A 72,089-nucleotide genomic window follows, 5' to 3' on the forward strand; every position below is an offset into this window, starting at 1 on the left:
GAGAGTATCTCTATGGATTTTGTAGTAGAACTACCTACTACAAATCATGGCCATTATGCCATATGAGTAATTGTAGACCGTCTCACCAAGATGGGTCAATTCATTCCCACTAAGACTACGGTTAAGACACTGGCATTAGCATCCTATTTGTAGAGCATATATATAAACTCTACGGTCTTCCAGTTAGTATCATTAGTGACAGAGATCGAAAGTTCGATAATCACTTCAAGAGAGCTGTGTTTCAAAATTTGGAAACAAACTTAATCTAAGTACGGCTGATCATCTAGAAACAGATGGCCAAACCGAAAGAGTTAATCAAGTGCTAGAGGATATGCTACGAGCGTACGTTAGCAAGAAGGAAACCAATTGGGAAGACTACATACCTATATTGGAATTTGCTTATAATAGCTCAAAGCATGTGACTACAGGGTTTGTTCCATTTATGCTTTTATATGGATTTCAACCTAGATCACCCGTTTTGATGGGGTTGGCTAAGGAGAAGATACAACAAGCGAAGGATTTTCTCCAAGACCATTTTGACATGCTTCGAGTTGCTCGACAGAATGTTAAGCAAGCTAAAGATCTATATAAGAAGTACGCAGATGAGCATCATCATCTTGCTACTTTCGAAGAAGGAGACAAGGTTTTCCTCAAAGTTCTGGACCATTCAGAAAGTTTGAAGACGGGAAAAGTTGCTAAACTTTCACCACGCTATTGTGGACCGTTTACCATTCTCAAACGTATAGGTCAAGTGGCCTATACATTAGCTCTTCTAGAGCACTCACGAGTTCATCCTGGTTTTCATGTTAGCCGTTTACAAAAACAGCTAGGACACAATGATAATGTCATTGACATAGGTATGTTAGTTGACCTTTCGAACCGCCAAGCATCCGTCATGAGCCCGAAAATATTTTGGATTCTCATGAGCTTCGCACCAGACATCATGTAAGATGACAAGTGTTGATAAAATGGATAGATAGACCTGAAGAAGGTTCTACATGGGAGAATGTCTCCACACTTAAGAAACGTTTTCCTATGTTTGTTTTCAAGGACAAAAACGATTGTCCAAGGGGAAAAGGGGGGGGGGGGTAATGTAAGAACATGGGTACAACAGGCAAGGCCACCGACACGGCCGGACAATGTGTGCGCTAGGTGGAGGCTATACAATAGCACGTTTGGGTGGAGACTAGCACACGCATTACCACCACCCTTTCATTGTCTTACTCCTATCATGTATATATTTAAGAGCTATATTCCAACCTTAAAGAATAAAAGCAACAAGCTCAACCAATTAGCAATAATTTTCTACCATTTTATATTATAGTCTAGAGCCTTTATATGTGTTCTTCCAACAATCCAGAGTAACTATGTGTACACTGTGGATTGTAGAGACCTTATATGCACTACATTACTAATTGCGGACAATCAACACTATATGAATGGATATTCTCAAGATAATTAAGAATGCAAACATGAAAAGGCAATACATGAACATAGAAAAGAAAGAAGCATACCTATCATCAGCAAGAATGCAGAGAGATTGAGAAAATGATCATTATTGTGAGTACAAGAGTCCTACAATGGATGGTGGCATGAGGCCCCTATTTATTTACAAGTAGGTGGTTGGATGGGAAGAGTGGCATGCCATTCATACCCTCTACCTTTCAGTCGTATTAGAGCAAAGGGAGGGAAAAATGTGGCTCTCTTGCATGCATGCAGAGCCATGATTTCCCTTCCCCTCTTGTTCTGAGTTTGGATAACCCCTTACACCCAACAAGGAGGTGACAAACACCGGCATGAAACAGAGCACTCTTTGACTCAACATGACCACCCAAAAGAGGAGGGTAATTTATGTATCTTGTGCATCTCCGTTGGAGCATCATAGAGGGCAGCACAACATTTTCTCTCTCACACCATCAAGCTGCTCAAACACCATCACCATATAGTGGTTGATTTCACATTTTGTTTTATTATTTGGGTGCCCAATGGGTTCACTCAGGCCATCCTAATGGGCCACTCCCACAAGGGATTTACAAAGGGACAATGGATTGGTCAAGGCCGCAATTGATGGTGATGATGAAGCATAAGATGGCCAAGATAGCATAAGAATTGCTCAATGATCTACAAATTAATTGCAAAGATTTCAACACATAACCGTTGCAAGCCACATTTTCTCTTACCACAATGAAATCCAAAATTCCTTTTACATTTTTGCTTGCATGCACATGCATGCAAAGGAAACTTCCAAAACCAACTTTTGCATGCATCAAGGACCATCACAAAGTGTACATACATTGATTTTTGGCAACAATCTACCACAAATTTGAGACAATTGCAGGCCAATTTCTTGGAGTATGGACTTGAGGCACTTCTTCTTATTCCACCATAAGCACTGCATATGGCTTTAGCTATTTCAAACACTCTATCTCTTGACCTTTGGGCACGGTTCAGATCGTGTCAATCCTATCTTTGATGTTTGCATGACAAACACGGCCAAGGATTACGTAGAAATACATGAAATAAATCAAGAAATAACATTAAAAATTTCTAAAATTGAGATAATCTAATAGCTTGCTTTTATCGAGTTGGCAGTTCAATATGTGGACCCGTAGTCAAAAGACTCTAATATAGCCACCCATCAAGGTACTAAAAGATAGTGACTTAACTATACACTAGAAGGCTATCATTCTCCCGCCACTAAGAAAACTTTCAAAACTCATCCTCACACTCAAAACTATGGCTTCTTCTTCTTCTTCCCGCGCTAAAAGCTCTAGGGATTTCTCTACTCTCTTCCCAAATAACATCCCCATGAGTCTACCAAGAAGGTCAAGTAATAGAGTAAGCTATATTTTGATCTCAGACTCCCTCACTATAGATAATTAGTGGCAAGATCAGAGGATAGGCAAAGGTTCTTGGGTTCTCATCTAGTCAAGAAGGAGAAAAAGATCATGTACAACAAATCTTTTTCGTTGTGCATGGAAAGCAAGAGTACTAGATTTGAAAGTGGAGGTCGATAAGAAGACTAAAAAAGAGATTCGAGTTCAACATGTTTTCACTCACTCTGATGTGATTTCTTATGGCGGTAATGTCTCACTGGTATATCATCCATGATGCAACTATAAGTGGGTTCTTACATTTAGCTCTTCCATTTATAGATGCTTATCCTTCCTTTTCTTTTCTTATATGTAGATCTTACACTTACAAATATGTATCCTTCTTTATAATAGGAATGGGAGCTAGTGGAGTGCATTATATGCCTCATCTCTAACCCATACTCATATTGGTATCTTATAGTATGTGAGAAGAACTAGCAAGAGCCTTGCAGATCAAGGCATATTCTTCTACGACCATTCATACGAACTTAACCAAAGGAATAAAAAAAGAACATTGGTAAAGGTTCGTCTACAAACTAATTGGAACTTTTTGGACTGTCTAGTTTTGGACACGGCATTGAATGAGTTATTGTGGAGTAAGCTGTATAGAGATGTACAAAGGTCTCTCTAAAACTTTGTACCCCTTCATGAAACAATTGCTTTTTCCTTGTAAAAAGATTTACCCCTAGTGTAGGTAAACTATTTGATTCTCTGATAAATGATGTATGAAACTCATCATCATCCTCTATATGTATTTGTTGCATCTTCCCTCTTCTTTCCTCTACATTGTCAGAACCACCTTGTTGCATCTTCCCTCTTCTTTCCTCTACATTGTCAGAACCACCTTCCATCATTTCTACAAAAGATTTATTCCTTCTGTGGTAAGCTTCTTGATTGAGGATGGTATGTAAAAGAGGTGAATAGCATATGTTGCAAGATTGCACTGGACACTCTGGTTGTTAAGTATATGATTAGCACTCAGTTGCTTATCATCTCCTTTTGGTACAAGCATTTTCACTTTGTAGGAAGTTGTTATGTACCTATTGATCAAGAGTCAGCAGGTTTGGAGAACAATGTTGTGAAAGATATGGAAGTGGTGGATAAGGACCTCAATCTTGTGATAGTGATAAGAATAAGGGAGCAATGCAACCTGCTGCAACTCTAACATGACATAATGGAGGAGAATGCAGACAAAGACCCCTCAAAATTTTATTTCTTGTGTTGGATAGATGAAAAGTAATGCAACAAAGGGGGGAAAATTTTTCTATAGAGATCTTTGTGGTTGAGTTCAAATTTTTCTATAGAGATCTTTGTGGTTGAGTTCAAATCGTGCCAATGTAGTGCATCTTGGATTTCCACAAAAATGAATCCTTTGGATAAATTCAAATATTTATTTGAGTTGTGTGTTAAGAGTGACATGAATCCGACTCTCTCTCTCTCTCTCTCTCTCTCTCTCTCTCTCTAACACATCATTGGCACCACCTTGACAAGTACAAAGAATCATTTAACGTACATGGTTAGCATTACAAAGTGTTAGCATTACAAAGTGTTAGCATTACAAAGTGTATTTGAAAGTACAAATTCAAAGGCACTCAAGGGACTTAAAGACAATTGTTGAAAATATAGGATCAAATCTCCTCTAGGTAGAAATCATGTTGAAATGAGGGTGGGGGAAGAGTTGTGCCAGGTGGATTAAGCAAATCCTTATGTGGTGTGTCATCTATCAATAAAGTGTTTTCAGTATCAAAGGGCACTTGGAGCTGGGAAAAAGGTTTATAAAACAAGTGTATATTAGGTTTTGTACAGCGGTAGTATCCCTCAATGGCAACACAGTGTGTTTCGTTATAAAAATAAATAAATTTTGATCTCTAAATTCTAGCTTTGTTACAAACTATGGATACGAGGGGATCAAGGTTTTGGAGTGCACCAAAGACCAAATTGCAACCGTGACTAGTGGAAGAAGAAATTTCAAAAACTCCTTGGTGCTTAGCTGGACAATGACCCTACAGTTTCCTATCCGGAAAGTGCGCAACTCCATGTAGACTGCATCTTGTACATATGGCTCTCACAAAAATAGCAATCCATTGATGTCCAAAATGTTGTTGTGATAGAGCACTATACTCTCTCTCTTTGTCGCTACTAGGATGGAACTCTCTCTCTCTCTCTCTCTCTCTCTCTCTCTCTCTCTCTCTCTCTCTCTCTCTCTCTCTCTCTCTCTCTCTCTCTCTCTCTCGTGTGCACGCCTACCAAATGTAGTATGTAAACTCAAATGTGACCAAAATTAACTGAAAATGTAAAATATATATGATGATTGCTAGCTATCATTAGTTAGTTTACACTGCGTGTAATTTGTTAATTTGATAGTGGACCGTGCATGATGCCAACGGTCCAATGATTTATTGTAGTTGAGAGAGAGAGAGAGAGAGAGAGAGAGAGAGAGAGAGAGAGAGAGAGAGAATCTAAATGAGAAGAGAGGGTTTAGGTTTTTCTCATTTGATAAACACACACACACACACACAGAGGATGTGCTAGAAACAATTGAGACCTCAGAGAGAGAGAGAGAGAGAGAGAGAGAGAGAGAGAGAGAGAGAGAGAGAGCATGCCTTGCTTTCGTCATTGGTTGAAGTCACCCAAATCTCTCAGAGAGGTAAACAGTCACCCAGATCTCATAGAGAAGGGATTAATAATCCATGCCAAGCTTAGGAAACGGTATTATTTCATCAATATTGTTATTCTTTTGAGTTTGATTGTTTTGTTAGTTTTCCTCCCAATGGTGCAGAAAGATGTGTTTGCTCTAGATGAATGCATCTACGCACGCCGCAGGAGAAAATGAAAAACGGTAAGAAACTAGATATACCCTTTTCTCCTACGGGACGCATCGATACACTAGCAGTTGAAGGATTCTTCTCCGTGCACCGTAAGAGGAGGAGAGGAATGTGTGTATATATATGTATGAATGTTACATTTATATGTGTAGGGAGATATAAGTTTAATTTTTTTCATTTACATATATGTTAAATGTAAATATATAACTACTTATGTGCAAAATTCTCAAAATGTTATTTGCGTCATGTGTTGATAGATAGATAAATTGGAAAATTTTGAGACAAAATTTTGAGACAGTACTTGAGATCATGCCTTTAAGAGTTGTTGTTTATTCCTAATATTGAGCTTGTACTTATTAATCTGTGCATTTATTGTGTGCTTGGTAGGATTGAGAGCTAATAAAAGTAAGAGACGAAAAACAGATTCAAAGTGTACGGTTGGGTACCAACATGCAAAAGAAGATCCTCCAGAGTTGTTAAAAGGTTCCATGAAGGAAATGTTGACTTCAAATCAAACCTATGGATATTATTGGTAGAGAGGACATAGCCTACGAGTCTAAGGGGATTATGGGGGCAGAGAGCCTTGCCATGAGCTTAGTTGTGGATGTTAAAGAGGCAGATTCAGAACCTTCTACAATTTTGGAGGACATTGTACCCCCCAAAATTCATCTGCTCCCTACCAAAAGTATGATAAAAGAGTAGAGGAAAAAAGAGACTGTTATTGTAGAAGACCCTGGAGTCATCAATGAAAGGCTTTTTGACTTTGCAATATCTTCAAGAGCTGCAAAAATTTCACAAGGTATCCTATATCTTTAATGTCACCTTCAATTTTGATGATTGTCTAGCTCATCGCAACAATTTCTTGAAGCCTAAAAGAGAGAGGTTTGAGATGGAGGTTCTAAAGGAGAGGGCCACCTTCAGTTTTGATGATCTTCTACCTCGACACAACAATTTCTTGAAGCCTAAAAGAGAGAGGTTTGAGCTAGAGGTTCAAAAGGGGAGGGCCACCTTGATGACATGGATGTGATCCATTTAAAAGATTGCGATATCAAAGGACGGTCATATAAGGAGTACCATCAGTTGCCACTTTCAGAAAAACCCTTATGGTGCCAGAACATTAAAGAGAGTGCAATCTAATCCAAGAATTATTTGGCTTTCTTCTATATCTCAACTGCCTATGTGGTAGTCTCATGAAGAAACTCAACAAGATTTACCAACAGATGAACAAGAGTGTCAAAACATCAAAAATCAAGCTACCTTTAGATGTATTTGGGTTCAATGAGAGACAAGATATGTTGATGTTGACTGGTGTGCCAAATTTCAAAATTGGCAATAGATTATACATTTTCCTCCATGAAATTCATACTATTTTTTGCCTAAGGAAAGACATTGCACTGGCCATGATCTCGAAATTCCACAAGGAGAGGAGCGGGTTTGTTTCTGAAGATAGTAGTGACGACGATGCATTAGAAACCTCTAGTAACCTAGTGGAGTGTCTCACACTCTGCTTTCAGAAGGCAGAAAAGTATAAAAAGACACTCCGCGATGAAGCCACCTTTCAAGGAATTAAAAATAACATGAGACCCTCAACTAGCAAACAAGAAGTAGAGGATTGGTATAAGCGTCCAACACAGGGGTAGGGGGGTCGAGCAGGTCAGTGACCTATGGAAGGATGAATTTTGGGTGCAAGATGAGAGCTTCATGGTAACCCTCCCCTCCCCTCCTCTCTCTCTCTCTCTCTCTCTCTCTCTCTCTCTCTCTCTCTCTCTCTCTTTTGTGGTTGCAGTCTCAGATTGCAAAAAAGGATGACTTTCTCCATCATCAGACGAGAGAGTATCGTGGAAGGGATGCATTCCTAGCGCAATATCTTGCCAAACTTTGCGAGGCACTCATCCTAATTTTTCACAACGAAATGTCGCAAGAGGGGACTACCACAATGTTTGCCTTGAAGACACCTCGCACTTCCGCTGCCACATAATGTGGACAAAGTTATTCTCGTCGGCAAAGTTTTTGTGAAAGAGTGTTTCAAATACTGTCCTGGTGGGTATACAGGCGACCATGAAGTATGTTACTACACATACACAGCAAAGGTGCTCTCATTAGGAAAACATGTGTTGCAAATTAAGCAAAGAAACAGTCACATAGTTAGTTGTTAAGCAAAGAAAAAATTCACATTGTTTATTCTAATCTCAAGGTGACTTTTGAGTAGAGCTTGCACAGAGGAGTGAGAATGCTATTACTTCAAGGTGCAAGCAGAGGGTTTGTTTCCCCCGCATTCAATGTGAGGTGGCTATGGTCTCAAAGTGTACATTCCAAAGGATTAGAGTGCTTGCCTCACATGGACACCAGTGGTTGCTTGACCAAGACCAAGTGGAGAAAATCAGAGAGGATTGGCGATTATGGGCTTTTGGAGCTCGCTAGCTCATCAACTATGGTGGGGCTTGGCGAGTGGTTTTGGTGAGATTCCATTGACTCTCCTACCCCCTATGGGAGCCCCTTTTTTTAGTACACAACATGGCTTCCAATGATGTCCACGTGGCAAACTAAACTGCCCCAATGCATTAGAGCATTGGCACTAGTAGGGAATCATATGAGATCTTGGCAGGATTGCAGTGGGTATCTGGCTTGCAGTCGGCCATTTTTTGATCTAGCTGTTGTATATTTATTTTATTCAACATGAGAGACTCCCACCATGTATTTTCGTTGGGCACTATCAAAAAACTGATTATTTTCATGCCCAAAAACAAAACAAAAAGCCAAAAGAAAGTATCATGAGTTGATACGTGCCTAGACACGCTAGCGTCCAACTATTTACATTCTGCTATGAAGCGGTTCAACTCACCCACTGTCAGCAATGACTAGCAACAGTAAACCACTTAAGTGTGCACACCATTGTCCTGGTGTGTGTGAGCAAGTTGATGGATAGTACATAAGAAGTTTTGGACAAATTCTCACAATAATTCTCACATTGTGACTTACCTCAACATCATGAGCTTCTGGGAGGGAGGCACTGCATACCTAGCTAGGTACGATTAGGGGCAAGGGACCACCAGCCCGGTGGGGGGGGGGGGGGGGGGGGGGGGGGCGGTGGTCCTTTGCCCCAATCATATCTTGCTAGGTATGCGGTGCCTCTCGAGCAAAAGCTCATGATGTTATGCATTGTATGGAAAACACTGACAAGACTCCGTTTTCCTACATGAGAAAATCTATAAATCTTCTCGTGGTAGACACACAGGAGTGGTTCCCTAAATTAGCGTGATTGCTACTGACATACAACTGTATTGGTCATATGATTTGAAAGTTGCCAACATTAAGGAGCAAAATTGAGCAACTCACCTTTGACAAGAAAATCATACACAGCTGATGCCATACCTCTAGTACTCCTAGAGCATGGACATTTCCCACATCTCAAAGCTATTATTCAAGGCACCCATTAGAAAGATGTAACCACCGAATGTGTCTAATGGCGACCCTTTCCCAAACCTCACAGATAGGGGCCCCCTAAAATTCATTACCGTTTTGCAAGGACCATCAGCCACGAATTATTTACGATGGCTGATGACCATGCATTGCAAAAGAGACAGCAGAAATTGAATACGTCTCTGCAGTTACCGTCAAATATTTAGTGGCTGAGCAAGGATTATCATTTAATACTCTTACTTTATGGGCAGCTTTATTGTAGCTAGATAAAGGCTTTTTGCCTTCTTACAACAATTGTGCTATGTTTTGTTACTTGACCCAGATCCATCATTGCAGGCATCGATAAATCTCTAGAATAACTGGCTTTGAGTTCAAGCCTCGTCGGGTAATCTTTGGGGTTGTGCCTGTAACATTGAAAATTTCTCTTTTCTCTCCTTGGCAAAAACAAAAGCATACTATGGGAGACATTGAGACTCGGGCATTAGTCTGCCCTTGCTATCAATCTTGAGCATAACAATACCAAAAACATTGCAACATCCAACCTTAACAAAATTTCGAAGTTATGTAAGAATCACACATAATTAATAGACTGACAATGGTAAGAAGAGACACAGTAGCAGGGAAAGCTTTTAGAGAACTAGAAGCCTCATTAATGATGGTTTTGATGCACATTCTCGATTTCATCGTGGTCTGACACACTCACATTAACCATGTTTTTGTATAAAGGTTCTGAAAGGTCAGCTGGTGTAACAGATGGTGCCTCATTCAAACCCCCATAGATATATGACCCAAAACCCCACCCTGTGAGGAGTAAGGATACAATTTTGAAACCATCGATAGAATCATTCACAAATAACACTGCCCCAATGCTAGTCACAGGAACCACCACTGCATTTAGCACTCCTGCAAGCACTGCTGATGCAGAATACATGACTGCTACGCTTCCCAAGATCCCAACTTGTAGCGTTATTGTGCTCCACACCAGTACCATGTAGTACCCAAAGGAACCCAGTGTAAATGCGTCCGCCTCCAAGGTTATGACCGCATAATCACCGCTTGCAATGACACCAATGGTGGTGAAAGCAAACCCAACAATTGAAACCATAGCTTGCTGCTCTAAAATGACATGTGTAGATTCTCTTCCAAGATACTTGACAAAAATTAGCTCTGAAAGGGTGAAAATAAGCCCATGTAAGGCAGACCCTGCAACATCTAGGAGGAAGCCTAACGCATATTGCTTGCTGCTGACACCTAGGGGCATATCAGAACTAGAATCTAGAGCTAGAATTGCCGCAGCTGCTGTAATAATGCCTATGGCATTGAAAATGGATGCCGTAACTTTTTTCCCCAACAAAAAGTAAGCAAAGATAGCTGTGAATGGCAAAGAGCTAGCAGAAATCAGAGATGCGGTGGATGCAGGCAAGTAACAATAAGCCCAGGAATACAAGAGATTATCTACTGCAGTTAACAGCCCCAAAACTGTATAAGCCATCAGTAAACCCCATGTGAGGCGGGTTGGAACAGTGCCCCTCTTCATGAAAAACGGCAGAAGAGCAAGGGCCGTTAATGGCCATCCTGCTACTGCAGTCCATGCCAGCAACCATATGCTTGTGCCACCATCTTCATAATAGAGACGTGATAAGATTCGAGAGGCAGGAAAGCCAACCAACATGGCTATAGAGCCGAGAAAAAGAACTACCCAATCTATTGCATGTTTTCTGTAGAGCACTTGCCACCTTCCATAGCTGCCCATTTACACAACAAATCCTTTGCAGTACGCTTGTGGTCCCTCAACTCCCTGATATCTGTAGGAAGATGGTGAGTTGATCATATAACTGATTACAGAAAAGATGTCAGAGCAATATACCATAAATCTCGCTACTTACAAAAACCCACCAATGGAAAAAAAAACAGAACACTAGCTTGATGACATCCATGATTGGAAAAAAGCAAAAGCCTCCTATTCAGAGGCATGCACACCCCTGCTTGAGAGCATGCATGTACATTGCGCATGCACAGGCAAAATATTCAAATGCCACTTTAGTAAAAAACTTCACCAAGCACTCCAAAAAGAAGCTCTAAAAATGACTGTATTATTAGCAAATTCTTACAAATGCCTCACAATCAGAAATCATTTTTATGTTCTAGACCCATTGATTCTAACTCAAGAACTTCCATTCCAAAACCAATATATATAGCCATGTTAGAGTGGACAGTAGGATACCAAAAGAAAGATTCCACGGTATATATGTACATTACTGTCTCTAAAGGCCTATGTATTATTATGTAACCAACACAATACATACAATGATAATTTTATCTCTTCTTACGCAAATAAGCCTAATGACTGTCTATCTAAGGTATAAATATTTACTTCCAATCTCAAGGGAGTCTATAAAATCTTAAGGTCTAAAAAGGCACCACAATCACTATTTGTGGTACAATTAAGTTCACAAAACTCCTTCGGATAAATTCCTCCACCTACAGAACTCAGATTCAAGTACATAATATCTTGAAAAGAAGGAACGTCAGAACAAAAAGACCATCTACAAAGCGTCTTACATTGCATAACTTGTGCAAAAATATTGGGCAAGTGTTAGCAAGGACAAGACGCTCCATAAAATCAAACTCATAAGTAAAAGATAGAAATTAGCAAGAAAAACAGCACAATTGGTGCCCATAGGGATACCAATTGTTTGATTGAAAAGAGAGTCACCGACAATTATATATAAATTGTCCAAAAGAAAATCTAACCAAGATATGATGTCAATGTCATCTACAATCCTGGTGAATCTCTCCCTTCCTTACTCTTCGTCTACATTCTTACTTTTTAACCATAAGAAGTCAAAGTTCAAGGCTGACTATTCTACTAGCAATGCGTTGTACCTATCCTTCTCAAGCTTGTACGCAAAAACTTTTGAAATAAGAGATTTGACTTTGAATTTAAGGTCCTCCAAATTTAGCTTCGTATATAGCTTTGTAAAGGCCTTTGAATAGAATGTTTGAATTAAAAAAAACTATGTTATTGTTATTGCCGCTTGCAACAACGGGGTCATCTTTGAGACGTGTGTGCGCGCCATCACTAACGTCTGCAGCCACATGTACTGCTATTCCTGCCTGCCGTAGGTCGTCCACGTCCTACCGTTTCCAGCTCAAAGCGTGGCCCATCGGCTGTGGATAACCTTGAAGGCCCTGTTCTTGGCAAATGCCTCAAAAACTGCAGAGAGGCAGACGGTATCCCAACCATAGTCTCCGGAGAACTCACCAGTGAGGTAGGATGGGGAAGGGGCCCAGGTAGTGCGGTCAGCACCATAGTAGATGCTTCCAGATGAGGAGGCCTTTTTGGGGGCCATCATCTGAATGCGGGTCTCACCGGCTCCAATTTTGCAAGAGAACTTGTTGACGCGCTTCAGCTGCTGCCCGCGGGAGACACAGGAGGAGAGGGATACAGTTGCTGTTGTCATGACTACAACTCTTCTCCTGCTATCCTTACTCTCAAAGTTCTCACTTTGATCACTCTGTTAGGAAGCAAGATGTCAGTGTGCTCTTCAATTGTTGTTTTTGCCCAAGCCACAGCTATGGCTCTGATACCAGTTCTAAAGGAAGCCTATTGCTTCTCGTATAAACATAGCTATGGTGAGTAAGTAGACGAGAGAGAGCAGAGGAGGGAAAGATGACCAGCGGATAAGCAAAATGAAAGAGACGGTTATCATTACGTTTTTGGGGCCTTATATTGGCTTATACAACATGTTCACACGGAGTCCGCCCAAGTTGGGTTGAACCCCAACAGTTACCCTCCTCAGAACATGTACTATGTGGTTGAGATGCCCTTACATCCTCCTCCTGAATTAGTCTTGAACCGGTGGAAACCAGGGTGTTTGGGTCTCCTTCTTAATAGACATGAACCTCTCCCTCGACTAAGGGCTAATGCTCTATCACAACTGACTCCTCTTGATGATGAAGGGTTCAAATGGCATCTCTGCTAGTGTCGATGAAGCTCCTGTGGTATTAGCAAGCATAAGGCCCTACAGATTTGGCCACTTCTTTGGCCTCTTGTGAGCTTGTCAGTACTTGTTGTGGGACAGCTTGAGATTTTTGTGAGCTTGACAGCACCAGTTTTGGGTCAAGTTTGTAACCTTTTGTGGGCAGTTTTCTTGATGTTCGACATCAGATTTGTCGAGACCTTTGGATGACAGATTTGCAGGTAGTGTCGATAGTTGGTGGGGACCTCTAGTTTCTACTCCCGCAGTCGGCAACATTTGGATGCTTCTTCCATTCATCCCTTTGGAGAGTTCCAACCTTGGGAGCAACCCTTTCCGAATGCAAATTTAGCCACAGCTGGCTAGTATAGCAGGTTCTTTTTCCCTTGCAGTGTTTTTGTAAGGTGCAGCGGAAGTGAATGTTGAACTTTGCTCAAGATGAGTGCTCCGAACTGTGCTTAAGGTTCCTTTTACTTACGGAAGGGAGAGCCTTCCGTTCCTTTAGTGAGAGAGTGCAATGGACACAAACAAAGTGAATGACACTGTGAATGAAGGTGCATGAGACTGAGAGATAGAGAGAGAAGAATACGACACCGGACTTTTGCCAAAACCCTCCTAAGAAGGCCCCACTCTCTATGGCAAGAGCGGTCTACTTATGATTGCACAAATCTTTACAATACTTGGACTTGCCGACGATGTCAACGACGATGATGACGACGACGAGACGGGCTGAAATCTGAAAATGCTAATGGCTGAAATCTGCAAATCTTTGACTGCTGAATTCTGACTCTATGTCGATGACGATGTCAATGGCAACGATGCGACAACGACGCGTTGAAAACGCAGATGTTGAAATCTGCGTTTTCCAGGCTAGTCTGCAAACTTCGTGGGATCTGACCGTGCGACGAGGATCTGCTGCGGGAAGGTGAGATCTGCGAGGTTCGGGGCTTCTTCTGCTGGTTCTAACTGCTGAAAACTGAAATCGTTGGTCCTTGATGCCTTGTCGCAATGGAACTGCAAAACGCCAAGGGTTGATCTGCAACCAAAAACGCTAGGGCTGAAAACTGACCTTACGGTGGAGATCTACTAACGCTAGGGAAATCAGCTATCTGTTGTGGACTCTGCTAACGCTAGGGCTGATCTGTTGTGTCGTGTTGTCGCCGAGGCTGATCTGCTGTGCAAAAACGCCAAGGCTGGTTCTTCATGCAAAAACGCTAGGCCTTGCCTATTGCAAAACGCTAGAGTTCCTATGTTCGGGGTCTTGCTGAGAAGGTGTCTGTTGAGCAAGTGCTACTGCTGCCTCTTCTACCAGAAAGTGCTAGCGCTAGGTTTTTATATATACAAACTTAGCAAAATTGCCCTACCTAGTTTCCAACAAAAGTCACTTAATAAATAAGTGAAAAATGTCAAAAATAGAGAAAATAGGTTTAATGCATTGAAAAATGATCTTGATGCAATCTGATGGTAATACTGATGATCATGCTCTGTGCAACCAGAGGATATGCATCTACTCTAAGTGTCTGGACATGCACGGTCTGCGAATAGACTCACAAAAGTGCCAAATCACTTCCTATTCTAGACTGACTTGACTGACCTGAACCCTGGTCATGTTGTAGCTTTGTCCACGGACACATAGGGTTGGATGTGTCATGTGACATCCCCTCCTTTTCAAAGTGAGGTACTGGTACCGAACTATATAGCGTCGAGGGAGATCGCCAATAGCATCCCGAAGAATCTTAGAAAGGGCTCTTTGCCGGCCCACTCTGATGCATGGGTCGCGCGATACTTGAACTTCATAAAGGTCTGCAACGCTTGCTTCTTTGGGCGCGCCGAAAGCGACACAAAGTCTTCTGTGGCTCCTTCAATGCTTCAACTTCGTCTAGAGTCATGCGTCTACCTTCTTCAAGAATCTCCGAGGATGAAAATTCCCGAAACCACTTCCAACACAAAAACATGAACATACCCATTCCATGTAAAGTGACTGGAAAAATACTATTCTTCCGAACAAACTGTGCATGCAATGCAAATGAACAAAGTGACGGAGTGCCAAACCGTTCATCAAACACACGCAAACAATGGAGTCGAAACTTGTCTTTCAGATCTAAATCTATCAACTGTGGCAAATCACAACAGAAATGCCCATGCTTGGTGCTCATACTTTCTTGTGCTTTTTCTACGAATGTGTCATGCCAAGGAAGAGACATAGAATGTGCCTTCCTTGAATGCAAACATTTCATCTTTCATGAGAAATCGGCATACATCCGTGCTCATCCATGAGTGAATCGTGCTCAACGTACAATATGTCATGCCTAGGAAAAGGGATCACATAAAGACGCTGACTAAAATACAACAAACGAACACAAATGAAACACTCGAACAATGCGTGCTGACTAATCATACGAACACATAATACTTCCTGTGAGGGTTCTTTGAACTTAGGCTCGAGAGCCAAGATCGGTTCTTCATGAGGGGATTCTTTTTGAGGGAGTTCTTCCTGAGGGGGTTCTGTGGACCTCGACTCGAGAGCCAAGATTGGTTCTTCGTGATTGAACGAAACTGCAATGAGGTTAGCTTCACTAGAGAAAGTATCAACTGAGAAATCATATCTTGATCATGCAAATCAGCATGCTCATCATCATGCAAATCATTATCATGCAAATCCTGTGTGTCATGCTTTGAAGAAGAAGAGACTGAGAGAGTCTCCTTTTCCCGAATCCCTTGCATCTGTGTCTGCACTTGAGAAAAGAGTCGCAACAAGGCGGCTTTCCTTTCGTTGTGCTCACGCTCTATGGCTGCCATTCTTTCGTCGTACTTACGATCAATTTCTTATTTTCTTGCTTCGCGTTCTAACTTGCTGTCCATAAACATATGCTCCAACTCCTCCATAGGAGTTAGTGCAATCCTTGGCGTAGATGGGGAAGATGGAGGGTCGGAAAAACCTCCTGGTGGGGAAAATTCTTCTTCGCCTCTCTCATGCTCATCACCTTCAAGTGAAGTACCCATTTTGCTTCGAGTGATGACCATCCACTGAAGTCGTGGGTTCTTGTGGGTTCTTGTGGTCTTGGGTTCTTAAGTTCACGAGGAACTTGGGTTCTTGCAGGTCTTGGTTCTTGAGGATCTTGAGGTTTTTGAGGTTCTTGCGGTTCTTGAGGATCTTGAGGTTCGGCGGTTCTTCTTGCGCTTGCAATCTGTGTTAGAGAAGAATCTTCTCTTCACCCGAGTTCTGCTCTTTCCTGCGGGCGCACCCCTTGGCGGCCTTGCGCTCACACCAAAGGTTGCTTTCTCCCACCTCACATTGATTGGCCGGCCGCTAAGTGCACGGTCCGCTCTCAATGAGTGAAAAGAGGCACACAGGGAGGCTGGACAAGCCCTTCTTTCTTGGGTTTCCTCTCACTCTTCAAAACACGATTAGGAATCGACATGCCCAAGAGGACTTGAGTTACATGCGATCGCAACAAGCAAAAAAAAAAAAAAAAAAGTGGATCTTGTGGTTCTTTTCTTGAGTGATACAAAACACTGTCAAAGCTCTGATACCAATGTAAGGTGCAGCGGAAGTGAATGTTGAACTTTGCTCAAGATGAGTGCTCCGAACTGTGCTCAAGGTTCCTTTACTTAGGAAGGGAGAGCCTTCCGTTCCTTTAGTGAGAGAGTGCAATGGACACAAACAAAGTGAATGACACTGTGAATGAAGGTGCATGAGACTGAGAGATAGAGAGAGAAGAATACGACACCACAATGTTGTCAAAACCCTCCTCCAAAGGCCCCACTCTCTATGGCGAGAGCGGTCTACTTATGATTGCACAAATCTTTACAATGCTTGGACTTGCAAACGATGTCGACGACGATGATGACGACGACAAGACGGGCTGAAATCTGAAAATGCTAATGGCTGAAATCTGCAAATCTTTGACTGCTGAATTCTGACTCTATGTCGATGACGATGTCGATGGCGACGATGCGACATCGACGCGTTGAAAACGCAGATGCTGAAATCTGCGTTTTCTGGGCTGAATCTGCAAACTTTGCGGGATCTGACTATGCGGCGAGTATCTGCTATAGGAAGGTGAGATCTGAGAGGTTTGAGGCTTCTTCTGCTGGTTCTAACTGCTGAAAACTGAAAACGCTGGTCCTTCTTGATGCCTTGTCGCGATGGAACTGCAAAACGCCAAGGACTGATCTGCAACCAAAAATGCTAGGGCTGAAAATTGACCTTGCAGTGGAAATCTACTAACGCTAGGGAAATCTGCTATCTGTTGTGGACTCTGCTAACGCTAGGGCTGATATACTATGTCGTGTTGTCGCCGAGGCTGATCTGCTGTGCAAAAACGCCAGGGCTCGTTCTTCCTGCAAAAACGCTAGGCCTTGCCTACTGCAAAACGCTAGGGTCCCTCTGTTGGGGGTCTTGCTGAGAAGGTGCGTGTTGAGCAAGTGCTCATGCTGCCTCTTCTGCCAGAAAGTGCTAGCACTAGGCTTATATATATACGAACTTAGCAAAATTGCCCTACCTAGTTTCCAACAAAAGTCACTTAATAAATAAGTGAAAAAGATCAAAAATAGGGAAAATAGGTTTAATGCACTGGAAAATGATCCTGATGGAATCTGATGGTAATGCTGATGATCATGCTATGTGCAACCAGAGGATGTGCATCTACTCTAAGTGTCTGGACATGCACGGTCTGCGAACAGCGGTCTGCGAACAGACTCACAAAAGGCCAGATCACTTCCTATTCTAGACTGACTTGACTGAACTGAACCCTGGTCATGTTGTAGCTTGTCCGCGGACACATAGGGTTGGATGTATCACGTGACAGTTTTTGCCCAACTTTCTAACATGTTACAGATCAGCCCCAACTGATTGCGGTATGTTCTCTTCAGCACAAGTACAAAGGACAGTTTTTTATGAAGGTTTTACGGAAGCAAGTTACAACAGTGGGAGTATATGTGCTCTTCCAAGTCTGTATGCAGTTTGGCATATTGTATTTGATTGTGTCTCAGGGAGTTTGCTTGAGTAGCTAGGTCTTGTTGGACCCCGACAGCTTCTTTGGCAAACATGATCCTCAAATGGTGACCTTTCAGGTCTTCCTATTCTTAGCAATCCGAGTTTACTAAAATGTGATTCTCTTTGAGTCTCGAGTTCCATGAGATTCAGGTCTTGCTATTCAGTTACAGAGGAAGCAAATTTACTCCAGGTTATCTCAGATTTCTCTCTGGTGGTACTCATTCTTTTTTCCCACGATTGAGCGAGAGGGGGACTTCCTTTATTTGGGAGAGTTCTAAGCTTTAGCTCTAGAGCTTTCAGTGACAATGTTTGCTCTATTCCGACGTGGAATTGAGTCACTTGATTGAGCCCATTTCTTGTGTACGTTTCGGATGGTGTGCTTGAGTCCACAGTGTAGTTAGTACCTTTTCTTCTTTAGCCATTTCGGTGGTTGCCTTGTCTTCGGATTTATGGTGTGATGGTTGCTCTTTCTAATGCATCCGAGTAGTAGTTCCTATGTCTCGTCTTCTAGATTGATCCCTGGAGACTACCATCCAGAACACACCTACTTCCCTTATCCTTAGACTGGGATGTTATTTCGTACAGGTGGATAGTGGTCCTTCTGGTGTGACGGTTGCTCTTTCCAATGCATCCGAGTAGTCGTTCCTATGTCTCGTCTTCTAGATTGATCCGTGGAAACTACCATCCAAGACACACCTACTTCCCTTATCCTTAGACTCGCATGTTATTTTGTACGGGTGGATAGTGGTCCTTCTCGGACTGGGAACCAGTTACAGTTAGCTCGCATTTCTCAACGAAAGGAGACAGTTTTCTTGGTTCTCCAAGATTTGGTTCCATTTTTCTTCCGGATTCACCTATCCCTTGGGTGATCCAGTTACACAAGCAGACTATTGGAGAGTTATGACAGTTATTCATGGTTCGGGTGTTCTCCCTTCAAAGGGGGCAGTGGCAGTTTGTGCAAACTACTTCCTTCAGTTTTAGTGGTTCCATGTGCAGCGGACAAGATTGACAATCTAGTTGGTGGCTTTCGATAGCACCTTATTCTTCTCTTGCAGAGCTCTTTTGATCTTGCCATTTCACCTGCAATCTCAATATTGATGTGTTCCTTTTCTGCTAGATATTTGTTTTCGATTCACTTTGAGAGTGGGGTGATACTCCCTCGGGTCCCTCGGGATGTATTCCAGACAAGTTGAAGATTAGTTACAGTTTCACTCTCAGTTCCGATGAAGTTCCTTCAAATACATTTTGCAGTTCATCATTATATATGGTGGTTGGTGCAGTTCTTTGGTTCCTTGACATCGGACGTATAATTCCTTAGTAGCCTCGGTTGCCCCTTTCCTTGAACTTCCCATAGCAGCTTGGAGATTCTAGCATGTGGTATATGACCGGAGGTACGGTTTTCCGACTCTTTCCTCGAGGATGGAGCACTTTAGAGTTGGAAAATGATCCGGATACCAGTATTTTATGCCTTTACCCTCAGTTTTGATGCATTCTCTAGGAGCGATCAGCAGTAGTACCTTCTGCACATGTTGGTTGTGCGACTTGTGGTTCTTTGGCTCGAGGATATTCTTGATAGAGCTAGTGTCACAAAGTGATGACGTGGCAGAAAGCAGAAACCCTAATTTCTGCCAGAAACCCTAATTTTCGAAAATCGCGGAGGCGGATAATTTTTATTTTTTTTTTAAGAAAAAAAAATATTTTTTTTTAGAAACATGAGCGACGCAAATTTTGCTTTTTCTCTACCTAATGAGAAAGAGAGAGAGAGAGAGAGAGAGAGAGAGAGAGAGAGAGAGAGAGAGAGAGAGAGAGAGATGCTTTTGCTTTCAAGTTTTGACTCTCTGTGAGAGAGAGAGAGCAATTGCTTTTGATTTGAAGCTTTTGGGGCTTTGCTTTTGGGCATCCCTTGTAACCTTTAAATTAGTGGTGAGGGCCTCACTTCTCAGAGCATCTGGACGCAGAGTCTGAGAGTGAAACCCTAACCGCTCTCTTGTACTTTGATGATTGATTAATACAAAAAGAAATACCGAAAGGGGCGCCAGTCTTTGGGGCCAATATCTCTAGGCACGGAACTCCGCCGGGCCAGTGTACATCTATTGTGATATGTGACTTGTTTTGAAGTGGTTATTTGGTGCTGTCGCGGTTGATTCTTGACTTGGAGTGTCCAAGTCTCTTACAGTGGTATCAGAGCACGGCCGATTTCTCTTCTACGGGAAATCCGATCCCCAAATTTTTTTTTTCCGCGGCACCTATGGCTTCAAGCAATGATCAGTCGACTCCCTCTGCATCTGGAGACGCGGGCTGGGATCACAACGAAGATTCAGAAAGAGGGTATGGCCCGCCTCGGCCTACTCAGGCGGAGCAAAGAGAGATGGAGCGTCGTCAATTGATTGGCGATGCAACAAAGATGATGCTCAATTTTGCCAAGGACCCGAAGATGGCAAAATATATGAACCAGACCTCTTTGTAAGAGGTACAAACGGAGTGGCAGAGAACCACAACACCACTCCCGAAACCCGCTCTCAAGAAATCTTCTGCCTCCAAGAAATATACGGAGAAGGAACTGGAGAACGTGGTTGATGCATGGATTGCTCAGCTTTTCGACGTGCAAAAGAAAGGCAAAAGGCACGGCAAAAAGCAGAAGAAAGGCACTGACTTCCCAGGATATTTGGGTCGTCGGTCGACATTTGACAAGGCAAAGAAACAGAAGAAGCGTGTTCGATTTGAAGGAGTACCCAGTTCTTCTTCTTCTTCTTCTTCTGATAGTTCTTCTAGCTCCTCGGATTCGAGCGAAGAAGACAGAAAAGGTAAAAAGTGAAGCAAGAAACAAAGCTTCGGAAAGGGCAAGAAATAGGCAAAGAAGGCTACATCTCGCCCAGAGATTGACAGTTCTACTGAGGACTCGTCTACAGACAGCTTAGATTCTGATGACGGAAAGTTTAATGCGAACAAGAAGAATTTTTACAATGCAAACCAGTATGACTTTCTCGAAGATAAAAGCAAGAAAGTTCGAGAGTTTAAGGAAGGTGGCCACTCGATCAAGTTTGATACTTTTTCAGGATACTCAGATGCTTCGAAGGCTTTGTCTTTTATACAGCAGTTTGATATCGCTTTCGCCGGAGGACGCTATTCAGAGCACTCCAAGATTCGGAGAGCTGCCTCTTATTTTAAGGGGAATGCTCGTACTTGGTGGTCCACGCTTCTTTTAAACAAGACTGCGCCAGTTACATGGCTGAAATTTAAGAGGCTTTTTATTTCTTCTTGGTTGACGCAAGAGTTTGAACGAGATATACGAGCTACTTGGAACCATCTTCGGATGACCAAGAGCGATAAAGTGAATTCTTACTGTGAAAGATTCTGGAACTCTTTTCTACCCGCCTCTTCATTCAAGAAGATCTCGTTCAGAGAACAGATTGAGCGGTTTACCTTGGGTCTACCTACAGAGATCCGAGATCACTGCTTGGAACAGAAGTCAGCTTCTATTCAGGAGTTGATGAGTCATGCGAAGCGGGGCTTTGCCATTCACTCTGGCAGTCTGACCTACCCCACAGATGAGGCCATGACACAACGAGCCGAACAGACTTCTGGGAATGAAGTAGAAAGAAAAAGAGCAACCCAGAGAAAAATGATGCATGACCCAAGCTTACTCATGAGGAGATAGCTCGCTTCATCAGAGAGGGGAAGTGCTTTGGATGCGGGGAACATGGACATATCTCCGCGAAGTGCTCCAAAAAGGCACAGAAAGAACAGAATGATAAGAACGACGACAGGCCTGAGAGTTCGAGAGCAGCTGAGGAATGTGGCAGAAAAGGCAGATAGAAAAGCAAAACTGGTACCACATGGCGTGGGACCTCCACCGAATCTAATGATGAAAGTACAAACTTTGCCGCTTTTGGGGCAAAGTGAAGGATCGGGAAGCTCTTTTGAAGGAGCCAAGGCCAACTTCTTTTCACTTGGAATTGGCGGCTCGATTTGGACTTACGCCCGACAGACTGACGCCACAGGCAAAGGTAGTTCGACTGGCACCCGGATGGGATATTGCCATTACACCGAGCATTGGCAAACTTTGTTTGCAATGACAGGGGTGTTCAGGGCACGCGAGTGACGTTCTACTCAGGATCCCTTGATTGTTACAGCCTTTACCCACCCACCCCTGGGAAAGTATTGCAATGGATTTCATTTTTGATCTCCCAAGAACACAGAATGATCACGATGATTTTCCGATTACATGGCACGTCTGAGACGATTGTCTCCGACAGAGACCCCAGATTTATGAGTTTGTTTTGGAAGGCAATTTGGGACAACATTGGCATGTGGTTGCAATTCTCGTCATCGTTCCACTTGCAGACTGACGGGCAATTTGAGATTGCCAATTCAGTGATTTTAGATTTATTGAAGTCTTGTATCTCGGATCAGAAGACTCAATGGGAAAAGAACCTATCTTTGGTGGAATTTGCCTACAGTAACACGATACACTCTTCGACGGGGAAGACGTCATGTGAGATTGTTGAAAGTGCTGCCAAGGTTCCATCCTTCCTGAGCACGAAAGATTAGATATTGGAAGCGGATGAATATTCGCGAGATTTGGATACGGCTTTTGCCAAGGTTCACAAGACTTTGTAGGAGTCTCAAGAACGACAAAAAAAGGCAGCGGATCGCCATCGTCGCGATTTGAAATTGAAGGAGGATGATTGGGTGCTCTTACTTTTGAGAAGGCACGCCTAAGAAAGAAAAAGGGAAAGGAGAGGCTTTTTCCAAAGCTTAGTATGTGATACTACGGACCTTTCCACATTACTGAAAAGATAAATGAGGTCTCCTTCCGATTGAAACTGCCAGATACTTGGAGGATTCACAATGCATTGCATGTGAGTCTCTTGAACCCTGTTAAGGGTGATGTGCCTGATGATGGGGAGCCTAATGAGCAACCCGAAGTGGAAGAAAACGAGGAGATCCTTGTTCCTGAACAGATTTTGGCACATAATGATACGAAGAAAGGTAAAGTCAGAAGGCGGTTCTTGGTTTAGTTCAAGAACTTTCCTGCATTTGATGCGAAGTGGATGGAGGAGGAGGACCTAGCAGATACTCCTCGGATTGTGAAACTTTACCTCGATGTTTTGGTTTAGCATAGTCTACTCCAAACGGAACCCAGAAACTCAGCTTGGCCGAAGATCTGGTGCAGTGGGATGCACAAGAGGGGAGTTACTCCGCTCCTTTGTCAACAGATGCCTCGATTTTGATACTAAAGTCACTGATGACTCTTTGAGCTTCAGGGATACTAAGAGCTGACAGTATTCTGCTGGATGACTTTATGAAATGGAATTCCTGATAATGATACTGATTTGTTCTTGACTTCTTGTGAGTGCAGGAACTGATAGACGAAATGACTGCAGCATTTTGGTCTGATTGATCTCGAATAGACATGGTTCCAATAGGGGTTAGTCAATCGGACATCGATGAGGTCCCGATTGGACCTAGATGTGATTGCTAGCTACATTGCCGATAAATCATGGTCTAAGATCCGAATGAATGTTGAATGTCATGTGATGTCTGGTGATGTCCTGTGATGTCGTGTGATGTGACTGTCGATTTTGTACATGTGCTAGATGTGTGTTCCTAGTACGTAGGTACTAACAGTCAGTGTCTGCTAAGACGGTTTATGGCTTTTGTCGGTTTTGCTGGCGTAATCGCGATCGATTACAATGCTTTCAACAGGGGGGTATGTCACAAAGTGATGACGTGGCGGAAAGCAGAAACCCTAATTTCTGCCAGAAACCCTAAAACTCCTGCAAACCCTAATTTCTGCCAGAAACCCTAATTTTTGGAAATCGCGGAGGCGGATAATTAAAAAAAATTAGAAAGATGAGCGACGCAAATTTTGCTTTTTCTCTACCTAATGAGAAAGAGATAGAGAGAATGCTTTTGCTTTCAAGTTTTGACTCTCTGTGAGAGAGAGAGAGAGAGCAATTGCTTTTGATTTGAAGCTTTTGGGGCTTTGCTTTTGGGCATCCCTTGTAAACTTTAAATTAGTGGTGAGGGTCTCACTTCTCAGAGCATCTGGACGCAGAGTCTGAGAGTGAAACCCTAACCGCTCTCTTGTACTTTGATGATTGATTAATACAAAAAGAAATACCGAAAGGGGCGCCAGTCTTTGGGGCCAATATCTCTAGGCACAGAACTCCGTCGGGCCAGTGTACATCTATTGTGATATGTGACTTGTTTTGAAGTGGTTATTTGGTGCTGTCGCGGTTGATTCTTGACTTGGAGTGTCCAAGTCTATTACAGCTAGATTTACTTTCAACAGACATCATTATACTTCTCGGACGTCTTTCGCGGGTAGCGGTTGGATGATATACAAGCCAAGTACTATTCGACCACACGGTTCTGTAGCAAATATCCTCGTCCACGTAACTCTCTCTTTACATTGCAAGTTGCCACTCCAGCTTCCTAGTCCGACTTCCTTTCCAGGAGCTGCGAGGGGGTGTTAGAGTTCAAACATCTCTCTTGGTTCATCCAGCCTGTAAAAGCTTGGACACTCCAAGCGAGAAATCAATGGCGAACAAAAACTCAAAAATCATTGAACTTTGAGAGAGAGAGAGAGAGAGCCGACACGGCACGGCATAGTTCCGTGCCCAGAAGTATTGGCCCCAAAGTCTGGCGCCCCTTTCGGTATTTCTTTATTATTAATCATTGCAAAGTACAACTCCCGAGGCACCTCTAATCTCAGACTCTGCATCCAGATGCCTTGCAGAGTGAGGCCCCAAGGGCTCTTATAAACAGTACATGGGATGCCAAAAAGCAATCAATCCAAAAGCACTTTCACCCAAAAGCTCTAGTCCCCAAAAGCAACCAGCGCAATTTGCGAAAATCTGTACAGCTTGCCACGTGGCACCTGCAGCGCAAATCGTGGAAATTCCGTACGGCCTTGCCACATCAGTATATCATCGCATTTTACGAAAATCCCTTTCAAGGTTCAAGCTTCTGTCTTTTAGGGTTTCGGGGGCCGTTGCTTCATAAGTCTTCAAGTTAGTTCATTCACTTTCTCTTGTCCACTTGGCCATTTCTCTGTCAAATGGTCATGCCACATCATCACTTTGTGACATACCCCCCTCTTGAAAGAATTGTAATCGCCCTCGATTACGCTTGCAAAATCAGACATAAGCCATACACCAGTTCAGTAGACACTGACTCTAAGTATCGACGCACTAGATGACACAAATCTAGCACTTGCACAAAGACGACAGTCACTGAACATCAAATCGCATTCATATCAAACCAAATAGAATCCATCGAGATCTAGGACCACGATTCTTGGCAACATGTTTAGCAATCGCATCTAGATCCACACCGGACCTCACAGATGTCGGATTGACTAATTCTTATTACGATCATGTCCATAGAATCTCAGGACCGAAATGTTGCAGCCATTTCGTCTTTCAAACCTGCACTTAAAACAATCACGTGAGTGAGAACACATAAATTAGATTCATTTTCAGGAATTCCCATGTCGAAGTACTTCTTTCATAAAGTCATCCAACAAAATACTGTCAGCCCATCAGTATCCCTGAAATCCAAAGGAAAATCAGTGACTTTATTCCATCTGGGTAACCTGTGACAAAGGAGTGAAGTGACTCCCCTCTTGTGCAGTCCCATCTGCACCAAATTCAACCCTGCTGATCTATGGGATCTCTCGAAATAGTCAAAGCTAGCCCAAAAGCCTCAAGGTAAAGTTCCAATATCTGAGGAGTATCTGCTAGGTCCTCCTCCTCCATCCACTTCGCATTCAATGCCGGGTAGTTCTTGACTAAGAACCGTCGTTCACTTTACCTTTCTCTTTCCTCTCCTTATGAGCTAGTATATGAGCCACTATCTGTTCCGGAACAAGAATCTTCTCGCTCTCTTCTACTTCATGTTGCTCCTCAGACTCCCTGTCAACTGGCACCTGACCCTTGAAAGGTTTCAAGAGACTCACATGAAAAGCATTGTGAATCTTCCAAGTATCTGGCAGCTTCACTCTGAAGGATACATCATTTATCTTCTCTTGAATCTTGCAAGGGCCATAGTACAGCATTCTTAGCTTTTGAAAAAGCCGCTCCTTTCCCTTTCGTTTCCTTAGGCGCGCCTTCTCAAGCCGTAAGAGCACCCAATCATCTTCCTTCAACTGCAAGTTGCATTGATGTCTGTCAACTGCCTTCTTATGCCATGCTTAAGACTTCTCAAGAGCCTCACAAACCTTGGCAAAAGCAATGTTCAAATCTGTCGTATACTGATCCGCTACAAAAATCTTATCCTGGGTCTGGGGAATTCTCTGATCTACCAGTTGATTCCCTTTTCCTTTCTTTGCTTGCACCTTGGGACCTGTGGGTAGCTTCGCTAGCTTCCCCTTTCCATTGGAACATCAGTTTCAATCATCGGAATCTTGAGACGTACTATCATCTGATCCCCTTTCTCTGGAATCCTTTTATGAACTTGCATCTGGTTCCCTTAATTCGTTGGAACCTTCGGATGTACTACCATCTGATTTTTTTCCAAAATCTTGTGATGAGCTCTCATGCGGTTTCCCTAATTCATTCTTTTCACTGGCAGACTCTTGCCCTGTTGAGGTGGATACTATGTTGTTCATAGGATAAGTCAATAAGTAGGTATGCGTTCCAAATTGTCACAAAGTGATGACGTGGCTGCCCGAGAGCATTCCGAAAACCCTAACCCTAACTGCTTTTGCTGAAAACCCTAATTTTGGAAACCCTAACCCTAAAACCTACCAAAAACCCTAAAACTACAGAAACCCTAACCCTAACCCTAATGGCAGCAAGGTAGAACTCGGAAAATGCGCAGATATAACACGTGGCACCGTACGACAGAATCTCGCTTTTTGCGGCGTGATTTACGGAAGGCCAGCGCTGATGCTTTTTCTCTATGCAATTTCAGAGAGATAGAGAGAGAGAGAATTCTTTTGCTTTATTTTGAAAGCTCAAGAGAGCTTGTGAGAGAGAAAGAGCCTTTGCTTTTATTTTTAGGCTTTTGATTTGAAGCTTTTGGGACTCTGCTTTTGGCAACCCTTGTAAAATAAATATGTGGATTGGGCTCCCACTCTACAGAGCATCTGGACGCAGAGTCTGAGAGTGAGACCCAACCACTCTTGTACTTTGAACACTGATTAATACAAAAAGAAATACCGAAAGGGGGGCCAGTCTTTGGGGCCAATATCTCTAGGCACGGAACTCCGCCGGGCCAGTGCAAATCTATTGTGAACTATGAACTGTTTTGAAGTGGTTATTTGGTGCTGACGCGATTCTTGGAGTGTCCAAGTCTGTTACAGTGGTATCAGAGCACGGCCGATTTCTCTTCTAGGAGAAATCCGATCGCGAATTTTTTTTCCGCAGCACCCATGGCTTCACGCAAGGATCAGTCGACTCCCTCTGCATCCGAAGATGCGGGAAGCGATCACAACGAAGATTTCGGCAGAGAGTATGGCCCGCCTTGGCCTACTCAGGCGGAGCAACGAGAGATGAAGCGTCGTCAATTGATTGGTGATGCAACAAAGATGATGCTCAGTTTTGCAAAGGACCCAAAATTGGCAAAATATATGAGCGAGACTTCTTTTTAGGAAGTGCACGAGCAGTGACAGAAAACCACAACACCACCCCCGAAACCCGCTCTCAAGAAACCTTTTGCTCACAAGGAATATTTAGAGAAGGAATTAAAAAAGGTGGTTGATGCACGGATTGCTCAGCTTTTTGACGCGTAGAACAAAGCTAAAAAGCACGGCAAAAAGCAGAAGAAAGGCACTGACTTCCCGGGATATTTGGGTTGTCAGTCGACATTTGATAAGGCAAAGAAACAGAAGAAGCGTGTTCAATTTGAAGGAGTACCCAATTCTTCTTCTTCTTCTTCTTCTGGTAGTTCTTCTAGCTCTTCGGATTCGAGCGAAGAAGACAGAAAAGGCAAAAAGCGAAGCAAGAAACAACGCTTCAGAAAGGGCAAGAAAAAGCAAAGAAGTCTAAATCTCGCCCAATGAGTGACAGTTCTACAGAGGACTGTCTACAGACAGTTCAAACTCTGATGACGGCAACTTTTATGCGAACAAGAAGAATTTTTATAAAGCCAACCAGTATGACTTTCTGGAAGATAAAAGCAAGAAAGTCCGAGAGTTTAAGAAAGGTGGACAGCCAATCAAACTTAACACTTTTTCAGGATATAAAGATACTTCCAAGGCTTTGTCTTTTATACAGCAGTTCGACATCGCTTTCGCAGGAGGACGCTACTCAGAGCACTCCAAGATTCGGAGAGCTGCCTCTTATTTTAAGGGGAATGCTCGAACTTGGTGGTCCACACTTCTTTTAAACAAGACTGCGCCAGTTTAATGGCTGAAATTTAAGAAGCTTTTTCTTTCTTCTTGGCTGACGCAAGAGTATGAACGCGATATACGAGCTGCTTGGAACCATCTTTCGATGACCAAGAGAGATACAGTGGATGCTTATTGCGAGAGATTCTGGATCTCTTTTCTACCCGCCTCTTCATTCAAGAAGATCTCGTTCAGAGAACAGATTGAGCGGTTTACCTTGGGTCTACCTACAGAGATCCGAGATCACTGCTTGGAACAAAAGTCAAGATTCTATTCAAGAGTTGATGAGTCATGCGAAACGGAGCTTTGGCATTCACTCTGGCAGTCTGATCTACCCCGCCGATGAGGTCATGACACAACGAGCCGAACAGACTTCAGGGAATGAAAGTAGAAAGAGAAAGAGCAACCCAGAAAAGAAGGATGCACGACCCAAGCTTACTCCTCAGAGAGGGGAAGTGCTTTGGATGCGGGGAACATGGACATATCTCCGCGAAGTGCCCTAAAAAGGAACAGAAAGAACAGAATGACAAGGACGACGAAAGGCCTGAGAGCTCGAGAGCAGCTGAGGAACGTGGAAGAAAAGGCAAGATGAAAACAGGACTGGTTCCAGATTGTGTGGGTACCGATCCTAACATCATGGACGAGAGTACAGAACTTTGCCGAGCTTGGGGCAAAGTGAAAGACCAAGAGGCCCTGATCTTCTTTGATGGAGGAGCCAAGGCCAACTTCATTTCACTGGAATTGGCGGCGCGGCTCGAGATCACTCCCGATCGGATGGGACCACTTGCAGAGGCTGTTCTAGCGGCACCCGACAGGGACGTAGCCATTACACATGTCATTGGCAAACTTCGGTTGCATTGTCAGGGGTATTTGGGGCATGAGGGGACTTTTTCATAATGCCTTTGGAAGGTTGTGATGTTCTCTTGGGGATTCCCTGGTACCACAAGAACAACGCTGTGGTCGATTATCGGGCGAGAAAAGCGACATTGACTACAGAGAAGGGCAGAACCATTGTACATTAAACTGAAGGGCGAGTCTATCCCTATTGTATCGGCTTCGGCCATTTCTAAATTAATGAAACCTAGTCTGTTTGTTTACTCAATCTTTATGAAAGAATTGAGTGATAAGGATAGGACAAATATATCTAAACTTGATAAAGAACGCCAAGATTTTCTCCACTCTCACGCCGACTGCTTCTCAGAGGGCCTACCAGGCGAGTTACCACCTGCTCGTCCTGAAGATCATACCATTGATCTGATACCTGGAAGCACACCACCGAACCGGCCACCTTACCGGGTGAGCCGAGCACAGAACGAAGAGATTATGAACCAAGTGAAAGACCTCTTAGAAAAGGGTCTTGTCCAGCCTAGTACTTCACCGTATTGCTCTCCAGTGTTGTTGACTTTGAAGAAAGACGGATCTTGGAGAATGTGCATCGATTATAGAGCTCTCAACAAAATCACCATCGAGAACAGATTTCCGATTCCTAGGATCAATGATATACTCGATAGATTACAGGGATCCTCGTGTTTCAGCAGGATTGATTTGAAGAGTGGATATCATCAGATCAGGATCGTGCCGGGAGACGTCTACAAGACAGCTTTTCGAACGACTTTTGGGTTATTTGAGGTTTTGGTGATGCCTTTTGGCTTAACCAATGCTCCTGCGACATTTAACCGGATGATAGACAGGATTTTTCGAGAGTACAGGCTATCTGTTGGCACTTTCTTTGACGATATCATTGTTTTCTCCAAGAATGACGCAGAACACAGAGATCATCTGCTTCAGGTCTTTCAGGCATTACGAGATCACAAGTTAGTGATTAATGCAAAGAAAAGTGAATTTTTCCTACCAGAGATACACTTTTTGGGACACACTGTCTCAGCAGAGCGAGAGTGCAAATGGATCCGCCCAAGATAGAGACTATCCGTGATTGGCTCGATTTGAAGAATGTCCATGAAGTTAGAAGCTTCTTGGGACTGTGTTCGTACTACAGGCGGTTCATTCGAAAGTTTGCAGAGGTTGCTTCCCCTTTGCATATCTTGACACAGAAAAGAGTTCCTTTCTCGTGGGGACCCACAGAGGTGACTGCCTTTCAGACATTGCAAGAGAAATTGACTACGGGACCAGTTTTGACTTTGCCAGACTTTTGAGAGTCATTTGAAGTATATTGTGATGCTTGTGGTCGTAGTCTAGGTGCGGTCTTAATGCAAGAAGGCCGTGTCATTGCTTACAAGAACTGATTGTTCTCAAGGCCAGAGATGACAGCACAGATTTATGAGAAAGAGCTTTTGGCGGTTATCCATGCTCTTACTCAGTGGCGGCATTACCTACTCGAAGCAGATTTTACTGTCTTTACAGGCCATCAGAGTTTGCGCTACTTCTTGTCACAGAAGCAGCTTTCGAAAAAGCAAATGCGGTGGGCGAACATCTTGTCACAGTTCACTTCCAGATTGTCCATGTGCAGGGACAGAAGAATGTGGTGGCAGATGCTTTGTCTCAGAAGCCGTTGGTTCTGGCTATTTCCGCGATACATCACAGGAGCTTCGAGAATATGATCGACCAGTATGCCACAGATACAGATTTTGCAGACGTTTTCACACGGATAGGGGATGGGGAGACAGTAGCAGGATATTCCATTCGGGATGGCTACTTGATGAGAAAAACCATGTTGTGCGTTACACAGCCGTTGAGGGAAAAGGTTATGATTGAATGCCACTGTCCACCTTTTACAGGTCACCGCGGCATTGCTACCACCATGAAAGGGGTAAAGAGATACTTCTTTTGGCCGAGACTCAAGAAAGATATGGAAGAGTTTGTGCGCAGTTGCTTAATATGCCAGAAGGTCAAGTTTGACAGGCATATAGCATAAGGATTGTTACAGCCTTTACCCATCCATACCCACCCGCCCCTGGGAAAGTATTGCAATTGATTTCATTTTTGATCTCCCGAGAACACAAGAGTGGTCACCATGGTATCTAGTCTGTTATTGACAGATTTAGCAAGCAGGCTCATTTCATTCCAGTGAAGAAAACAGTCAAGCCGGATCACCTAGCGAGACTGTTTGTGGCCCAGATTTTCAGATTTTGTGGCATGCCTGAGACGATTGTCTCCGACAGAGACCCCAGTTTACGAGTTTGTTTTGGAAGGCAATTTGGGAGAACATTGGCACGCGGTTGCAGTTCTCGTCATCGTTCCACCCGCAGACTGACGGGCAATCTGAGATTTGCCAATTCAGTGGTTCTAGATTTATTGAAGTCTTATATCTCGGATCAGAAGACTCAATGGGAAAAGTACCTACCTTTGGTGGAATTTGCCTATAATAACACGATACACTCTTCGATGGGGAAGGCGTCATTTGAGATTGTTGAAGGTGCTACGAAGGTTCCACCCTTCCTAAGCACGAAAGATAAGATTTTTGAAGCAGATGAATACACGCGAGACTGAGATACGCCTTTTGCCAAGGTTCGCGAGGCTTTGCAGAAATCTCCAGAACGACAAAAAAAGGTACCAAACCGCCATCGTCGCGACTTAAAATTGAAGGAGGATGATTGGCGTTTTCAGAAGGCACGCCTGAGAAAGAAAAAGGAAAAGGAGAGGCTTTTTCCAAAGCTTAGTATGCGATACTACGGACCTTTCCAAATCTCTCAAAAGATAAATGATGTCTCCTTCCGACAGAAACAGCCTGATACTGGGAGGATTCACAATGCATTTCATGTGAGTTTTGAAACCTTTCAAAGGTGATGTGCCTGATGATGGGGAGCCTGATGAGCAACCCGAAGTGGAAGAAAACGAGGAGATCCTTGTTCCTGAACACATTTTGGCACGTAAGGATACGAAGAATAAAGGTAAAGTCCGAAGGCAGTTCTTGGTTAAGTTCAAGAACTATCCTGCATTGGATGCGAAGTCGATGGAGGAGGAGGACCTAGCAGATACTCCTCAAATTGTGAACTTTACCTCGAGGCTCTTGGTTTAGCATAGTCTACTCCAAATGGAACCCAGAATTCAGCTTGGCCGGAGATCTAGTGCAGTGGGATGCACAAGAGGGGAGTCACTCCGCTCCTTTGTCAACACATGCCTCGATTTTGATACTAGAGTCACTGATGTCTCTTTGAGCTTCAGGGATACTGACAGCTGACAGTATTCTGCTGTTTATGAAATGGAATTCATGAATATGATACTTATTTGTTCTTGACTTCTTTTTGAGTGCAGGAACTCATAGACGAAATGACTGCAGCATTTTGGTCTAATTGATCTCGAATAGACATGGTTGCAATAGGGGTTAGTCAATCGAACATCGATGAGGTCCCGACTGGATCTAGATGCGATTGCTAGCTACATTGCCGATAAATCATGGTCTAAGATCCGAATGAATGTTCAATGTCATGTGATGTCCTGTGACGTCGTGTGATGTGACTGTCGATTGGTACATGTGCTAGATGTGTGTTCCTAGTGCGTAGGTACTAACAGTCGGTGTCTACTAAGACAGTTTATGGCCTTTGTCTGTTTTGCAGGCATAATCGAGGGCGATTACAATGCTTTCAAGAGGAGGGTATGTCACAAAGTGATGACGTGGCTGCCCGAGAGCATTCTAGAAACCCTAACCCTAACTACTGCTGAAAACCCTAATTCTAGAAACCCTAACCCTAAAACCTGCCAAAAACCCTAAAACTGTAGAAACCCTAACCCTAACCCTAATGGCAGCAGGACAGAACCCGAAAAATGCGCAGATATGACACGTGGCAACGTACGGCAGAATCTCGCTTTTTGCGGCATGATTTACGGAAGGCCAGCGCTGATGCTTTTTCTCTACGCAATTTAAGAGAGTTAGAGAGAGAGAGAGAATTCTTTTGCTTTATTTTGAAAGCTCAAGAGAGCTTGTGAGAGAGAAAGAGCCTTTGCTTTTATTTTTAGGCTTTTGATTTGAAGCTTTTGGGGCTCTGCTTTTGGCAACCCTTGTAAATAAACAAGTGGATTGGGCTCCCACTCTACAAAGCATCTGGACGCAGAGTCTGAGAGTGAGACCCAACCACTCTTGTACTTTGAACACTAATTAATACAAAAAGAAATACCGAAAGGGGCGCCAGTCTTTGGGGCCAATATCTCTAGGCACGGAACTCCGCCAGGCCAGTGCAAATCTATTGTGAACTGTGAACTGTTTTGAAGTGGTTATTTGGTGCTGACGCAATTGATTCTTGACTTGGAGTGTCCAAGTCTGTTACACAAATCGTTGCTTATCATGTCTCATGAGTCTCTGAATGTAGTCAGACTTCTGGTTCAAATAATAGTCTCGAATTTCTTTTGGCAAACCAGACTTCTGGTTCAAATAATAGTCTCGAATCTCTTTTGGCAAACCAGAGCAAAACCGCTCAATATGGTCTCTCTGGCAAATAAGTATCCCAAAACCTCCGCCAATAGTCATCCAATTTATCTTTCTTAGTCACTCTCAAGTGATGCCAAGCCATGATGACATCTCTTTCATATTCATATGATATCCAAGTTGACGTGAAAATTTTCTTGAATTTTAACCACATCGCAGGTGCTTCTATGTGTAACAACAGAGTAGACCCCCATGTCTATGCAGTTCCCTTCCAAGTAAGATGCCGCCCTTCGCACCTTGGAGTGTTCTGTAAACCAACCTCTAGAGAAGGCGACGTCAAACTATTGTACAAACTCTCAAGGGCTCGATGGGTGTCTTGGTAGCCTGAAAGTGTCTCAAACCGACCGCCTCACTCTCTTTCTTGAACTCCTTGGTCTTCTTGCTCATCTGGTCAAAGTCAGAAAAGAACGAGTTCTCCTCCTCTGAACTGCTAGATGGCCTTACGTGCCGTCTAGACTTTCTCAACAATCTGTTTTTCTTGCTTTTTCTCCGCTTCAAACATCTTGTCTTCGGTGCACAAAAATGGTGGGACCTTCTTAGCACCCTCGACTACCTCAAATGGCGCCTTCTCCGTCGATGAATGAACTTTGTTGTTGTAGGCAAACTCCACCAAGGGCAAATACTTTTCCCATTGAGTCTTTTGATCCGAAATATAAGACTTCAACAAATCCAAACCCACTAAAATGGTTATCTCAAATTGCCCATCTGTCCGCGGGTGGAACGAGGACAAGAATTGCAACCGTGTGCCAATGTTCTCCCAGATTGCCCTCCAAAACAAACTAGTAAACCGGGGATCTCTATCCGAGGCAATGGACTCAGGCATGCCATGTAATCGGAAAATCTATGAGACAAACAGTTTCGCCAAATGATCGGGCTTAACTGTCTTCTTTATCGGAATAAAGTGGGCCTGCTTGCTAAATCTGTCAATCACTCTCCAAATCCCATCATGCCCACTTTGGGTCTTGGGAAGATTAAAAATATGAAATCCATAGCAATGCTTTCCCAAGGGCGGGAGGGTATGGGTTGTAGAAGTCATGGTGCCTTAAGCCTCTGTCAAACTTGAACTATTGGCATACTAAGCAACTCCGAACCAACTCGTCCACATCCTTTTTGAGCCTCGGCCAGTAAAAGTAACACTCAACACCCTTCAAGGTGGTATCTATGTCATGGTGGCCCAAAAACGGTGGACAATGGCACTCTGTCAAAACATTTTCCATCAAAGGCTATGTGACACACAACATCGTTTTTTGCATCAAATAGCAGTCCCGTATAGAATAGCCTACAGCTAGCTCCCCACGCTGTATCCGGTGAAAGATATCTACAAAATTGTCACATGACACATCCAACCCTATGTGTCCGTGGACAAGGTACAGCATGACCAAGTTTCAATTAGTCAAGTCAGTCTAGAATAGAAAGTGATTTGGCACTTTTATGAGTCTGTTCGCAGACCGTGCATGACCAGACACTTAGATTAGATGTATATCCTCGGGTTGCACACAGCATGATCATCAGATTTCCATCAGTACCCATCAGTAGCATTTTTAGTATTTACAGTGCATAGACCTATTTCTCCTATTTTTGACATTTTTCACTTATTATTTTTTAGTGACTTTTGTTGGAAAGTAGGTAGGGCAAATTTGCTAAGTTTATATAAATCGAAACCTAGCGCTAGCACTTTCTGGCAGAAGAGGCAGCAGGAGCATTGCTCACAAGCAACTTCTCAGCAGGACCCCAAGGACCCCTAGCGTTTTTGCTCCACAATAGCTTGGCTAGCGTTTTTGGACAAGACTCCAGATCAGCCAACGTTTTGCTTTTGCATCAGCTTGGCGACCAAACCACAGCAAATCAGTCTAGCGTTTTGCATTGCAAGGCCACCAGTGTAACAAACTACTGACGTGTCGAAACCCTAACCCTAAACCCAAAAACCCTAATTCTGCCCGAAACCCTAATTCTGCTCAAATCCTAACCCTAAAATCGAAAACCCTAATTTTGTCTGAAACCTTAACTTAGTTGAAACCCTAATTCTGCTGAAACCCTAACCCTAAAATCGAAAACCCTAATTTTGCCCGAAACCCTAACCCTAAAATCAGAAACCTAACCTAACTCTAACCCTGATTTGCTGACACGTGGCGGGCTGTACGAACACTAGCGCAATTTACGAAAAGCTGACAGCTTTTGGCATTGCTTTTTGGACCAGGAGCTTTTGAGTTTTGAAGGCTTTCACTATAATTGCTTTTTAGGCCAAGGGCCTTTAAATATGAGGTTAGGGCTCATTCTCTCGCATGCTCCCTGGCGAAGGTGCAGAGTCTGGAGTACCGGCTTGTACTGTGTTGATGCAATATAAAGAAATACTGAAAGGGGCGCCAAGGTTTGGGGCCAATACTCTCTGGGGTGGAATTTCGCCACTCCGTGTCGCGTGTCGTCTCTCTCTTTCAGTTCAGTTGTTATTGAAGTGCTAAAAGTCTATTCAATCCGTTCTTTTCTATTGGCACGTGGTGCTCGTCTTGTGACAACCGGCAGCAACAGAAGACAGTTTTCAGCCCTAGCGTTTTTGCATCAACATAGCGTTTTGCAGTTTCATCGCGACGGAACACCAAGAAGCATCAGCATTTTCAGTTTTCAGCCTTTAGACACAGCAGAACAACCCCCGAACCTCGCAGATCTCACCTTCCCGCAGCAGATCCTCGCCGCACGGTCAGATTCCACAAGGTTTACAGTTTCAGCCCGGATAACGCAGGATTCAGCATTTGCATTTTCAGCGCGTCGTCATCGTACCGTCGTCATCGACATCGTCAGGGACATAGAGTCAGAATTCAGCAGATAAAGATTTGCAGTTTTCAGCCCTTAGCATCTTCAGATTTCAGCCCATCATCGTCCTCATCGTCGTCGACATCGTCGGCAAGTCCAAGCATTGTAGAGATTTGTGCAATCAATAGTAGACCGCTCTCGCCATAGAGAGTGGGGCCTTAAGAGGAGAGTTTGACAACTTGTCTGGTGTCGTATTCTCTTCTCTCTCTATCTCTCAGTCTCAACACCTTCACGCACAGTGTTTATCCACTTTGTTGTGATCACTTACACTCTCTCATTAAAGAACGGAAGGCTCTCCCTTCCCTAAGTAAAAGGAACCCTTGAGCATAGTTCGGAGCACTCATCTTGAGCAAAGTTCAACATTCACTTCCGTTGCACCTAACATTGGTATCAAAGCTTTGGCAATGTTCTGTATCACTCAAGGAAAGAACCACAAGAACCACAGAATTTTTTTTGCGCACGAACCCAAGTTCACTTGGGCGTGTCGATTCCTAATCATGTTTTTAAAGAGTGACAGGAATCCCAGGAAAGAAGGGCTTGTCCAGCCTCCCCTTGTGCCTCTTTTCACTCATTGAGAGCGAACCGTGCACGCAGCGGCCGGCCAATCGACATGAGGTGGGAAAAAGCAACCTTGGTGTGAGCGCAATGCCGCCAAGGGGTGCGCCCGCGGAAAAGAGAGAACTCGGGTGAAGAGAAGATCCTTCTCTAACACAGATTGCAAGCGAAAGAAGACCTCAAGAACCCAAGACCCTCAAGAACCCTAAGAACCCAAGTTCCTCGTAAACTTAAGAACCCAAGAACAAGTTCCTCGTGAACTTAAGAACCCAAGACCACAAGAGCCCACAAGAACCCAAGACTTCAGTGGATGGCCATCACCCAAAGCGGAATGGATACTTCGCTTGGAGGTGGTGAGCATGGGGGTGGCGAAGAAGTGCGTTCCCCGCCACGAAGTTTTTCCGACCCTTCCCAATCTACACCAAAGATTACACCAGATCCTATGGCAGCTTTCGACAAGATGATGATGGAAAGGAAGTTAGAACGAGAAGCAAGAACAACAGAAAGAATGGCAGAAATTGATCGTAAGTATCAAGAAAGAATGACAGCCATAGCACGTGAGCGCGACGAAAGAGAAGCAGAATTTGATCGCGTGAACAAAGCAATAAAAGAGAAGAGCGACCAACACATGAAAGAGTTTTGCGACTTTTTTCTATTGTGCATGCACAATTTGCACAAAATCAAGAAAAGGAGACTCTCTCAGTCTCTTCTTCTCCCAAGCATGATACACAGGAATTGTATGGCAATGACAAGCATGATGACTTGCATGATGATCAAGATGTGGTTTCTCACAAGCATATGATGATTTGCATGAAGATGATGTGGTTGTTCACAAGGATGATGTGTTAGTTGATACTTTCTCTAGTGAAGCTAACCTCATTGCAAATTCGATCAATCATGAAGAACCGATCTTGGCTCTCGAGTCGAGGTCCACAAAACCCCCTCAAGAAGAACCGATCTTGGCTCTCGAGCCTAGGTCCAAAGAACCCTCACAAGAAGTATTATATATTCGAATGACTAGTCAGCACGCATTGATCGAGTGTTTCATTCGTGATCGTTTCCTGTATTCTAGTCGGCATCTTTATGTGATCCCTTTTCCTAGGCATGACATATTGTACGTTGAGCACATTTCACTCATGAATGAGCACGCATGTATACGGATTATTCATGAAAAGCTGAAAAGTATGCATTCAAGGAAGTCACATTCCATGTCTCTTCCTTGGCAGGACACAGTCGTAGAAAGAGCACAAGAAAGTATGAGCACCAAGCATGGGCATGTCCATTGTGATTTGCCACAGTTGAATGATTTAGATCAGAAAGAAAAGATTCGATCTCATTGTTTGCATGTGTTTGATAAACGGTTTGGCACTCCGTCTCTATGTTCATCTACATTGTCATTAGAGAAGACAAGAGTTGTTCCAATCACTTTACATGGAATAGGCACGTTCATGTTTTTGTGTTGGAAGTGGTTTCAGGAATTTTCAGCCATGGAGATTCTTGAAGAGGGAAGAAGCACGACTCTAAACGAAGTTGAAGCATTGAAGGAGCCACAAAAGACTTTGTGTCGCTTTCGGCGCGACCCAAAGAAGCAAGCGTTGCAGACCTTTATGAAGTTCAAGTATCGCACGACCCACACATCAGAGTGGGCCGGCGAAGAGTCCTTTCCAGGATTCCAGACCCTGTTGGCGATCTCCCTCAATGCCATACAGCTCGGTACCAATTCCTCACTTTGAAAAGGAGGGGATGTCACGTGACACATCCAACCCTATGTGTCCGTGGACAAGCTACAACATGACCAGGGTTCAGTCAATCAAGCCATTCTAGAATAGGAAGTAATCTGGCACTTTTGTGAGTCTGTTCGCAAACCGTGCATGACCAGACACTTAGATTAGATGCATATCCTCGGGTTGCACACAGCATGATCATCAGATTTCCATCAGTAGCATTTTTACAGTGCATAGACCTATTTCTCCTATTTTTGACATTTTTCACTTATTATTTTGAAGTGACTTTTGTTGGGAAGTAGATAGGGCTAACTTGCTAAGTTTATATAAATAGAAACCTAGCGCTAGCACTTTCTGGCAGAAGAGGCAACAGGAGCATTGCTCACAGGCAACTTCTCAGCAGGACCCCAAGGACCCCTAGCGTTTTCGCTCCACAGCAGCTTGGCTAGCATTTTTGGACAAGACTCCAAATCAGCCAGCGTTTTGCTTCTGCATCAGCTTGGCGACCAGACCACAGTAGATCAGCCTAGTGTTTTGCATTGCAAGGCCACCGGCAGCAGCAGAAGACAGTTTTCAGCCCTAGCGTTTTTGCATCAGCATAGCGTTTTGCAGTTTCACCACCAAGAAGCATCAGCGTTTTCAGCCTTTGACACAGCAGAACAACCCCCGAACCTCGCAGATCTCACCTTCCCGCAACAGATCCTTGCCACACGGTCAGATTCCGCAAGGTTTTTACAGTTTCAGCCCGGAAAACGCAGATTTCAGCATCTGCGTTTTCAGCGCGTCGTCATCGTACCGTCGTCATCGACATCGTCAAGGACATAGAGTCAGAATTCAGCAGATAAAGATTTGCAGTTTTCCCTTGGCATCTTCAAATTTCAGCCCGTCTCGTCGTCGTCCTCATCGTCGTCGACATCGTCGGCAAGTCCAAGCACTGTAGAGATTTGTGCAATCAATAGTAGACCGCTCTCGCCATAGAGAGTGGGGCCTTCGGAGGAGGGTTTGATAACTTGTCTAGCGTCGTATTCTCTTCTCTCTCTATCTCTCAGTCTCAGCACCTTCACGCACAGTGTTTATCCACTTTGTTGTGCACACTTACTCTCTCAATAAAGAACGGAAGACTCTCCCTTCCCTAAGTAAAAGGAACCCTTGAGCACAGTTCGGAGCACTCATCTTGAGCAAAGTTCAACATTCACTTCCGCTAGCCCTAACAAAAATCAGGATCGGTGACGTACTGATCAATCATAACTTCGAAGCTTCGATGATGTACGGTGGAAATAGCCGAGACCAAGGGCTTTCTAGACATGCGTCTGCCATTAAATTCTTTTGTCCCTGAACATGAACTATCTGGAAATGAAACTGTGACAAGATGTTAGCCCACCGTATCTACTTTTCCGAAAACTGCTTCTGCGACAAGAAGTAGCGTAAACTCTCATGATTTATGAAGACGGTAAAGTCAGCTCCGAGTAGATAGTGTCGCCACTACGTAAGAGCATGGATAATTGTCAAAAGCTCTCTCATAAATCTATGCAACCCGTTCACGACATAAAAACATCCTGCTCTCGTACTCTATGACATGGCCTTCTTGTATCAAGACTGCTCCCAGAATGCGACCACAAGCATCACAGTAAACTTCAAAGGCGCTTGCAAGTTTGGCAAGGCCAACCTTGGTCCCGTAGTCAACTTTTCCTTGAGAGTTTGAAAGGCTGCAATCTCTGTCGGGCCCCAAGTAAAAGGAACCTCTATTTGAGTCAATACATGCAAAGGAGAAGCTATCTCTACAAATTTTTGAACGAACCGCCGATAATATGAGCACAAGCCCAAAAAGCTTCTGACTTCATGAACATTCTTCAAATCAAGCCAATCAAGAATAGTCTCAATTTTGACCGGGTCCATCTTTACTCCTTCTGCTAAGACGATGTGTCCCAAGAAATTTATCTCGGACAAGAAAAAAAAAACTCATTCTTTTTCGCATTTATAACCATTTATGCTTCCGCATTGCCTGGAAAACCTACAACAAGTGGTGTCTGTGTTTTGCTTCATTCTTGGAGAAGACGATAATGTCATCAAAGAAAGTGCCCACGAACGATCGATACTCTATGGCAGTCCCCACAAAATTTGCCACCAGTGTTGCTTTCGTCTTTCCTTTTCTTCCGCGCTCGGCTGTGCTCTATAACTCTCTGGCTTATCTTTTGGTGGTTCTCTGGAGTACTTGATCAATCTTTTCACACATGTATCAACCTACAATTGATGTTTGTCCTCCAGTCCTGCTTTCGTCTTTCCTTTTCTTCCGTGCTCGGCTGTGCTCTATAACTCTCTGGCTTATCTTTTGGTGATTCTCTGGAGTACTTGATCAATCTTTTCACACATGTATCAACCTGCAATTGATGTTTGTACTCCGCTCTGACAAACTTTTCCGCCAAAAATTAATCCAAATCTTGATTCTTTTCTTCAGATTCCCGCGCCAGATTTCAACTTTTCTTTGTCTGCCCATCGGGATGTGAGAGGGGCAGGGGAAAGAGTGTGAGCCACGCACGCCGAAAACGCTCGATTGGGGGGGGGGGGGGGGGGAGGAGAGAGAGAGAGAGAGAGAGAGAGAGAGAGAGAGAGAGAGAGAGAGAGAGAAAACACAAGTGCTCTGCAAATGATGCTCTCAATACACAATCTCAATCCGAATGACCACAAGGACCTAAGCATTCTATTTATAGAATCTTAGGTTGAAATAGGGCTAAACATGCAACTGGTGCAAAAAAATTAAAAGCCCAAAAATGGCTAAAAATGTGTGCACCCAGCCAGGCTCAAAGAATGACCGACCAGATACGTGCTAAAGTGTCCGCCCACGCAATCTACATGACGTGCGATGGGTGGCAAACCCGGGACAATCACTAGCCGTACAAAATGGCGAAGCAACGGTGGTGTAACTCTAACACGAGAGGTGTTATCTCTGTCAGATTCTCCGCGAAAACCCATGTGTAATCTGGTTCTTTGTGGCTTATGCCCTGTAAGACAGAGCGATGAAGACAGGAGAATGCGCGATGAAGTAAGGTGGGAGTGGCTAATAAGTTCGGGGTCAAGGCACGAAGATTCTCTCACAAAAACCTAAATGTGTTGCAGAAAGGACCGGATTCTCCATAGAAGAATAATCTTTCTGAGCTTTGATACCACTGTAACAAGCTGGACACGCCAAGCGAGAAATCAATAGCAACACACGCACAGAAACTTCAAAATCATTTAACTTTAATAGAGAGAGAGAGAGAGAGAGAGAGAGAGAGAGAGAGTCGGCACGGCCCGGTGTAGTTATGTGCCCAGAGGTATTGGCCCCAAAGTCTGGCGCCCCTTTCGGTATTTCTTTATCATTAATCGTTGCAAAGCACAACTCCCGAGGGACCTCTAATCTCAGACTCTGCATCCAAATGCCCTGTAGAGTGAGGCCCCAAGGACTCTTATTAACAGTACATGGGATGCCCAAAAGCAAAGCCCCAAAAGCAATCAGTTCAAAAGCACTTTCACCCCAAAGCGATGGTCCCCAAAAGATAGCGCTATAGATTCCCAAAAGCTAGCACTGGAGATTACCAAAACCAGCCAGCATAATTTGTGGAAATCTGTACAGCCTACCACGTGGCACCTGCAATGCAAATCGCAAAAATTTCGTACGGCCCTGCCACGTCAGTATGTCAGTGCATTTTACAGAAATCCCTTTCAAGGTTCAAGCTTCTGTCTTTTAGGCTTTCGGACCCCACGGCCGGTGCTTCATACGTTCTTCAAGTTAGTCCGTTCAGTTCTCTTGTGCACTTGGCCATTTCTCTACTAGATGGCCATGCCACGTCAACACTGTGGCACAGTCGGTCCCAATTTCTCCCAAGGACGGGTGCTAGGGAGTGAGGGCTGTTTTGTGGCGATGCCGGCCAGGTTTCTCATGCCTAGCTATGTTTAGCCTTGGATTTTGGCTCAACTCCATGGCTATTAAGCTCCTGCAAGCTGAGGGTATTTTTCCCAGCCTTGCCGGTATTTTTCCTTATAGCCCACAAGGCTTCTCTTGCCTTGTTACCCTATTTTCCCAGTTTACTAGGTCGTGGGGGTAGGTGGATAGTTGGCCGACCTGGGTAGTTGGGAGTATATAGGTGTCAGCAGGGGCATAGGAGGAGTATGTAGTGCACTGTGTCCTGGGGGTAGGAGGGCGCCCCTAGAGAGCAGCCCTAGCATGGGCAATGGGCAAGAGGGGCATATCAGCCCAGCGGTTTTGCCATTCCCAGCGGTTTTGCCATTCCCAGCGGTTTTGCCATCACTCAGCATATCAGCAGTTGATAGGCAGCAGGGGATCAGCCTAGCGTTTTTCCTTCTCAGGGCAAATGCATGGAGCCCTATGATCATGCAAATGCAGAGCACCTCCATCATGGTGCAGGCATACAAGAGGAGTAGATCCATGTTCATCAGGGCACAGCCCCAATATGGTTTCTTCTCCCTTCAGATCATCCTTCCTGCCATGAGAGATCCGCCAGAGCCTCGCTTCCACAGGAGGCTAGGGCAGCCCATAACGAGACCGTGTCAGTGGTCTTGTGTACGGGAGCAGTTAGAAGTGTCAGTAGCACTCGCAGTTGTGTGTACCTCGAGTCTATCCATTGGGCATGTCAGTTCTATGCAAAAGCTACAATTCAAAGTACAACTAAAAGCCACATACAAGATACAACCTTAGGGGAAAAAACCCCTCAAGATCTCCAAGAAGTACAAAGGTGAGGGGAAACACCTACAGGACAACATAGGTGCAAACAAGGAAGTCAGACACCCGAAGAGGCTTATGACGCCGATACAAAGCTGAACAAATCTGCCAAGGACATACTGCCACCCCAAGCCACAAGCAGTACAACATTGCCAAGATGTCATTCCTAAGAACTCCCCCAACTAACTAGTGGCACACACCACCAGAACAGCATTAAGATGGACCTCCATCCGTGCCAAGAAAAAAAGCTTAGGCTGAAGATTAGGAAAATATGCACGCAATAGACTGCCAGAGAGGGCCCTCAAGGCTCATATTTAAATGGCCATGCCCAAAAAGCATCAGCTAAGAAAAGCTAGCACCGGCCCCAAAAATCCTTGAAAATCCATCTACGAATTCCAAGACAACCATCTCTTCCCAACCCCCTTGAGTCAGACCCACACACGTGCTTTTTTCACCCTGAGTGGTGAAGAAGGCCTTGATAGGGTGAGGACCGGGAGAGAATATGATCATGATGGTTTGGTAGCAGAGCATTTTATACATGCGAGGGATTTGCTTGCAGAGCTTCTAGTGATAATGTTTAACCGTGCCATGTGTGAGGGCCTGCCTGATACTTGGAGCTTATCCACTATTGTGCCTATCTTCAAGTCAGGAGACCCTATGGAGCATGGGAACTACCTATTATGATTGGACACACACTGGCACGGTTGTATGCATCTATTCTTGAGCAGTAGCTAAGTAGATGGGCAAAGCGGGAGGGTGTACGAGCTGTAGGGCAAGCAGGATTCAGGTGTGCTATTGGCCAGATACGCACATCTTCACACTAACTTCGGGTGGAGAGTGTCAACAGAGGCCAAGACATCTCCCCTATGTCATACGGAGGCTGAGACAGAGTTGCAATATGTATGCCATTGCCCAGTTTACTATGAGATACGAGGTCGCTTCCATTGCTTGTTCAGAGAGGGTTTTGGACCGCTTTCCAGAGTCATGGGGTACGAGGACCAGAAATGTCTGGCATTGTTCTCTGAGAGTGAGCAGCAGAGAGGGTGTGAGACCACGCGTGCCGAAAATGAGAGAGAGAGAGAGAGAGAGAGAGAGAGAGAGAGAGAGAGAGAGACAAACGCTAGAAGCAACGCACTCAATCCACATTGTCTGACTACAAGTAACAAAACCCCAAGCACTCCTTTTATAGGATGTTGGGTTGAGGTAGGGCAAAAAATGTGTAACTTGGTCAAAAATATAAAAGCCCATAAAATGGCTAAAATATGTGTGCACCCAGCCAAGCTCAAAAATGACCAACCGCACACATGCTAAAGTGCCCAACCGTGCAACCTACGAGATGTGCAATGGGTGGCTAGCCCGGGACAATCACTAGCCGTACAAAATGGTGAAGCAACGGAGGTGTAACTCGTAACACCCCCTCTCAGCACCCGATGTTGAGACAACACAGAGGAGTCAAAGGTGAGAAGCCAAAGTCCACTGAGGTACAGCCTTCGTGAAGATGTCTACTGCATTATCCGCGGTAGGGACATACTCTAAATTAAGATCTCCAGCCTCCTGAACATAGTGGTACTGCACCTCAATGTGCTTTGTCCGAGCATGGAAGATAGGCTTCTTGGCAATAGCTATGCAACTCTGATTGTCGCACAAAAGACGTGTAGCAGCAGTCTGGGGAAAGCACAACTCTCCTAGTAATCTCCGTAGCCATCTGGTCTCACAAGCAGGGAAGCAAGCTGCTCTCTACTCCGTCTCTGTGGAAGATAGCGCAACGGTGGGTTACCGCTTACTACTCTATGATATAGGTCCCGAGCCGAGTGGAAAAACTACTATTGTAGTAGAGCGCCGAGTATCTGGATTTCCGGCCCAATCTGGATCACACCAACCAAGTAGGGTGTCACAAACTGGTGACGTGGCAACCCTATAAGTTGTCCGAACTTATGGCCGGGACAACTTATGGCCAAGCGACGAGGGGACCGGCGGCACAAAAAAATAAAGCAAAGCGGCTACTGACATGGCTGGCGGATTTCCACAAAATATTCTGACTGTACGGATCTCCGCAAATCGCACTCACTGTCGTACAAATCTGTCGAAAATTATAGAATTTTGACGACCAGTTGCTTTTGGAAATTATTGCTTTTGAGTTTGAGAAGCTTTTGGGGCTCTGCTTTTAGCATCCCTTGTAAATTCTTTATAAGTGGCCTTTGGGGCTCACTTCTCAGAGCATTTGGACGCAGAGTCTGAGAGTGAGCACTCGCGGACTCTCTTTGTACTTTGCACACAGATTAATAAAAAAAGAAATACCGAAAGGGGCGCCAGTCTTTGGGGCCAATACCTCCGGGCATGGAACTACATCGGACCGTGTCGTCTTTGTGAACTCTTTTGAAGTGATCCTCTGTTGTGTCGCGGTAGGATCTTGACTTGGGGTGTCCAAGTTTGTTACAGTGGTATCAGAGCGCGACCGATTTCTCTTCTACCAAGAAATCCGATCCTTTTCTCGCGACACTTATGGATTCCAACAAGGATCAATCGACTTCTTCTGCATCTGCTAATGCGGAAGGAGATCACGAAGAAGATTTTAATGATTTAACTGAGGAAGAGTACGGCCACCTCAGCCTACTCAATACGAACTTGAAGAGATAGAACGTCGACAGCAGGTTGACGAGTGCACAAAGCAGATGATTAAATTTGCGAAGGATCCATTGTTTGCAAAATTTTTGTCTCAGCAATCCATCGCAGAAGTGCACACCCAGTGGCAGAAAGCCACAAAACCACCCATCAAACCGGCAATCAAGAAACCTCTTTCTCCGAGGATGTTTACAGAGTAAGAATTACAAGAGTTGGTTCAGACACAGATCAATCGGCTTCTGGACGCAAACAACCAATCCAAAAAGCAAAAGAAAAAGCGCAAGAAGGGGACTGACTTTTAAGGTTTATTTAGGTCATCAATCTTCTTTTGCATCGGCAACAAAGCAGAAGAAGCGTGTACGATTTAAAGGACTACCCAGTTCTTCTTCTTCTTCTTCTTCTCGCAGTTCTTCTAGCTCTTTTGGTTCGAGCGAGCAAGGACAAAAAAGGCAAAAAGCGAAGCAAAAAGCAAAGCTTCGGAAAGGCCAAGAAAAAGGCAAAGAAACCCAGATTTTGCCCAATTTCTGACAATTTTACAGAGGAGTCATCCTCTGACAGTTCGGACTCTCATAACCACATGTTTTGTACAAAAAAGAAGCAGTTTTACAGAGCCAACCAATATGACATTCTCGAAGACAAAAACAAGAAAGTAAAAGAATTCAAAGAAGGTGTTAAATATGAATCCTTTTCTAGGTTCCGAGATGCTCCAAGGGCTTTGGCCTTCATTCAACAGTATGACATAGCCTTCTCTAGAGGGCACTACTCAGAGCACTCCAAGATTAGGAGGGCTACATCTTTCTTCAAAGGAAATGCTCGAACATGGTGGTCCACTCTTCTTCTGAGGAAGGAAGCTCCAGTCAAATGGTTGAAATTCAAAAGGCTCTTTATTTCTTCTTGGCTGACTTGGGAGATTCTTTGGGTGCTTATTGTGAGATATTTTGGAACCTTTTTTTTACCAACCTCTTCATTTAAGAAGGTTTGTATCTGCCCTTGTATCACTTCTGTCTCAACTTTGTATCAAATATTGTATGAGCCCCCCTCCCCCCAACCCACCATCTACTAGGTAGGGATTTTTCATAATTTTTTCAACACCCCACTTCTAATCTTTGTACCCAGACATTGTACTAGATTCCACCATGTCGTAACTCTGTGGTCTCATAGGTCATTTTGGCTTTCTGAAGACGTTAATAAAGCATTTCATCTCTCTCTCTCTCTCTCTCTCTCTCTCTCTCTCTCTCTCTCTCTCTCTCTCTCTCTCTATATATATATATATATATATATATATATATATATATATATATATATATATATATATATATATATATATATATATATATATATATATATATATATATATATATATATATATATATATATATAGATTGCGATTGCGTCTCACATCTACGCTTCCACGTTGTGCTTAAGCCTTAAGGTTAGATTTGTAGCCAAGGCCCTCTCACTGCGTCCTAGGGTCAACAACAGTGCCATTGATCCTGATGCTCGAACAGTGACTATTAGGAAAGTCCTATAGCTGGCATAAAGAGGCGTGACTAGTTTACCATATGAACACAGAGGTTGTCCTTCTGAATGACAACTTCAAGGAGGTGTAGGCTTTCAAGATTCCTGTACATCCTGGATGGTCTATCAGCTGAAGAGGGCATTGTATGGCCTAAAGTAGGCCCTCAACTTTCAAGCATGGTACAAGAGGATGAATGTTTTCCCATGGAAAAGGTTGGGATTTCAAAGAATCGTTGCAGGTAGAGCAACTGATCTGAGTGTGTAATCAACAGCCATTGACGTGGATGACGTGACATTCTCTGGTGGAGCAGAGAACCGGAGAAAAACTATCCGTCCGATTCAATTGTGAATTGCGGAGCTGCATAACTACTGCTGGGAATCCCGTGTTTCATGCTCCAACCACGCATATCGTGCCACCTCTCTCTCTCTCTCTCTCTCTCTCTCTCTCTCTCAAATGCACCCCCATGTGTGTAGCAATCTATGTGCATATTGTAAAATTGTGTGCGCACGCGTGTTAGAGAGAGAGAGAGAGAGAGAGAGAGAGAGAGAGTTAGTTGCGCACCTGCACAGAGAGAGAGAGCGAGAGAAGCGCAGAAAGAACAGGGCTCGCTGTTGATAAGAGTCTTTGGTAAAGTGATCCGATTGCAAGCCTAGATTCTAATAAAGTTTAGGGAAAATTACCAAAATACCCCTCTAATTTGTGGAAATTCCCAATATACCCCTAGAATTTCAAAATTCCCAAAATACCCTTGTATCTATTTTTGTTGGATCTTCAAGATTTCTATTCTTTATTCTTGTTTGACAATTGAGATCGGTTTTTGAGTGCTTAACATGTATTTTTTTGCAAATCACCAGCAATTATGTCTAAAAATAATGAAGGAATTCATCTCCAAAGCCTACATAACCACCTCAAAATTTAGTTTTAGCATCCTTATGGTAGACAATCACTCTTCTTATGAAAAGCTACAAGTTTTTTTGTTTTCCAAGAAATTTACTCTCACAACCAGGGTATTTTGGGAATTTTGGAAAATTTGAAGGGCATTTTGGGAATTTATGACAAATTATGGGGGTACTTTGGGAATTTTTGAAATTTGAGGGGTATTTTGGGAATTTCCACAAATTAGAGGGGTATTTTGGTAATTTTCCCTATAAGTTTACCCTAGCCCCGTGTTTGTGAAGGCCAGCTTGTTGAAAAGACGACCCAGCTCATACGGGACAATTTGCCTCGGGATAGTGAGAAGCCTATTTGATGGCATCATTGGTGCGCAAGTCGGGCACGCGGAGCAAGGGCATCTTGGCCGGGGACGCGTGGCAAATTGCATGCTGGCACGGGCGGCGAGGTTTCCCGTTGTAAGACATAAACCCAGGCACGTGGGAAGGCTGCGGAGTGCCGATGTGGTGGGGTGACGAGGCAGGCCACTGTGGACGAAGTGGAGGATGACGGGACCGCCCACGTGCCACGTGTTCGGGCATCATTATGGCAAGGAGGGATGGCGGGTACCTCCTCGACGTTAGTACCTCGTACCGTCCGGGATGGGGCATCGGAGGCAAATAGTTCAATGCCCACTCGTTGTCTCGCTCTCTTTGAGGCTCTCTAGGGTGGTCAAAGGCTCTTCTCGTGGCAGGAGGGGCTCCCTTGCTCCGGGTATCGTTGCAAGTAGGACGCCAGGCGGGGCCAAGGGGTGTGAGGCAAGCGACGAAGGCTGAGTGCCATTGCTAATGGCGGGTGGAAAAATGACAAGGAAGGCAAAGGGTAGAGGCATGCCGGGTGCTTATTCCACGCCACCAGCTAAGGGTGCAAAAGGGGGAGCCCACAACGGGAGAATTGAAACCCGATTGCAGGTATTGGCATGGGGTTGCTATTACGGCTTGCTTTTTGACATGGGCTCCCTTTTTGCAAGTGACGATCCAAGAGGAGGAGGACCTTTCATTTGACAGGGAGGGGAAGCAGACATACCGGATAGTGAACAGGTAAGGGTTTAGGGTGTTGCTCAATTAGCCTGGGTTTAGGGCACGAGGTGGGCATGAGATTCTCACCCTTACACAAACCATGTTGCATGTCATGACAAAGGTGGTGGTGTCCGAGGAAAGGGAGGAGGATGATCCCCCTCCCACTCCTCCTATGAAAAAGAACCCAAGTAAGCTCCCTATCAAGGGGGGTAAGGGCATGAAGCAACCTCCTACACAACAAAGAAACACGCGAGCTCAAAGCCTGGCGCAATCCGAAAAAAGCTCAAAGTTTTGTGAGAGGATAGGCATGTGATGGCAAGCCCTGATGCTGGAGATGACATCGAAGCCACTGTCCGCCAAAATGAGTATGTCTGGATTTACACTTGCGTAGAGGCATGGCCATGGGAGTGCTTGTTGAAGTTTGTTTCTGATTACTGTAGGGTGTGTTGTTGAGAAGGAGAAAGAAACAGAGGTCCAAATATTGCACAAGGCCACTGCAGGTATGTCCAAGCTTACGCCTATTCATGGCCATTGGGGTGTGCTCTAATTGTTGCTCTTTATGTAGTGTGTTGAGAAGGGCAAGAAGACAGCCTTACCTTCAAACAGGGATGGGTCTCAAATTCCGCATGAGGATCCCACTATTGTGGAGTTGGCGACAAAGGGAGGGTGCAGGTATGTTTGAAGGAGTACGAGCGGAAGTGTGACGCGAGAGAGAGTGCGAGAAGAAGAGCACGACGATATGGTGAACTCGCTCTACTGTAATGTGTAGAGCATAGTGAGTTCTTATTAGGTTTTAACAAAAGAATATGTGTACATACCTGGCGGCCCACCCACTTACCTGGGCGACCACATTGGGTTTTATACCCCAACAACCTCCCACTTAAAGTCCAATGTGGTACTTTAAGTGTGAGAGAAGCTAATATACAAGAGATGTAGAGAAGTGATGTACTACCCTACACCTAACTGCTTGCGAAAATGCGCAAAACTCTCTGAGGGAAGTCCTTTGGTAAGTAGATCAGCAGGATTTTCTGTGGTGTGAACTTTGACAAGCTGAAGTTGCTTATCCTCGAGCATTTCCCTGATGAAATGATACTTCACATCCACATGCTTTGTCTTTGAGTGATAAACTGGATTGCGAGCCAATTGTATAGCACTTTGACTATCACAATATAACACAGGCATCTCTTCTTTGATTCCCAAATCTGTTACTAGTCGATTAAGCCAAATTGATTCTTTGCATGCCTCTGATGCTGCAACATATTCAGCCTCTGTAGTAGACTGAGTAACACAATCTTGTAATCTAGAACGCCATGATACTGCTCCACCAGCCAATGTAAAGACATACCCTGATGTAGACCTTCGGTTGTCTAAGTCACCTGCATAATCCGAGTCTGTAAAACCCTTTACACTTAGCTCCTGACTCCCATAGCATATACGCATACTCTTTGACATATGTCCTAACCGGCAATGCCACAAAGAAATGTTCGGTTGCTCGGTTACATTGATTACATTTTTAGAGACATTTGATACATAAATCATGTAAAGTCCTCCAGACTTTACTCCATGTGCTACTGTCATAGAACCCTTGGATATCTTCCACATGTTCTGTCCAAAAGTGGTGACGTAGCCAGCATCATCAAGTAAACCTGTGCTGATCAAGCTCTTTGTAATTGCGGGAACATGTCTCACATTCTTCAGCGTGAAAGAAGAGCCATTCTGAAACTTCAATTGAACATCTCCAACGCCTAAGATCTCACATGTCTGCCCATTGCCTAGCCGAACATGATCTTTAGTGGTCACATAAGAGGTAAACCACTCCTTGTTTGGAGACACATGAAGTGATGCCCCTGAGTCTATAATCCAGTCACTCAGTGCATTTCCATCAGATGCTGTAAGAAGAGCTAAGTTCATTGTATTTTTCAAGAAGTAGATATCTCCTGACACTAGACTGTCAATCTCTGCAACAATGTTTGTCACATTTATTTCTTGAATATTCACTGAGGACTTGTTCTTCTCACCATGGTCTTCAGCTTTCTCTTTGCCTTTTTCTGCTTTCCATTCTCTGCAGTCTCTTTTCATGTGACCCTTCTTGCCACAATGGTAGCATTCTATGTCACTCTTGCCTGTAGCAATGCGGGACTTGCTATGAGACTGATCCCTCTTTCCACCTTTGTACTTTTCTTTGGTCCTTCCCCTGACAACTAAGGCTGTTCCTTTGCCTTTGTCCATTGTCTTTCTGTTGGTTTCTTCAGTAAGCAGACTGCCTTCTACAGCTGCTATGGTCAAACCATCTGGAGGTGCAGAATTACTCAAAGCTGTGCGAAAAGTGTCCCAACTTTCCGGCAATGTGATCAACAGGAACATAGCTCTAACAGGTTCATCAAACTTGACACCTTGAGCTGACAACTGACTGTAGATGGTGTTGAATTCATTCAGATGATTGGACATAGGTGTCCCTTCTTTCATCTTCAAGTCAACAAGCTTCTTAAGCCAGTATACTTGTGAAGTTGCACTCTACTTCTCATAAAGATCACTCAGCTTTGTCCATGCTTCATAAGCCGACATCTCGTCTGCTACATTGAAGTAAACGCTTTCTGCCAAAGTCAGCATAATGGTAGAAAGTGCCAATTCATCCATTTCGCTCCATTCATCTTCGTCCATATCTTCTGGTTTTATCCCCTTGAGCTTTATAGGTTTTATTTGCTTCTTTTGTACCAACACGTGCCAAATCTGCTTCTTCCACAATGGGAAATTGGTTCCATCTAGCTTCTTGATATTGTAAAGAGCAGTGTCGTGTGATCCAGCCATAGCTACGCTTCACAGTAGTTTACTTTTCTGGGAAAAATTTGGCAGAGTTTCCCCTCTAAACTGACCTCTGAACCAATATCAACCTGTCAAATAAACCAAGAAAGCTTCAGATTCTGCAGAAATTTCGGCAGAGTCTCCTTTATAAAATGGCTATGGTGTACTCAAAAACAGACCAAAAACAGCTCAAAAAACCACTATCTCTCTAACACTGTAAGCTATGGGTAAATCTGTCCTGCACCTGTACTGTCTCTCACTGTCCTGTAAGCATAGACTGCGACAATGCCTCAACGGCAGTAAATCAAAGATACAATCCCAACTGTCTAACTCACAGTCAATACATCCTAGCTGCCTATCTAAGGGTGCTCGAGGGATCGCTCCAAGACCTGTATCACCGAAAGGATCTCAACATTCGAGAATCCCCCAGCTCAATAAAACCTCACTCAACCCTCAACAAAGGCTGTAGTAAATCTGACAGTACATAGACTTCCCACAAAGTCATACATCCACAAATTTCCCACTGTATGTTGTAACCGCTGCGGCGGTTGTTTGCTGCGTGACTCACAGCCAGCAAACCCTCAAGAGACATACATCATCTCTGACAATACATCCCATGTGGAAGTACCTGCAATGTCAGGATGAAATCTGGAATATCAAGCAGCAAACACAAGCTACCTGATGAACTGGTGGATGTCGCCTACAGTCTGTGTGTAGGTGCACCCGTGTCGTATGTGACACGCCTCCAAGAACTGTAAGCCGTCCTTCATTGTGTAGATAGCCACAAATCAGCACTTTGGAAGTGCAAATATACTCAGCACTTGTAGTCGTAGGCCGAAACCCCAAATTTGCAGAGTCGGATCTGCACCCGCCAAGACCACGTAGTCGAAAATGGCCTACGCAGATCTTTGTCAAAGCCGAACGATGGCCGAGATGACCTCAGAATGAAATTCTAAGAACACCAAGCCCTTTGGGCGCTCCCACAAGATTTGGGGCCGTGTCTTCGCCTGTCGAATCTCACTCCAATCTGAGCAGGTGACTCTAGCCTCCTGCAAGTGCTGCCCCGAGCCTCGATCTGAGCTCTGATACCAGTTGAAGGAGTACGAGCGGAAGTGCGACGCGAGAGAGAGTGCGAGAAGAAGAGCACGACGATATGGTGAACTTGCTTTACTATAATGTGTAGAGCATAGTGAGTTCTTATTAGGTTTTAACAAAATAATATGTGTACATACCTGGCGGCCCGCCCACTTACCTGGGCGACCACATTGGGCTTTATACCCCAACAATGTTCACCTTCTCCAACTCGGGCTCTCGCCTGGGTTTACATGTTGGGTCTATGTTCGCACGTCAGGCTAGCCCAGGTTTTCATGCCATGTTGGAATTGGCCAGGTTTATTTGTCAAGTCCGTGCTGCTAAAAGGTTGCATTTCATGGCTTCTCTTTATAAGGTGGGTTGATCCCAAGGTTTTGTTTGTGGGCAGAGGTTAAAACCAAAGGTTGATGAAGGCCCAGATGGAAAAGCTAGACACGAACAAGCCAAGAGTGCGGATGGGAAGAGGCTGCTTGTGAAGCCCAGAGAGAACGTCTAAACGAAGGGTTCCAATGCAAAGAGGCCCCTTGTGAAGCCCAAGGAGAAGGTCCCAATGAAGGATTCTGATGCAAAGAAGGCTCTTGTGAAGCCCAAGGAGAAGGTCCTAATGAAAGGTTCATATGTGGTTCAAAAGCCCTCGACTGTCCACTTGAAGGGTCGTGAGGGTAGAGAAACAGCCCAAGGTGGCCAATGAAACGGGGAAGGGAAAGCTTCAACTACAGGAGAAGCCTAAGCCAAATGAAACGGGGAAGGGAAAGCTTCAACTACAGGAGAAGCCTAAGCCAAATGCTGCAATTGCCACCTCAAAAGAAGCCAAAGGCACTAAGAGAAAGCTTCTTGAAGTAGAAGGGCCCAATTCAGGGTCTACATCCAAGCGGCGAACGAAGGCTGAAACCTCTCAACCATTGAGCGTCAGTCATGTGAGTCCCTCTCTTACCCAAGTCTACATTTAGTCTTGGGCATGCTTGGGTTTACATTTGCGTTAACAAGGTTGCCTACCATTTCTAAAGTTATGCAGGTATGTTCGTTTATACATGTGCAGAGAGCCGACTCATTGAAGTCATCCTGGCCATATGAAGAGCTTTAGGTTGATGGGAAGCCCGTCCGAATGTGTCGAGTAGACCCGGCTTGGCCGAGTAGAAACGCACGGATGGAGAAGCAGAAACATATGGTGGACCACCTTCGTAAGCAACATGGGCTGAGGGTAGAGATTCCATATAGAGTGGGAGGGAGGGTGACTGGTGCTGCTTTAAACCCCATTCCAAAGTCTACACAAAGAGATAAATTACGTGCGGCAAAGCGATTTTAGAAAATTGGGAGTCGTTTGATGGAGCAAACACCTGAACATAAAAAACCTAATGTTTAGAAGCATAGAGTAAAACTTGGGCTAATTTACATAGAGTTAATCCTAGGAAAGTTCATGTTTTTAATAGAAGTACATTGCAATGCCTTGATGCCCACACTTTCAAAATGCAATGAGGCTTGCATGAGTTTTGGAGCCCTCATACAAGACTACCTCTCGCGACTAATTAGAGCATCACGTGTATCTTGTGCTCCTTGTTGTGAAGCTAGTGGCAATAGTGCTTGACATGTTTAGCACGAATCCACACTCTTGGTCCACTAACAATCTATTGCCCCTTTGATGCTTCTTCCTAAGCATGCCCGTTTCTCTCAAGGGTTGAGGCCTTCCAACAACAACGAATATGGTGGATCCAAGCAAGTATAAACCTAGGCCTAGGCAGGCTAGACATAAACCTGGGCAGGAGTAAACCAATTCACATTTCAATACAAAATATATAAACCCAGGGATGAAGCCGCAAAAAGGTCACTACCTTTGATGCACAGTTAGGACACAAGGCCTCATTAGGATAAAACTATGTGTGTGTGTGTGTGTGTGTGTGTGGGCATATGTACAAATGTCCTCACAAAGGGAAAGTTAAGGCAAAAACACAAGTACACGTAAACATAGGCAGCATTGCATCTTTTGGTTTCAAAAAATTTACAATGTTTGTTGGAAGGAGCAAAAAACTTTAAAAATCCCAATATTTAGATAGAAGTACAGAGTGAAACTCGGGAAAGTTTAGAGTTTTTCACAAAAGTACGATGTGATGCCTTGATGCCCACACATTCTCAATGCTATGTCCAGTGGCCAAGGTCAATGTGAAAGAACGCTCTTCGTCGCCACGCAACATTGATGCAATGAGGCATTCATGAGAGTTGGATTCCTCGTACAAGACTACTCTCCGACCAATTAAAGCATCACATGTAACTCGTGTGCCATGTCGTGAAGTGAGTGGCAATATCGCTTGGCATGTTTGGCTTGACTCCACACTTTGATCCACCAAGAAGGTCTTGGTACAAAAATGATGGCAATACACTTGGTTTCTCTTTGCGAAGCGCACTCACTTTCGGCCCCTTTGATGTTTCTTCCTAAGCTTGCCCGTTACTCTCAAGGGTTGAATAGGCACCGTTGTGATTGTCTCATCATTTGCAACTCTCCGTTGTCCATGCTCGAGTCGGGTGGATGTCACATGCCCCTGAATTTGTGAAATGCTTCCCTTCTATGGCGATTCGATTTCCTTGGGAGCCCTTTCATCTGAAAGGCATGAATAAGACGATTGGACCTGCCCTATCAATGATTGTAGGTGCACCTCATCACAAGATGGGATATGTTTCTCAATCTCATCTAACACACTCTTCAAATCTTCAATGCATTGGTTGAGGATATGCGACGAAAAGGACGTTGCATGACCATGTCATTGGGAGGCTCATCGGGCCCTTCAAGCATGGAGCCAATGTCTCTTGTGTATTTTTTGACCCGTGGGTCAAGAGCTTGACATAACTCAATTTTCGTATCAAAGTCTTATTTCTTGAGAGTTATGAAATGTTGTGTATTATGGTTAAAAACATCATTTGCAATGAGTAGTTAGTCTAGTTGCAGAATCCAAGGTGCAGGCACTTCCAAATTGTACATACAAAGCCATTTTACCCCATTGAACTCTATTTCTCTATTTTAGGTTTAACCTATGGTAATCTAAGTATATAAGGTACCTAGGTCATTTTGTAAAGAGAACTTTATCATAATCAAGTTTAAAGTTTTCATCGACTATGTGTGAGAGAGAAAGAGAGAAAACGTGAGCTTCTTTCCAACACAACTCCCCGCTCGTTCATCACATTGGAGATTCGACTGCACCATTGTGATTGGCGCGGTGAGAGCTACATGACAACGCCAAGCATTCCATGCGAGATGGAGCACACGCGCTAACACATCTACGAGCCATTTGTGGTTGTAAGTGTATCAAATGATGTCTATTTTCTGCTTGCAAGTAGTCATTAGAATGGTGGCGACATAAGCTACACATAGGTACTCATAGATTTCAGTTTTGGGCACTTTCAAAATCCGGCTTTGTCTTCATACGCATTTTCCGCAAATGGATTTAGAGTTAGGATTTTGAGTGTAGAGGCTTTGGGACATGTGTATCCTAGTGAGGGGATGGTGTTCCTTAAGTTTCGTACGATTTTGGTATGGTTTATTGAGTTTCCTTCTGTTTGTGTGTATGCGGGTTGGATGGTGTAGTTGAGAGTAGTGAGATACTAGGTTGTGATTTAGTTAGCCTTCCGGAGTGTTGTATGCGTGGGATGGTCAAGCTAAAGAGTTTGCCTCCGTGCACCTATCATGTCATCTGTGTCCTTGATTGACATTATGTTGATCTAGGTTGTGTTGTCCTTGATTGACATTATGTTGATCTAGGTTGTGTTGTCCTTGATTGACATTATGTTGATCTAGGTTGTGTTTCATGCACTTTACAGGTGTTGTGATTCGCTCCCGCAACATTGGCGCCGTTGCTAGGGACACAAGGACTTGAGTAGGTAATCCTACTAGCACTCGTATGATGGTTGCTTACTTTAGTTTAGGCTAAAGAAATCATACTTCTTAAGTGGATTTGGAAGAGGTTATTCCGAGATCAAGTGGATAGCCAGGAAGCGTGTGTCTTGCCGAGGGTCTGCAACTAGGTAGAGTTAGTTAGGATTTGTAGTATTAGTTTTGTAGATTAGAGTAGTTGTTGGTGGTTGAGTGATTTGTGAGGTGATAAAAGCGTTTGCTAGTCCGTGTGTGGCATTGAAGCGTTTTTCTACTCATAGATGCAAAACCCCATATCATGAGTAGGAGTAGCTTTAGGTAAGTGATTTGATTTTGATCCAGAGCTATTCATCCACTGATTTATTTGCTGAAGTGCTTGTTTGCATTTAGAATCTCTGAAAAGTCTTCTTTTGAGGAAAAAAATGCAGTAAACACATTTCTGTTGACTTTTATGCATGACCGATTGATGTTGAGCATATAAGAGCACATGCGCAAGAGTTCTGTGTACAAATACTGAAATTCTGTAAACTTGGACATCATATGTGTATAATGTCTCAAGGAGCATCTCGAGACCAAATTTGAAAACTTTGACTACACTAGAGTGTTCAGAAGGGGGGTTTTACCCTAAGTACACCTTGAGACTAGAGTTTGACCAACTCTTGACACCCAAAAGGCAAAGGACAGAGTGTTTGAAACAAAAAATAGAAAAACTTGTGATTCTAGGCACATTTTTGCATGAAAATTGGTAGAAGTGCTTGAAAACCAGTGTTGGAGACTTGGGGATGCTTGTGAATGAATTCTGTCCAAAAATTCATCAGCAGATATCATACGCGTATGATGTCTGAAGGGTGATTTTGACAGCAGCAAATTTGAACATTTGACATTATACCCATGTTTTGCATGTTGTGTTGAGCACATACACCTAATTTCATATCATTTGGGCTTAGAGATTGAAAATTGGGGGGATTTTACTCTTTCAAGGGTTTTCCTTGTAAAAAGTGGTGACTTTGTGCATTTTTTAGTTCTAAAATTTGATGTGAGCACATATTCTTGTTGTACATATCAAGGGCCACCTGCGGTAGAAACATAACTGAATTCTGACCACTTGGACATCATATGCGTATGACGTCCTAGAGGCCAGATTTGAGGTCATAAGTTACATCTGAGTGCACCCTTGTGATCTACAGGATTTAGGAAGCATATGGGCCAAATTTCGTCGAATTTGAAGCATTTTTGGGCTTGCAAAGACCATAGACAGATCTAAGCAAAGTGATTGCTTGAAGTGATTATAACTTGCACAAAAAGTGTTAGAATTCAATTCTAAAACTTGTTGTAGAGTTGCCAGTGTAGTGAAGAACCTGTTAAGTGAGTTTCACCTAATTCTAACCAGTTAGACATCATATGCCTATGATGTTCAAAGGGCACTTTTAGGGACCAAAATTGAAATTGGAGCTTACCAGGGTGTTGAGCACAACAAAACAAGCTTACAGACCAAGTTTGGGCCAATTCTGAGCACATAGACATCATACGCGTATGATGTCTCAAGGCCAGATCTGACAGTCCAATTGCACTTTTGACCACACAGGGGGTTGGGAAATGATGTGTTAAGCTTGCTTGCAAAATTTCATGTCATTTGGACACATACTTTTGCAATTAAAGAGATTTTTGAAGATACAAGAAGGTAAAGGTGAAAAAGTGGTGATTTTGAGCAATTTTGACATCCAAAAGTTGTTGTGATAACATATTCTTGTTGTATGCATCAAGGAGTACCTTGGGTAAAAATCTAAGTGAATTCTGAGCCAAAAGACATCATACGCATATGATGTCTTAGGGGCCAGATTTGGGTCAAATCAGACATCTAAGTATACCTTAGTGTCCTAGAGTATAAATGAAGTCCTTAGCCAAAATTTTATTGAATTTGGAGCACATTTGAGCTTGCAAAGGTCAAAATACAGAAATTGGGCAAGGTTCTGATTGTATTGACCATAGCTTGCATAAAAAGTGTTCAAATTGAAAGTTGAAAGTTGCTCAGAGTTGCTTGAGTGATAAAGAGTCACTGAAACAAAAGTCACTTCATTTTGCCACAAAAGACATCATACGTGTATAATGTTTCAAGTGTCAAATTAGAGGTCAAAAGTTACATCTAAGCCCACATAAGTGTTTGCCAGCATAAAATAAGCCTAGAGACCAAGTTTCATTCAACATGGATCACTTTTGGCTTAGTTAACCTCCCCGAGAAGTTGCAGGCAACAAAAAGAAAAAGGACTGATACACCTTACTAAAGTGTCAGAATTACAAATTGAAACTTGGAGTGATTAGAATACATCAAGGAGAGTCTATAGTTAAAGTTTAGAGCAATTCTGAGCTAGTAGACATCATACGCATATGAAGTCTCCGGGCACAGATTGACTATTTTGGCCATAACTTGAGCTACCGGTATCAGATTCAGAAACTTCTTTTATCAAAATGAAGCTCCAGAGTAGATCTACAAGATTCAGTGTCAACCCTGAAAAGAATTGAAAGACATTACAAGTCATTCGTTGTTGATCAATTGTTCAAAAAAAAGGTCGTTTAAGGCCTCAAAATTCATCCAGAAGTTAGGGGAGTCTAAAACCAAAAATTTGAGAGGATTGTGAGAAAATGGTCTCAGTTTTGGACATAGTTTCAACTTTTCCTTAACCAAAGAACTTGAACACTTTGGAATAAACCTTCTTATCTCAAGCTAGAGCAGTTAAGCCCAAAGACCATGTTCTCTTTAGAGTCAAACTCAGCTTATACAAGCTTCGGAATCCCAACAATAGAGGAGCATCCGCCCATAATTAATCTTCCAAACTTGCAATTGATAAATACCAAGCTTGTTGAAAGAGTTTGGATAATAGGTCATGAAAGTGAAGGATTGTATAGATACATTGACGTCAATGAGATCAACCTACATAGGTGCTTAGAGTCATACCTAGAAGAGCTGACATATTACAAGCTCTTATATGTCTATACATACGGAGTCAACTATTAATGGAAGTCTATAGTTGTTTACAAGTATGGATGAGAATACAGAGCTGTAGAAAGCATAAATCCATGGACTGCATTAGAGTTGCAAGACCACAGCCTATCTTAGGACAACAACCTCTACTGCCAGGTGCTAGAATTATGTAGACATGAGATACATGCCGATGATGGAAGCATCTAATAAATAAGCACTAGTACCAACTACAATGTGTTATAACAACCAAAGTGGATACTACCCTTCGAAGCGACAAAAGATGAGAGAAACACATGGAGTGATGAGGCCGGTACAACCACCACCTCCTGTGTTTTGACCTGAAAGGTTCATTGTGAATAGAGGCTTAGCTAGGTTATAGCCTTTATAGCCAAGAAGCCTATGAAACACGGCTTAAAAACAACCAAATCCAAGAATAGACATGGATGACATATCCATATATGGAACTAGAAAAGGAAAATCTTGAAATGTGCTAGAAAATAATTAAAAAAGCCCACGCTTTACTAGAACCACAAGCTAGTAATCCCACCAAACGTGGAATGAATAGAGTCAGGTTCCACAGTCACGAGCACGGACCAAAGCGCAAGGACCCAATATTAGAACCAAGGATAGTGTTGAATACCACGGATAACTCTTCCAAGGGATTTAACCTAGCTATACCTGATAGCTGTAAAGCAATATATGGTCTTGACGAATTGTGGAAACATGTCAGAGAGGCCAATGAAGCAAGTGAGATAAGCATACGACTAAACCAAATGAGTCATGGAAGAGTAGTGTCTCCTCCACCAATAGAGGAATTTGAGGTTGAATCTCAAATGAATCTAGAAGTGGAATCGTATTGGGGAGACAAAGGATCTGTACAGTCAACCCCATTTGCTAAGAACACTACCATCCTATATGGGAGAGTACGAGGCCAAGTTAGATGTTGTTCTAGTCCCATCACAGAGACTATCTTCCAACAAGGTCATTGAAGATTGATAGACATTTTGTCGACACTAGTCACTTGTACAATAACGGTAGCCGAGTTGCTCAGAATACGACCAAACTGTAGGCTACTGTGGGAGAATTCCTAGAGAAATTTGGTGTTAAAAACCAATGACTCAAATCGAGGAAGGAATCAAAGAGCTGAAAATGCCTCAGCTAAAGGCCAGTTCCATTAAACAAGGTAGGCGAGTACTACGAGGGAGAAGACGGGAACACCACTCTTCTTGTGGAATTCCAAGGTGTAAAAACCATGGCAATCCTTGGCAATGGAGCTGGTGTTTCCATTGCAACAAAAGAGATCTGGAAGACACGGGGAAAACTAGCAGTGAGGGCTACCAGGATGAAACTGCAGCTTAAGGAAGGACACAAGAAAAGCCCACTAGGACTGCTAGAAAAAGTAGTTGTTACTTCTTGTGGAATTGAATATGAGCAAACCTTTGCTATTGTTGACTTTGACAAGAAGAACAATTATGCTATCATTCTAGGAAGACCATTCATGCGATAATTGAAAATGGTCCAAGATTGGGGTTATGACCATATCTACCTGAGACATATGGAAACCACGACAATAATAAATATGAAGGACCATAGTTACAAGGATGTGATGAGAACACCTGTAGAGGAGTTTGATTCCGCTACTGTAACAGGATCAAAACTTCCAGCATGGTTGGCTAAGCCTAAAGAGTTGTGGATGTGTGGAGCTTCGCAATGCGGAAGCTTAAAGCGAGAGGAGTGTATTTTAGAAAGAGCAATTGAAGTTAAGGGTTATATCCTAGAACCCTTTCTTGAGGAAGCTTTAGAGCCACTTGAATGGAAACACATCTTGGCTACTTTGGATGTGTGCGTTATTCAAGACTGTCCAACAATGACATTTTGTGATAAAGATGGCTTTGATGTCGTTCCTTACTTTACAGTTGAGTGTGACCCAGGAAAACAAAGACCAAGAAGAAGACGAGTTCTACGACTCCGTAGAACACTTGAAGCTTCAAGAAGATGCTAGCAATGGAAATCCCAACAACCCAACATGTGACAAAAATGACACTTGAACTAATGCGCGGTTTTATGAGTGTCCAGATCAAAGACCCAGAAACCAATGTCACCGCTACAAGAATAAAGTGCATCAAAAGTGGATTCCAAAATCCTCAGTGAGAACGCAATTGCAACAAGTACCCTCATATGTGGCTCCTATACATGCAAAAAAGACTCAGTCAAGAAGAACCCAACCATGTCAACGGGCTAATGACACACTAATCAAGTGGATAGAAAAGTCATCCCAGAAACAACAACCCAAGAGCAAGCAAATAGTAACCTTCCATAACAAGCTAAACCACAAAGGGAAAGTGCTAGAATGCATCCTTGCTAAGGATATCAGTGATAGTGATGATTCTTATGACATCCCCTACCAAAAACTTAGGTCATCACTATCACTAGCAGCTTCGGTGACAACCAAAGAAGGCCAAAAGAAAAGAACAACAAGTCAAAGCCAAAAAGTTCGACAAATCTGGATACCAAAGAGACACCTTGGCCAAAGATAGGTGTGGATCAAGAAGGTGAAGATCTTTGATGAAAAATCACGAGATCCAACACCAAAAGAAAAACAATCAAAGCTGCAAGAACATCTAAGAAAGTCACAAAGTTGCAAGTTTTTACAAATCGATTTTGGGTTCCAAAGAAGTTGATTCAAGCACAAAGAGGCCATGAATTTATTTGGATTCCAAAACAGTTCGAGTATCAACTCTCAAAGTCTGAATCTCATCCTCAACCAAGCGTACAAGGGTTGAAGCAAAGACTATTGAAGACTCACACAAAAATAAGGTGGATCCCAAAGAAGTCTCTTCAAACACAAACGAAGCAAGGACAAGTATGGGTTCCCAAACGAGTAGCATCAACAAAACAGCTAGTAATCACAAAGAAGTGGGTCCCAAAGGAAACCAATAAACCTAGTTTCACTGCACCGCCGCTTGAATTCTTTCAATTCCTCATACAGTTACATTATAGTTAGAAGAGATCACGTTGCTCACTTCACCACTACATGTTGCACAAGGCTTACAAATCAGGAGGTGAAGTGAATGCACAAGAAAACCTCGGAAACAATAACCAGAGGTAGCCAAAGAATAAGCCTTCAAAAAATCTCTACAACCTTCAATCAAGCAAACGACACAGGAGCTTCAAAGAACATCACATTGCTTAGAATAGGAAGCCTCGCTAGCAAATGCCAATAAGAAAATTGCTTATACCCACATCTTGCACAACATAAATCTTTTCCATGCATTGACTGTGTAAGCATAATAGGGCTACATTACAAGTCCTACATAGGCACAATTTTTGATTGCCCAAGCACAACACATACCCTTGGCGATACCCTGTCGCCAAGGAGGACTCCAAATAGGAGGGGGGGGGGGGGGGGGGGGGGGAGGCATTCTAAATGCGGACCTAGTATTATGAATATTAGAGGTTTTGTGAGTTGTATTGAAACAGAAGGAGTACGGGGACAAAAGCCATACATGAGCCCCTAAGGACATGTGTACAATGTACATGTGTTTAGAATTCTATTAACTTAATTTTTCTTTTTGAGTTGAGTTTATTTTTGGTTTTATTTTGTTATTTTTGAGATTTTTTAAAAAGAAAATGCATAATCCAAGTGATGAACACATTGAAGCAATGCCGAGCAGTAATTAGAGAAGAAGGTCCAAGGAAATGATGACACTTTATGATGTATGTCTCGAAAGCCATGTGCACAAGGCTATAATGTCAGAGGTACAAAAAGAATGCTGATCCATCTTCAACAAAAACATGAGGCCAAAAATGAATGAGAATGGTCATTAAACTCTGGGCAAGACTACAAGGACAAAGAAAGTTGGTGATGCGACTAAATGAAAGCACCCATCAAGTGTAAAGTTGCCTATTAGACACTTCATGCGACTACAAGGCCGTATACAGAAAGTAGATCTTTATACTGTAAATCTTCTATCTTGTATGTGACTTAATAAATCCTAACAAAGAAAAGGGACTAGCAATACTGACAAGAACAAAAGGGAAAAGAAACAAATGCCACCTCAATTATCTTTTGTGATAGATGTCTACAGGAGCAACCAGGGATCAAGCCCAATTCTGATCATCATCATCATTGGTTCTACATGTGTTTGGTAGCCAGAAGGTGCCAGAGATGCCCATCAATCATTTTCGAGACTGAAGTCCAAAAAGTGCCAAATACAAGTCCAAATCAATCCAAACTTTGTCAGGAGGCTATGCATAGAGAGTACAAGCTAAGGGTTAATTTTTTAATAAAAAAAGAGGTCAAACCTATAGCAAAAGATGTAATTTTTTTTCAAATCTAAAGCCATGATAGCAATCTACATACCCTGTACATCATGTATATGAGTTTTGGGGGACAAAGGGACAATGATAGCTCATAGATGGGCATCTATCATGAATGATGTCGGATAAAGCCCTGTTGAAGCAAGTTGCTAACTTGGGGAATTAGCTGGCATTTGTCGGACTTTTATCGGGCTTTAATTAAGTCATGTATCAAGTTGAAGCAGTATAATGATTTACACATCACACAAAAGCTAATAGTGGAAAATGAAACTTTGATCACCTTGATGTAGGAACAAAGAGTCACCAACAAAGAAGAGTAAGCGCAAATGGTTGACAAACCAACCTTTGCAGGATCAAATGTTGGACATGGGTTTTTGAACCTCTAATCAAAAATCATCTCCCAGATTTTGCCCGACAGGCAGACTTTGTATTGAAGTGCAACTTGGCCTAAAGAAGTTGAAGGTTTAGCCATACAATTTTTACAGTAAGCCAATCATTCAATCCTACAGATTGTTGAAGTTTTTTTTGAGAATGAGAAATACTAAAAAAAGACAGATTTGCTAGAGCAAGTGATGGATGAAGCTTTATCTATTTATGAGGATAAGAGTCACACTGAACAAGATTGGGTTCTTTCTGAATTTAGATCTGGCAATAGACCTATAATGACAGAAACAGATGTTGCAGCTCCAAGCATGGATGTGAAGGATAAAAGTTCATCATCAATTATGATTTTCATGGATCATAGTTCTTGTTGTGGTTTGTAAAAGTACAAGCAGTGGAGCACAAGAAAGCAAAATGACAACAAAGACCGCACCGACATTGACAACCAAGTCATGTTGGGGACGACATGCACTCGGAGAGGGGGAATGTTGACCCGTGGGTCAACAACACGACATAACTCAATTTTTGTACCAAAGTCTTATTTCTTGAGAGTTATGAAATGCTGCAGAATATGGTTTAAAAAAATCATTTGTAATGAGTAATTAGTCTAGTTGCAAAAGCCGAGGTGCAATGGCACTTCCATATTGTACATACAAAGCCATTTTACCCCGTTGAACTCTACTTCTCTATTGTAGGTTAACCTATGGTAACCTAAGTATATAAAATACCTAGGTCATTTTGTAAAGAGAACTTTATCATAATCAAGTTTAAAGCTGCAGTCGACTGTGTGTGAGAGAGAAAGAGAGAGAGAGAGAGTGAGCTTCTTCTCGATGCAACTCCCCGCTCGTTCATCACATTGGAGATCCGACTGCACCATTGTGATAGGCTCGGTGAGAGCTACACGACAATGCCAAGCATTCCATGTGAGACGGAGCATGCGTGTTGGCGCATCTACGAGCCATTTATGGTCATAAGTGTATCAAACGATGTCTGTTTTTTGCTTGCAAGTAGTCATTAGTATTGTGGCAACATAAGCTACACATAGGTGATTTACAACTTTCCAGACGAAAGTTTTTTCAAATTTTGCACCGATTTTGTTGTATGTTTGAAAGACTACTTGTAGCACGAGGATAGACTACTGTAGATTTTTTGAGATTTGTTTTGACCTATAAAAACAACTTGTTTCATGCCCATTCCTAGAGTCCGTATGTAATTTTTTGCAATCTACAACTTTGCAGAAGGAAGTTTCTACAAATTCTATACGATTTGAGAGATATTGGCTGACCAGTTACAAGGGTGTTCTGGAAGTTGCAGATTGATATGCAGACCATGTATGCATATTGTGGCAAACTACAGTGCCTTTGGAGTTGATCTGCTACATCCAAAGATCTTGGATCGAGCTTGGTTGTTCTCTTGTTTTGTGCATTTTTTATTTGCTCTCAATGAAGAGAGTGTGGGCTGAAAATTTCAACAAATTTATGTGCATAAGTTGAGAGCATTTGGTGGATGTATGCACTCTTGTGGACTCCCAAGATTTGAGAGTAGCTTCATAACAAGTTATGCACATTGACTTATGCAATTGAGCCATTTTGGAGCAAATAGTGCATGGATTTGCAAAGATATTTGTAGGCATTTATGGTATGATTGTGGGCTATTTTAAAAGCTATTTTTTTAGCTTATTTGGATGCTCATTTGATGCACGTTCATTGATGCACGTTCGGTGCATGCTTTGATGTTCATTTGTATTGCCATGTGGATGCACATGACGTGTGATTTTCAACGATGGTATTCTTTGTTTTGCAGTGGCACATGTGGACTAATTTTCAGCTACTTTTGAGCATCAATTTGTGCCATATTTTGGCTGGTTTTCATCCATGTTCTTGCTAGTAATTGCCTCGCTTGCAGACTGCAGTTGATGCACTTTCTATTTTGGATTTTGGATTGTTTTCCACGTTCAAAGAGTTGAGACTTTGGGGAAGCTCATGTATTTCTGAGTGTGTTTTGATGTGCATGGTTTGCTCTTGATTAGAGCATTGTCTTGGTTATCTTGACGGATTGGCTGAATACTACCAAAATTCTACCAGATTTTCCTAGCAAATTCATTGTTTATGCGCATTTGCAGTCAGTTTGATTGCATTTTGGCACTCAATGATTGCTTTGTCATAGTGTTTTTGGCATCACATTGTGAGAGGCTTTATGGTAATTATAGTAAGGAGCAAGAAATGTATTATCCTCACTTTGAGCCCCACCCAACTCTGCACTCTCCATTCTTGCACAACACTTTGAGCATGCACGCATCTGCGCATATGCACTTTACAAGTGGTATCAGAGCCGCATCAATTTCCCATCCTTGCCTTCGGCATGCATGTAGCTCCTTTGGGAGTGTTCTAAGGTCTTGAAACTTTGGTGTGCATAGATTTTGGGTTCTCTAAGTTCTTTGTGTGTGAATTATTACAAAGAAGAAAGGCTTTAAGCCTTCGAGCAAAGGTCTGGTATAATGAATCTTAAGACTTTGTAATTGGGAGAATCGAAAGCAAAGCGAGGAAATACAAAAGCTCAAAGGTTGTGAGGGGAGGTGATAAATTCACTAGAAAGCAGCACAATTTGTTGAAATTGCAATACGCTGGCAGCTCAGACCCTTAGAAGCAAAAGCAATGTTTTTCCTTTCAATTGCTAACAATGCAAATTCTTTTTGTAGAATAAGGTTGGGGACAGCTTGTCCTCATGTACAACTCCTAGCCTTTAGGCTATTGGAAGCCTCGTAGGGATCCATTTGGAGTCTCACGCCAATGGAGGTGCTCATATGCATCATGGGGAGATTGTGTACCTTGCAGGTAGTGTATGCCATTTTGGGCATGCTTTTAGTTTCTCAAGAAGTAGCATTAATGACATATACTACTTGCCAATGAGCCACACACACATACACACACTCTTGGCTTCACTCCATGATGATTTCTCTAGCATCTGGTGTCGGCAAGTAATCCTATTCGACATGGACCTTGATAGCTCTGCAGACATTCACATTGACCCGGCATCTTTGACATCAACACCCTATTTGTCTTAGAGCATCTTGATTTGGCCATCCATCGATAGGGGCAATATCGACTCTAGTTTTCACACACACACACACACACACACACACACACACACACACACACACACACACACACACACACACACACACACACACACACACACACACACACACACACAGAGAGAGAGAGAGAGAGAGAGAGAGAGAGAGAGAGAGAGAGAGAGAGAGAGAGAGAGAGAGAGAGAGAGAGAGAGAGAGAGAGAGAGAGAGAGAGAGAGAGAGAGAGAGAGAGAGAGAGAGAGAGAGAGAGAGAGAGAGAGAGCTTGTTGGAAGTGGGAGGTAGGCATAGGTGGAGTCTTACTTTCCATTAGCAGTAGATTTTATGAGTTTGTAGGTGTTTTGAACTCTCCATGCGTTGCTAAGAGCAGATTTGCATTTCCATATGCGTTTTTGGCCATGATATAAGTTCTTTGTGGTTTCAAAGATTGATTTTCACTGATAATTTATGCATAACCATTGATAGCTCAAACATAGGTTTAGACGTATAGGGACAATTATAGGTTCTTGCACAACAAATCTGTGAGTATCTTTGACAATGACAGGTGTTTACATGCATTTCAGTTACGATGGGAGGTTTAAAAGCATGTGGTTTTATGCATGACTAGCACTTGAGAGTGCTTGTGCTCTATTGAGAGTGTTTTTCTCCCCACAAGGAGCTAAATTTTGTGATTTTTTGCTTACACACTTGTTGGCACCTATTTGAGAGCATACCCTACACTTAGCAGTGCTTGTTACGACCCATGTACATTGTATTGAGGATACTACCATTGTATTATGGAGCCTAGTTTGGTTTGATTTGGCAGTCCCGACCATTTTTAAGACTCGGTCCGGAAGAGCCCTTTCTGAGACTATGGCTAGTCGTGTTTGCATAGCCTTTTGTGAGGGCTATTGCATGAGGTTTTTTGAAGCCAAGCAACATTAGGGGCCATGTTACCTAGTGTGAGGTGGATTAGGTTATTGGAGATCCCTACTCATGGCCTCGCCATAGGTATAAGGGCTTTGACACCGAGTTGACAGTCTTTCAACAATGATTTTGAGGAGTATATGCCAGTTGATGCCTTGTCATCACTATTTTATGGTTTATGCATTGGTTCTATGTTGAGTTTGGTTGATATTTTGATCTCCAAACAAAGGAAAATTTGACAATTTTTTAACAAAAATTCATCGTAGTTTCCTAGTCTCACTCTCTTGCTATTTCTCTTGTCATTTATGACTGGACCTTTTGAGAAATAAGAGTATTATATCAAAAAGTTTGATGGCTCAAACTCCACGATTTGGAAGGAGCATATGCTTCATGTCTTGGTCAATAAGGGCCACAATGCCATTGAAAGAGCGTTAAGAGGGTGTTTACACTGAATATCAGCGGGAGGACCTAGATGCTCATGCTATGGCGACCATTTGCTTGCACCTTAGTGAGTCTTTTTTTTTATAAAAACCATTATGGATAAGATCACTACAAAGGAATTATGTAGTCACTATGCTCAACTTGGGATAGCAAGAGTGCCTGAAATAAAATTTTTATTATGAAAAATATCATGCGTTTGAATATGAAAGAGGAAAGTAGTGTCAGTTCACACTTGAATGAGTTCAAATACTTGTTTTCACAACTTACATATAAGAGACTCAATCTCAATGATGAAATGAAAGCTATTTTCTTGCTATGTTCTTTGCTTGCATCGTGGGACATGGTTAATAATACTATTAGTAACTCTGCCCCTAAGGGCAAGGTTGCTTTTCATGATGCTTTTAATGATGTTACTAGTGCTTTGCTCATGGAAGGGATGTTAGTCTCTTGACAATAGTGGGCATGGCAATGCATAGATAGCTAGTGATGTCCATAAAAGGCAAAGAGGTTGTAGGCATAGTTGGAGATGTGAAGTTATGTATGCATAGCAGAATTAAATTTATACTTCAAGGTGTTAGACATGTGCCAAAGTTGACAAAGAGCTGTGTCAGCTGGTTAGCTTGATGATTTGGGATATACTACGATTTTGGGCAATGGTTACTAGATTATTTGCAAGGGAAATTTGGTCATTTTGAAGGGCCAAAGGTTTGGCTCATTGTACTCTTTGTATGTTACTTCTGTAAAAGAGTTCCATTCATGTTGCTGGATGCCTTCTATTGAGTTGTTGCATAGCCAACTTGGTCATATGAGTCCAAAAGGAATGAAATAACTTCATCGTTTGGGCTACTTACCCGTTTCAAACTCTTCTAATTTTAGTGTGTGTGAGCATTGTAATTATGGTAAACAATCTAGGGTTACTACTTTGCCTTTGAATAGAGAGTTTGGGAATCCCCTAGACTTGGTACATAGTAATCTATGTGGGCCTATGTTGCATACATCTTTAGGGGGGCATTATATTTCCTAACATTCATAGATGAATCTACTTGGAAGGTGCATGTCTACCTCTTGAAGAGGAAATAAGAAGTTTTTGCTACATTTTAGAACTTCCTTGCAATGGTAGAAAACAGGCCAGGAAAGACGATGAAGGCTTTGCGCACTGACAACAGGGAGAGTACGTCTCCGCTGAATTCAAGAATTTCTATAGAAAAAGAGACATCAAATAACAATTTACTACGCCATACATACCTGATCAAAATGGTATTGTTAAGTGTATGAATATGACAATCTAAGAGAGAGTCACAACCATGTTGTCTATGGCAAACTTATCTCTAGAGTTTTAGGGAGAGGTAGTTATGGTAGCGGTCTACATCATCAATCCATCGCTTAGTATGCCATTGGGCTATAAGATTTTGTAGGAGATGTTGACTGGCAAAAATCTAAACTACAACAAATTACATGTATTTGGCTGTGAGACATTCTCACATGTCCCCAGAGAGCTACGCAAGAAGCTAAATCCCAAATCACACAAGATAGCATGAAGTAGGAGCAGGAAATGCAATCAAAGCATAACCCGATTATGGAAAATGCGACTTGGGAATTGACAAAGTTGCTAGAAGGAAAAAAAGATCCGCCTTGAAAATGGGTATATAAGAAGAAATACACGATAGAAGATCCCAAGCCTAAGTATAAGGCTAGATTGGTTGCTAAGGGATTCAAGCAGAAGAAAGGTGTGACCTTTGATGAGATTTTCTCTCTAGTCAAAATGACTACATTACGTCTTGTGCTTGGACTAGTAGCCACTGAGGACATGAAACTTGTCCAGATGGACCTAAATATGACCTTCCTTCACATGCATTTAGAAGAACACATTTACATGAAATGACCAGAGAGTTTTGAAGCCGAACCTAAAAGGCCTATGAGGGTAGAATTGGTGTGTAGATTGCATAAGGCATTGTATGGCGTAAAGCAAGGCTCAAGGAAGTGGTACCAAAAATTTGACAAGTACATGCAGTCCCAAGGTTATGTACAAAGCCAAGAAGATCACTGCTTGTATGCTCGAAATCTGAACAATGATTCACTTATCATCTTGATACTTTATGTTGATGATATACTCATTACCAAGAAGTGTAAAGATGAGATTTCCATCTTGAAGAAGTCACTTAGCATGTAGATTTCTTTGAAGGATTTGGGAGGTGCAATTCACTTTCTTGGTATGCGTATCAAACCGGATTAAAACCGTGGAATACTAAAGTTATCTTAGGAAACATATATTCACAAGGTCTTGCAACGTTTTAATATGCAGGGAGGGGAAGGCTACATTGTGTACCTCAATGCAGACATATGCATAACTTAGCAAGAGTCTCCCAAATATGATGTAGAGAAAGCAAAAATGGTTCCATATTCTTCAATAGTAGGCATTCTATGTACGCCATGGTAGCCACCAGAACAGACATTGCATTTGCAGTGGGAGTAGTTAGCAAATTTATGGAAAATCCTGGCAGGAAGC

General features: G+C 43.1%; 2 pseudogenes across 2 annotated transcripts; both read right to left on the bottom strand.

Annotated features, from left to right (window-relative positions):
- Positions 1 to 9,678: 9,678 nt before the first annotated feature.
- LOC147449161 (putative purine permease 5 pseudogene) lies at positions 9,679 to 48,408 on the bottom strand (annotated as a pseudogene). 2 transcript variants are annotated; one of them, XR_015189414.1, is made up of 2 exons: positions 48,323 to 48,408; positions 9,679 to 10,923 (listed from the first exon to the last, which is right to left on the bottom strand). The product of XR_015189414.1 is annotated as a putative purine permease 5 pseudogene, transcript variant X1 (transcript). The 2 variants fall into 2 exon arrangements; XR_015189415.1 differs by having other exon boundaries at positions 9,679 to 10,953; positions 48,323 to 48,399.
- LOC147449162 (chlorophyll a-b binding protein type 1 member F3, chloroplastic pseudogene) lies at positions 12,271 to 12,582 on the bottom strand (annotated as a pseudogene).
- Positions 48,409 to 72,089: the final 23,681 nt, after the last annotated feature.

This window comes from Adiantum capillus-veneris, chromosome 10, assembly GCF_014529385.1.
Source record: "Adiantum capillus-veneris isolate H3 chromosome 10, ASM1452938v2, whole genome shotgun sequence".
NCBI lineage: Eukaryota > Viridiplantae > Streptophyta > Polypodiopsida > Polypodiales > Pteridaceae > Adiantum > Adiantum capillus-veneris.